Source organism: Triticum aestivum, chromosome 3A (genome assembly GCF_018294505.1).
Source record: "Triticum aestivum cultivar Chinese Spring chromosome 3A, IWGSC CS RefSeq v2.1, whole genome shotgun sequence".
Lineage (NCBI taxonomy): Eukaryota > Viridiplantae > Streptophyta > Magnoliopsida > Poales > Poaceae > Triticum > Triticum aestivum.
In genome coordinates, this window is record NC_057800.1 from 572,724,744 (window position 1) to 572,796,832 (window position 72,089).

The window sequence follows — 72,089 nt, forward strand, 5'->3', positions numbered from 1 at the left end:
AAGCGTTAGCACAACGCGGTTGATGTAGTCGTACGTCTTCACGGCCCGACCGATCAAGCACCGAAACTACGGCACCTCCGAGTTCTAGCACACGTTCAGCTCGATGACGATCCCCGGACTCCGATCCAACAAAGTGTCGGGGAAGAGTTCCATCAGCACGACGGCGTGGTGATGATCTTGATGTACTACCGTCGCAGGGCTTCGCCTAAGCACCACTACAATATTATCGAGGACTATGGTGGAAGGGGGCACCGCACACGGTTAAGAATATGATCGCGTGGATCAACTTGTGTGTCTAGGGGTGCCCCCTGCCCCCGTATATAAAGGATCAAAGGAGGGGTGCGGCCGGCCAGGAGGAGGGCGCGCCAGGAGGAGTCCTACTCCCACCGGGAGTAGGATTCCCCCCCTTTCCTAGTTGGAATAGGATTCGGGAGGGGGAAAGAGGAGAGAGAGAAGGAAGGGGGGCGCCGCCCCCCTCTCCTTATCCTATTCGGACTAGGGGGGAGGGGGCGCGGCCCAGCCCTGGCCACCTCTCCTCTCTTCCACTAAAGCCCACTAAGGCCCATATACCTCCCGGGGGGTTCCGGTAACCTCCCGGTACTCCGGTAAAATCCCGATTTCACCCGGAACACTTCCGATATCCAAATATAGGCTTCCAATATATCAATCTTTATGTCTCGACCATTTCGAGACTCCTCGTCATGTCCGTGATCACATCCGGGACTCCGAACAAACTTCGGTACATCAAAATGCATAAACTCATAATATAACTGTCATCGAAACCTTAAGCGTGCGGACCCTACGGGTTCGAGAACAATGTAGACATGACCGAGACACGTCTCCGGTCAATAACCAATAGCGGAACCTGGATGCTCATATTGGCTCCTACATATTCTACGAAGATCTTTTATCGGTCAGACCGCATAACAACATACGTTGTTCCCTTTGTCATCGGTATGTTACTTGCCCGAGATTCGATCGTCGGTATCTCAATACCTAGTTCAATCTCGTTACCGGCAAGTCTCTTTACTCGTTCCGTAATACATCATCTCACAACTAACTCATTAGTTGCAATGCTTGCAAGGCTTATGTGATGTGCATTACCGAGAGGGCCCAGAGATACCTCTCCGACAATCGGAGTGACAAATCCTAATCTCGAAATACGCCAACCCAACATGTACCTTTGGAGACACCTGTAGAGCACCTTTATAATCACCCAGTTACGTTGTGACGTTTGGTAGCACACAAAGTGTTCCTCCGGCAAACGGGAGTTGCATAATCTCATAGTCATAGGAACATGTATAAGTCATGAAGAAAGCAATAGCAACATACTAAACGATCGGGTGCTAAGCTAATGGAATGGGTCATGTCAATCAGATCATTCACCTAATGATGTGATCCCGTTAATCAAATAACAACTCTTTGTCCATGGTTAGGAAACATAACCATCTTTGATTAACGAGCTAGTCAAGTAGAGGCATACTAGTGACACTCTGTTTGTCTATGTATTCACACATGTATTATGTTTCCGGTTAATACAATTCTAGCATGAATAATAAACATTTATCATGATATAAGGAAATAAATAATAACTTTATTATTGCCTCTAGGGCATATTTCCTTCAGTCTCCCACTTGCACTAGAGTCAATAATCTAGATTACACAGTAATGATTCTAACACCCATGGAGCCTTGGTGCTGATCATGTTTTGCTCGTGGAAGAGGCTTAGTCAACGGGTCTGCTACATTCAGATCCGTATGTATCTTGCAAATCTCTATGTCTCCCACCTGGACTAGATCCCGGATGGAATTGAAGCGTCTCTTGATGTGCTTGGTTCTCTTGTGAAATCTGGATTCCTTTGCCAAGGCAATTGCACCAGTATTGTCACAAAAGATTTTCATTGGACCCGATGCACTAGGTATGACACCTAGATCGGATATGAACTCCTTCATCCAGACTCCTTCATTTGCTGCTTCCGAAGCAGCTATGTATTCCGCTTCACACGTAGATCCCGCCACGACGCTTTGTTTAGAACTGCACCAACTGACAGCTCCACCGTTTAATGTAAACACGTATCCGGTTTGCGATTTAGAATCGTCCGGATCAGTGTCAAAGCTCGCATCAACGTAACCATTTACGATGAGCTCTTTGTCACCTCCATAAACGAGAAACATATCCTTAGTCCTTTTCAGGTATTTCAGGATGTTCTTGACCGCTGTCCAGTGATCCACTCCTGGATTACTTTGGTACCTCCCTGCTAGACTTATAGCAAGGCACACATCAGGTCTGGTACACAGCATTGCATACATGATAGAGCCTATGGCTGAAGCATAGGGAACATCTTTCATTTTCTCTCTATCTTCTGCAGTGGTCGGGCATTGAGTCTTACTCAACTTCACACCTTGTAACACAGGCAAGAACCCTTTCTTTGCTTGATCCATTTTGAACTTCTTCAAAACTTTGTCAAGGTATGTGCTTTGTGAAAGTCCAATTAAGCGTCTTGATCTATCTCTATAGATCTTAATGCCTAATATGTAAGCAGCTTCACCGAGGTCTTTCATTGAAAAACTCTTATTCAAGTATCCCTTTATGCTATCCAGAAATTCTATATCATTTCCAATTAGTAATATGTCATCCACATATAATATCAGAAATGCTACAGAGCTCCCACTCACTTTCTTGTAAATACAGGCTTCTCCAAAAGTCTGTATAAAACCAAATGCTTTGATCACACTATCAAAGCGTTTATTCCAACTCCGAGAGGCTTGCACCAGTCCATAAATGGATCGCTGGAGCTTGCACACTTTGTTAGCTCCCTTTGGATCGACAAAACCTTCTGGTTGCATCATATACAACTCTTCTTCCAGAAATCCATTCAGGAATGCAGTTTTGACATCCATCTGCCAAATTTCATAATCATAAAATGCGGCAATTGCTAACATGATTCGGACAGACTTAAGCATCGCTACGGGTGAGAAGGTCTCATCGTAGTCAATCCCTTGAACTTGCCGAAAACCTTTTGCGACAAGTCGAGCTTTGTAGACAGTAATATTACCGTCAGCGTCAGTCTTCTTCTTGAAGATCCATTTATTCTCAATTGCTTGCCGATCATTGGGCAAGTCAACCAAAGTCCATACTTTGTTCTCATACATGGATCCCATCTCAGATTTCATGGCTTCAAGCCATTTTGCGGAATCTGGGCTCACCATCGCTTCTTCATAGTTCGTAGGTTCATCATGATCTAGTAGCATGACTTCCAGAACAGGATTACCGTACCACTCTGGCGCGGATCTCACTCTGGTTGATCTACGAGGTTCAGTAGTATCTTGTTCTGAAGTTTCATGATCATTATCATTAGCTTCCTCACTAATTGGTGTAGGTGTCGCAGAAACAGGTTTCTGTGATGTACTACTTTCCAATAAGGGAGTAGGTACAGTTACCTCGTCAAGTTCTACTTTCCTCCCACTCACTTCTTTCGAGAGAAACTCCTTCTCCAGAAAGTTTCCGAATTTGGCAACAAAAGTCTTGCCTTCGGATCTGTGATAGAAGGTGTATCCAATAGTTTCCTTTGGATATCCTATGAAGACACATTTCTCCGATTTGGGTTCGAGCTTATCAGGTTGAAGCTTTTTCACATAAGCATCGCAGCCCCAAACTTTCAGAAACGACAACTTTGGTTTCTTGCCAAACCACAGTTCATAAGGCGTCGTCTCAACGGATTTTGATGGTGCCCTATTTAACGTGAATGCGGCCGTCTCTAGAGCGTATCCCCAAAACGATAGCGGTAAATCAGTAAGAGACATCATAGATCGCACCATATCTAGTAAAGTACGATTACGACGTTCGGATACACCATTACGCTGTGGTGTTCCGGGTGGCGTGAGTTGCGAAACTATTCCACATTGTTTCAAATGTACACCAAACTCGTAACTCAAATATTCTCCTCCACGATCAGATCGTAGGAATTTTATTTTCTTGTTACGATGATTTTCAACTTCACTCTGAAATTCTTTGAACTTTTCAAACGTTTCAGACTTGTGTTTCATTAAGTAGATATACCCATATCTGCTTAAGTCATCTGTGAAGGTGAGAAAATAACGATATCCGCCACGAGCCTCAACATTCATCGGACCACATACATCTGTATGTATGATTTCCAACAAATCTGTTGCTCTCTCCATAGTACCGGAGAACGGTGTTTTTGTCATCTTACCCATAAGGCACGGTTCGCAAGTACCAAGTGATTCATAATCAAGTGGTTCCAAAAGCCCATCAGTATGGAGTTTCTTCATGCGCTTTATACCGATATGACCCAAACGGCAGTGCCACAAATAAGTTGCACTATCATTATCAACTCTGCATCTTTTGGCTTCAACACTATGAATATGTGTGTCACTACTATCGAGATTTAATAAGAATAGACCACTCTTTAAGGGTGCATGACCATAAAAGATATTACTCATGTAAATAGAACAACCATTATTCTCTGATTTAAATGAATAACCGTCTCGCATCAAACAAGATCCAGATATAATGTTCATGCTTAACGCTGGCACCAAATAACAATTATTTAGGTCTAATACTAATCCCGAAGGTAGATGTAGAGGTAGCGTGCCGACTGCGATCACATCGACTTTGGAACCATTTCCCACGCGCATCGTCACCTCGTCCTTAGCCAATCTTCGCTTAATCCGTAGTCCCTGTTTCGAGTTGCAAATATTAGCAACAGAACCAGTATCAAATACCCAGGTGCTACTGCGAGCATTAGTAAGGTACACATCAATAACATGTATATCACATATACCTTTGTTCACCTTGCCATCCTTCTTATCCGCCAAATACTTGGGGCAGTTCCGCTTCCAGTGACCAGTCTGCTTGCAGTAGAAGCACTCAGTTTCAGGCTTAGGTCCAGGTTTGGGTTTCTTCTCTTGAGTAGCAACTTGCTTGCTGTTCTTTTTGAAGTTCCCCTTCTTCTTCCCTTTGCCCTTTTTCTTGAAACTAGTGGTCTTGTTGACCATCAACACTTGATGCTCCTTCTTGATTTCTACCTCCGCAGCTTTCAGCATTGCGAAGAGCTCGGGAATAGTCTTATTCATCCCTTGCATATTATAGTTCATCACGAAGCTCTTGTAGCTTGGTGGCAGTGATTGGAGAATTCTGTCAATGACGCAATCATCTGGAAGATTAACTCCCAATTGAATCAAGTGATTATTATACCCAGACATTTTGAGTATATGCTCACTGACAGAACTGTTCTCCTCCATCTTGCAGCTATAGAACTTATTGGAGACTTCATATCTCTCAATCCGGGCATTTGCTTGAAATATTAACTTCAACTCCTGGAACATCTCATATGCTCCATGACGTTCAAAACGTCGTTGAAGTCCCGATTCTAAGCCGTAAAGCATGGCACACTGAACTATCGAGTAGTCATCAGCTTTGCTCTGCCAGACGTTCATAACATCTGGTGTTGCTCCAGCAGCAGGCCTGGCACCCAGCGGTGCTTCCAGGACGTAATTCTTCTGTGCAGCAATGAGGATAATCCTCAAGTTACGGACCCAGTCCGTGTAATTGCTACCATCATCTTTCAACTTTGCTTTCTCAAGGAACGCATTAAAATTCAACGGAACAACAGCACGGGCCATCTATCTACAATCAAACATAAATAAGCAAGATACTATCAGGTACTAAGTTCATGATAAATTTAGGTTCAATTAATCATATTACTTAAAGAACTCCCACTTAGATAGACATCCCTCTAATCCTCTAAGTGATTACGTGATCCAAATCAACTAAACCATGTCCGATCATCACGTGAGATGGAGTAGTTTCATTGGTGAACATCACTATGTTGATCATATCTACTATATGATTCACGCTCGACCTTTCGGTCTCCGTGTTCCGAGGCCATATCTGTATATGCTTGGCTCGTCAAGTATAACCTGAGTATTCCGCGTGTGCAACTGTTTTGCACCCGTTGTATTTGAACGTAGAGCCTATCACACCCGATCATCACGTGGTGTCTCAGCACGAAGAACTTTCGCAACGGTGCATACTCAGGGAGAACACTTCTTGATAATTAGTGAGAGATCATCTTATAATGCTACCGTCAATCAAAGCAAGATAAGATGCATAAAAGATAAACATCACATGCAATCAATATAAGTGATATGATATGGCCATCATCATCTTGTGCTTGTGATCTCCATCTTCGAAGCACCGTCGTGATCACCATCGTCACCGGCGCGACACCTTGATCTCCATCGTAGCATCGTTGTCGTCTCGCCAATCTTATGCTTCCACGACTATCGCTACCGCTTAGTGATAAAGTAAAGCATTACAGCGCGATTGCATTGCATACAATAAAGCGACAACCATATGGCTCCTGCCAGTTGCCGATAACTCGGTTACAAAACATGATCATCTCATACAATAAAATTTAGCATCATGTCTTGACCATATCACATCACAACATGCCCTGCAAAAACAAGTTAGACGTCCTCTACTTTGTTGTTGCAAGTTTTACGTGGCTGCTACGGGCTTAAGCAAGAACCAATCTTACCTACGCATCAAAACCACAACGATAGTTTGTCAAGTTGGTGCTGTTTTAACCTTCGCAAGGACCGGGCGTAGCCACACTCGGTTCAACTAAAGTTGGAGAAACTGTCACCCGCTAGCCACCTTTGTGCAAAGCACGTCGGGAGAACCGGTCTCGCGTAAGCGTACGCGTAATGTCGGTCCGGGCCGCTTCGTCCAACAATACCGCCGAACCAAAGTATGACATGCTGGTAAGCAGTATGACTTATATCACCCACAACTCACTCATGTTCTACTCGTGCATATAACATCAACACATAAAACCTAGGCTCGGATGCCACTGTTGGGGAACGTAGTAATTTCAAATAATTTCCTACGCACACGCAAGATCATGGTGATGCATAGCAACGAGAGGGGAGAGTGTGATCTACGTACCCTTGTAGACCGACAGCAGAAGCGTTAGCACAACGCGGTTGATGTAGTCGTACGTCTTCACGGCCCAACCGATCAAGCACCGAAACTACGGCACCTCCGAGTTCTAGCACACGTCCAGCTCGATGACGATCCCCGGACTCCGATCCAGCAAAGTGTCGAGGAAGAGTTCCGTCAGCACGACGGCGTGGTGACGATCTTGATGTACTACCGTCGCAAGGCTTCGCCTAAGCACCGCTACAATATTATCGAGGACTATGGTGGAAGGGGGCACCGCACACGGTTAAGAATATGATCATGTGGATCAACTTGTGTGTCTAGGGGTGCCCCCTGCCCCCGTATATAAAGGATCAGAGGGGGGGTGCGGCCGGCCAGGAGGAGGGCGCGCCAGGAGGAGTCCTACTCCCACCGGGAGTAGGATTCCCCCCCTTTCCTAGTTGGAATAGGATTCGGGAGGGGGAAAGAGGAGAGAGAGAAGGAAGGGGGGCGCCGCCCCCCTCTCCTTATCCTATTCGGACTAGGGGGGAGGGGCGCGCGGCCCAGCCCTGGCCACCTCTCCTCTCTTCCACTAAAGCCCACTAAGGCCCATATACCTCCCGGGGGGGGGTCCGGTAACCTCCCGGTACTCCGGTAAAATCCCGATTTCACCCGGAACACTTCCAATATCCAAATATAGGCTTCCAATATATCAATCTTTATGTCTCGACCATTTCGAGACTCCTCGTCATGTCCGTGATCACATCCGGGACTCCGAACAAACTTCGGTACATCAAAATGCATAAACTCATAATATAACTGTCATCGAAACCTTAAGCGTGCGGACCCTACGGGTTCGAGAACAATGTAGACATGACCGAGACACGTCTCCGGTCAATAACCAATAGCGGAACCTGGATGCTCATATTGGCTCCTACATATTCTACGAAGATCTTTTATCGGTCAGACCGCATAACAACATACGTTGTTCCCTTTGTCATCGGTATGTTACTTGCCCGAGATTCGATCGTCGGTATCTCAATACCTAGTTCAATCTCGTTACCGGCAAGTCTCTTTACTCGTTCCGTAATACATCATCTCACAACTAACTCATTAGTTGCAATGCTTGCAAGGCTTATGTGATGTGCATTACCGAGAGGGCCCAGAGATACCTCTCCGACAATCGGAGTGACAAATCCTAATCTCGAAATACGCCAACCCAACATGTACCTTTGGAGACACCTGTAGAGCACCTTTATAATCACCCAGTTACGTTGTGACGTTTGGTAGCACACAAAGTGTTCCTCCGGCAAACGGGAGTTGCATAATCTCATAGTCATAGGAACATGTATAAGTCATGAAGAAAGCAATAGCAACATACTAAACGATCGGGTGCTAAGCTAATGGAATGGGTCATGTCAATCAGATCATTCACCTAATGATGTGATCCCGTTAATCAAATAACAACTCTTTGTCCATGGTTAGGAAACATAACCATCTTTGATTAACGAGCTAGTCAATTAGAGGCATACTAGTGACACTCTGTTTGTCTATGTATTCACACATGTATTATGTTTCCGGTTAATACAATTCTAGCATGAATAATAAACATTTATCATGATATAAGGAAATAAATAATAACTTTATTATTGCCTCTAGGGCATATTTCCTTCACCCCCCCAGGAGCGCCCTCCACCCACGTGGCCCCCCTGTTTCTCCACCGACGTACTCTTTCCTCCTATATATACCTACGTACCCTCAAACGATCAGGGATGGAGCCAAAAACCTAATTCCACTGCCACAACCTTCTGTATCCACGAGATCCCATCTTGGGGCCTGTTCCAGAGCTTCGTCGGAGGGGGCATGCATCACGTAGGGCTTCTACATCAACACCATAGCCTCTCCGATGAAGTGTGAGTAGTTTACCTCAGACCTTCGGGTCCATAGTTATTAGCTAGATGGCTTCTTCTTTCTTTTTGGATCTCAATACAACATTCTCCCCCTCTCTTGTGGAGATCTATTCGATGTAATCTTCTTTTTGCGGTGTGTTTGTTGAGATCGATGAATTGTGGGTTTATGATCAAGATTATCTATGAACAATATTTGAATCTTCTCTGAATTCTTTTATGTATGATTGATTATCTTTGCAAGTCTCTTCGAATTATCAGTTTGGTTTAGCCTACTAGATTGATCTTTCTTGCAATGGGAGAAGTGTTTAGCTTTGGGTTCAATCTTGCGGTGTCCTTTCCTAGTGACAGTAGGGGCAGCAAGGCACGTATTGTATTGTTGCCACCAAGGATAACAAGATGGGTTTTTTTTATCATATTGCATGAATTTATCCCTCTACATCATGTCATCTTGCTTAAGGCGTTACTCTGTTTTCATGAACTTAATACTCTAGATGCATGCTGGATAGCGGTCGATGAGTGGAGTAATAGTAGTAGATGCAGGTAGGAGTCGTTCTACTTCTCTCGGACATGATGTCTATATACATGATCATACCTAGATATTCTCATAACTATGCTCAATTCTGTCAATTGCTCAACAGTAATTCGTTCACCCATCGTAAAATACTTATGCTCTTGAGAGAAGCCACTAGTGAAACCTATGGCCCCGGGGTCTATCTTTATCATATTAATCTTCCAATACTTAGTTATTTCCTTTGCTTTTTTACTTTGCTTTTATTTTACTTTGCATCTTTATCACAAAAATACCAAAAATATTACTCTATCATATCTATCAGATCTCACTCTCGTAAGTGACCTTGAAGGGATTGACAACCCCTTATCGCGTTGGTTGCGAGGAGTTATTTGTTTTGTGCAGGTACGAGGGACTCGCGCGTAGCCTCGTACTGGATTGATACCTTGGTTCTCAAAAACTGAGGGAAATACTTACGCTACTTTGCCGCATCATCCTTTCCTCTTCAAGGAAATCCAACACAGTGCTCAAGAGGTAGCAAGAAGATTTTTGGCGCCGTTGCCGGGGAGTCTACGCAAAAGTCAACATACCAAGTACCCATCACAACCCTTATCTCCCGCATTACATTATTTGTCATTTGCCTCTCGTTTTCCTCTCCCCCACTTCACCTTTGCCGTTTTATTCGCCCTCTCTCTCTCTATCCTCCCTCTCTTTCTCTATTTGCCTCTTTTTGCCCGCTTGCTTTTTGTTTGCTTGTGTGTTGGATTGCTTGCTTGTCGCTATGGCTAGTCCCTTATCCACTCTGTTGTCCCCTGAGTTTGAAGTCTTTCACTTCAAACAAAGACAAGGAGAAAACTTAAAAGATGCATGGTTGAGGATAATGGAGTCTTATCGTAATTGTACCTTTGAAGTGAACCTGAGAATTTTTCTTTGCAATTTCTATGTTGGATTAAATATGTCTCATAGACAATTCTTGGATTGCGTTGCCAAAGGCAATTTTATTGAAATTGATCCCCATATTGCGCTTGAAATTATAGAAGGTATAGTGGGAACACTACCTTAACAAAAGGGGCCTCATCCTACCCAGGAAGAGACACAAGTTTTTGTAAAAAATTGTGAAGTTACTAAGATTTTACAGAAGTCTCTTGAACCTCTTAAGAACGTTAGCAAAAATATTCACCGCATGAATATGTTGATTACTCTTTGCAATAAACGGTTGGATTATTTAGATCTAAAAATTTTAGAATATGAAGGGAAACATAAAGAACCTCCCGGATTCGAGCTTAATTCCACTAAAAAGTTGAAAACCAAAGGTGGCAATACTTAGATATATCCTTGCTTTTTATGCCTAGCTAGGGGCGTTAAACGATAGCGCTTGTTGGGAGGAAACCCAATTTTATTTTTATTCCTTGCTTTTTGCTCCTGTTTAGTAATAAATAATTTACCTAGCCTCTGTTTTGGTTGTGTTCTTTGTGTTTAATTAGTGTTTGTGCCAGGTAGAACCGTTGGAAAGACTTGGGGAAAGTCTTGATATCTTGCTATAAAAAACAGAAACTTTAGCGCTCACGAGAACTGCTGCCATTTTTATTTGGAAAGTGATATTTAGTTAATTCTTTTTGCATATTATTAATAGATAAATTCCTCACGTCCAGCAATTTATTTTAGAATTTTTAGGGTTCCAGATCTTGCGCTAGTTACAGATTATCACAGACTGTTCTGTTTTTGACAGATTCTATTTTTCGTGTGTTGTTTGCTTATTTTGATGAATCTATGGCTAGTAAAATAGTTTATAAACCATAGAGAAGTTGGAATACAGTAGGTTTAACACCAATATAAATAAAGAATGAGTTCATCAAAGTATCTTGAAGTGATCTTTTGTTTTCTTTCGCTAACGGAGCTCATGAGATTTTCTACTTTAAGTTTTGTGTTGTGAAGTTTTCAAGTTTTGGATAAAGATTTGATGGATTATGGAACAAGGAGTGGCAAGAGCTTAAGTTTGGGGATTCCCATGGCACCCCCAAGATAATCTAAGGACACCTAAAAGCCAAAGCTTGGGGATGCCCCGGAAGGCACCCCCTCTTTCGTCTACTTCCATTGGTAACTTTACTTGGAGCTATATTTTTATTCACCACATGATATGTGTTTTGCTTGGAGCGTCTTGTATGATTTGAGTCTTTTCTTTTTAGTTTACCACAATAATCCTTGCTATACACACCTTTTGAGAGAGCCATACATGATTTGGAATTTGTTAGAATACTCTATGTGCTTGACTTATATCTTTTGAGTTATATAGTTTTGCTCTAGTACTTCACTTATATCTTTTAGAGCACGGTGGTGGATTTGTTTTATAGAATCTATTGATCTCTCATGCTTCACTTAGATTATTTTGAGAGTCTTAAATAGCATGGTAATTTGCTTAAATAATCTTAATATGCTAGGTATTCAAGATTAGTAAAAAAATTCTTATGAGTGTTTTGAATACTAAGAGAAGTTTGATGCTTGATGATTGTTTTGAGATATGGAGGTAATAATATCAAACTCATGCTAGTTGAGTAGTTGTAAATTTGAGAAATGTTTGTGTTGAAGTTTGCAAGTCCCGTAGCATGCACGTATGGTAAACATTATGTAACAAATTTGAAACATGAGGTGTTCTTTGATTGTCCTCCTTATGAGTGGCGGTCGGGGATGAGCGATGGTCTTTTTCTACCAATATATCCCCCTAGGAGCATGCACGTAGTGCTTAGTTTTTGATGACTTGTAGATTTTTGCAATAAGTAAGTGAGTTCTTTATGACTAATGTTGAGTCCATGGATTATACGCACTCTCACCCTTCCATCATTGCTAACCTCTTCGGTACCGTGCATTGCCCTTTCTCACATTGAGAGTTGGTGCAAACTTCGCCGGTGCATCCAAACCCCGTGATATGATACACTCTTTCACACATAAACCTCCTTATATCTTCCTCAAAACAGCCACCATACCTACCTATTATGGCATTTCCATAGCCATTTCGAGATATATTGCCATGCAACTTTCCACCATTCCGTTTATCATGACACATTCATCATTGTCATATTGCTTAGCATGATCATGTAGTTGACATAGTATTTGTGGCAAAGCCACCATTCATAATTCTTTCATACATGTCACTCTTGGTTCATTGCATATCCCGGAGGCATTCATATAGAGTCATCTTTTGTTCTAGCATCGAGTTGTAATCATTGAGTTGTAAATAAATAGAAGTGTGATGATCATCATTTTCTAGAGCATTGTCCCCCCCAAGTGAGGAATTAAAAAAAAGGGGGAAGAAAGGCCATAAAAAGAAAAGAAAAGAAGGCCCAAAAAAGAGAGAAAAAGAGAGAAGGGACAATGCTACTATCCTTTGCCACACTTGGGCTTCAAAGTAGCACCATAATCTTCATGATAGAGTCTTTTGTTTTGTCACTTTCATATACTAGTGGGAATTTTTCATTATAGAACTTGGCTTGTATATTCTAACAATGGGCCTCCTCAAGTGCCCTAGGTCTTCATGAGCAAGCAAGTTGGATGCACACCCACTTAGTTTCTTCTGTTGAGCTTTCATACATTTATAGCTCTAGTGCATCCGTTGCATGGCAATTCCTACTCCTTGCATTAACATCAATCGATGGGCATCTCCATAGCCCATTGATTAGCCTCATTGATGTGAGACTTTCTCTTTTTTTTCTCCATATAACCCCCATCATCATATTCTATTCCACCCATAGTGCTATGTCCATGGCTCGCGCTCATATATTGCGTGAAAGTTTATAGGTTTGAGATTACTAAAGTATGAAACGATTGCTTGGCTTGTCATCGGGGTTGTGCATGATGAGAGCATTCTTGTGTGACGAAAATGGAGCATGACTAAACTATATGATTTTGTAGGGATGAACTTTCTTTGGCCATGTTATTTTGAGAAGACATAATTTCTTAGTTAGTATGCTTGAAGTATTATTATTTTTATGTCAATATGAACTTTTATCTTGAATCTTTCGGATCTGAATATTCATACCACAATTAAGAAGAATTACATTGAAATTATGCCAAGCAGCCCTCCACATCAAAAATTATCTTTTTTTATCATTTACCTACTCGAGGACGAGCAGGAATTAAGCTTGGGGATGCTTGATACGTCTCCAACGTATCTATAATTTTTGATTGCTCCATGCTGTATTATCTACTGTTTTGGATGTTATTGGGCGTTATTATCCACTTTTATATTATTTTTGGGACTAACCTATTAACCGGAGGCCCAGCCCAGAATTGCTGTTTTTTGCCTATTTCAGAGTTCTGTAGAAAAGGAATATCAAACGGAGTCCAAACGGAATGAAACCTTCGGAAACGTGATTTTCGGAACGAACATGATCCAGGAGACTTGGACCCTACGTCAAGAAATAAAGGAGGAAGCCATGAGGTAGGGGGCGCGCCTACCCCCCCCCTCTCAAGCGCGCCCTCCACCATCGTGGGCCCCATGTTGCTCCACTGACATACTCCTTCCTCCTATATATACCTACGTACCCTCAAACGATCAGGGACGGAGCCAAAAACCTAATTCCACTGCCGCAACCTTCTGTATCCACGAGATCCCATCTTGGGGCCTGTTTCGGAGCTCAGCCGGAGGGGGCATCCATCACGGAGGGCTTCTACATCAACACCATAGCCTCTCCAATGAAGTGTGAGTAGTTTACCTCAGACCTTCGGGTCCATAGTTATTAGCTAGATGGCTTCTTCTTTCTTTTTGGATCTCAATACAACATTCTCCCCCTCTCTTGTGGAGATCTATTCGATGTAATCTTCTTTTTGCGGTGTGTTTGTTGAGACCGATGAATTGTGGGTTTATAATCAAGATTATCTATGAACAATATTTGAATCTTCTCTAAATTCTTTACCTATGATTGGTTATCTTTGCAAGTCTCTTCAAATTATCAGTTTGGTTTGGCCTACTAGATTGATTTTTCTTGCAATGGGAGAAGTGTTTAGCTTTGGGTTCAATCTTGCGGTGTCCTTTCCCAGTGATAGTAGGGGCAGTAAGGCACGTATTGTATTGTTGCTATCGAGGATAACGAGATGGGTTTTTTTATCATATTGCATGAATTTATCCTTCTACATCATGTCATCTTGCTTAAGGCGTTACTCTGTTTTCATGAACTTAATACTCTAGATGCATGCTGGATAGCGGTCGATGAGTGGAGTAATAGTAGTAGATGCAGGCAGGAGTCGGTCTACTTGTCTCGGACGTGATGCCATATACACGATCATACCTAGATATTCTTATAACTATGCTCAATTCTGTCAATTGCTCAACAGTAATTCGTTCACTCACCGTAAAAATACTTATGCTCTTGAGAGAAGCCACTAGTGAAACCTATGGCCCCGGGGTCTATCTTTATCATATTAATCTTCCAATACCTAGTTATTTCCTTTGCTTTTATTTTACTTTGCATCTTTATCATAAAGTACCAAAAATATTACTCTATCATATCTACTAGATCTCACTCTCGTAAGTAACCGTGAAAGGATCGACAACCCCTTATCGTATTGGTTGCGAGGAGTTATTTGTTTTGTGTAGGTACGAGGGACTCGCGCGAACTTCCTACTGGATTGATACCTTGGTTCTTAAAAACTGAGGAAAATACTTACGCTACTTTGCTGCATCATCCTTTCCTCTTCAAGGAAATCCAACGCAATGCTTAAGAGATAGCAATCTGTGAAGGGAGAAGGAATCAACGTCGGCACCGGTGGATCGCAAAGGGACTCGCTCCTGTTCGCCTAACCACTCGCAAGATGCAGCGTACCCAACAATTATTTGATGCATTAGCTTCACATACTATAACGTTCTACTGTCACGAACAGGGATCTTCCTAAAACAACCGCAAGATCACTGTCATCCAAAGAACAGAATAGTGAATCTCTGTAAACAAATATAACAGTGTTTAGATCACTATTTTAGTGATTTAAACACTCTTATATTTTTTTACGGAGGGAGTACTATGAAATTTGCATCACTGGGTCAAGGTCTCTCTGGACTTCTCTTTTGCCTCTGGGCACGGAGGGAGTACTATGAAATTTGCATCACTGGGTCAAGGTCTCTCTGGACTTCTCTTTTGCCTCTCCCAGAGTTATTCTTCCACTGTTCCAGCATCCTCCAGTTCAATACCTTCATCCTCCTTTCATGGACTGGCACGGGCAAGCAGCGATGTCTAGAGCAAGAGATGAAAACTTGGGTTTAGGAGGCCGTCACCGAGTCATCTATAGATTGGTTATATTCAGATTCATTTGATTTTGATTTTCTTTTGTTGCATGAGGTCAGAGTCCACAGCTAGGGAAGAGTCGTCAGATGACAATTGAAGTAGGGATCTGCCCCTTTCAATACTACTACTACTACCAAATTCACCGGTGCTACATATAAACATTGCGAAGCTTAGAACTAGATGGCCCTAAGAAACTACTCCAGCTATGCTCCAGCTGTGTCATATCAAGAAACAAAAAGGAAGAAGTGTCCCTGGCCTAGGCACCTATGGAGCACACCCATGAGAAAATAAACAAATTCAGGCAAACAAAAAAAAACGAACAGAGCACACAACCATGAGAAGATAAGCCTGAAGTACATTTATTTAGTGCACAATAACCTGGATAAACCATACTGCCATACTGGTGGCACATACAAACCATGGTGAAGGACAACTTGCATCAACACACCGATGCAAATTCAAATGTCTCGGATGTAAAAGTGCATCAAACACAGATGCCTCACGTGACTACTAGCAATTCAAATGGTCTTAGATGTGACAATACCAAGTATACGACAACTTCCAGGCTTCGGTGACAGCACACGAGCATTTGTGTGTTGCCTAAAATCCGTGAATCTTGATGCTCTCTTTCTTTGCAAGTCCAGCCTAACCAAACAGAAATTGTCAAATTAGAAGATGAACGACGCAACAGTCAATATGTATGACAATATAAAATAGCATCGTAAATTACCTGAACTAGGAAAGTAGCAACATTTTTACGCTGATCACCTTGGAGTTGGATGACCTGGAAATATAGAAGATAACTCATCAGCATATATACCTTTACATTAGAGAACTTTGATTCAACAAAATAGGAGAACCTCGCTGTACCTGGCCTAGTTCTGGATCCTGGACTACAGTACCATTACAGCAGAATTCCTTTTTGAGATCCTTGAGAATCTTGTTGTAGCTGTAATCTTTCTTCAAGCCCTGAACAGTAGTCAGACTCTTTCTTCCGTTGCGCTGCTGGACACGCACATGCACATAGTTCTTTGATCCAGCACCAGCGCCGGAGTCCTCAGCATTTGCCTCAGCAAACGGATCTACAAAGAAGATGCGAAGTCAACTTCTCGGTAGAAGGTATAATAGGCAAGGCAGCCAGAGGATTCACAAATCAGTGTTAGACTGTAGGACAAACCAAAAATATACATGTTTCTGTGACATAGATATCTGTGAACACACATCTTCAGAATACAGATAAGATATGCAAGATATGCATTAGTACCACCTCTAGAGAAGGTTAGGAAAAGCTCTTGTCCAGCATGATAAATATGTATACAACAACTAACTCATAATCAACTAGATGTGGTATTCTGTTAGTTGATAGAACTAGATATTGAGAACAATCTATTAGGTAATTTAGGGTAAGAGAGAACGTAAGTAAAGACAATCTATAGGTTATTTATAGGCAAAACAAATGATCCATGTTTCTGTAATATAGTGATCTGTGCCTGTGCATCTTTATTAATGCAGACAAGCTATGTACCTGTGCCTCTAGGGAAGGTTAGCAAAAGCTCTTGTCCAGCATGATACATATATGTAGCTATACAACAACTTATAATCTAGTGATAATGGTATGCTGTTGGTTACTGAGATTAGATATTGAGAACAGTCTATAGGTTAATTCAGGGAAGAGGGAACGTAAAGAAACACAATCTACAGGTTAAGGACTCAAATTGCTATAGATTGGCAGGTGTGATTCCCTAATGAAGAGATAATGAAATGAGTGCATACCAAAAGCAGTTGGAACCTGGACGTCGAGATCAGACATGAACTTGTTGTTTGGTTTGATTGGCCCCAAACAAACGAGGCTCTATTTATTGTCTTGATGTGTGAGCTGCAAAACATCCCAAACAATTACAAACCGTCCAGCAATACGTTAATTCTGAAATTTCAACATTCATTCTGAGAAGAGTATAAGCTAGAACTGAGCCACTGATATGCAATAGTTCCTAGATAGTAGGATATTACTAGGTGCTGACAGAAGTTGCATCTGAATTTCTTCTTAAGACCTCTATTAAGTTATTATCATTATAGCTGATGAAATTTAAGAAATTCAGAGTTATAGTCACGAAATATCTAAGGCAGATATAGTCACGCAATACGGAGGGTACTCAACAGTACAACATCGAATTAAGTGCACAGGACATTCAGCATAAAAAACGAGGGACGGTGTGCAAAACGCAAGCACAAGCCCCATCCTTGGTCACTTCCAAAATCCACATAGAAAGTAGAAGACCATACAAAGTAATTTACCTCCTTATTAACTACCAAGGGAGAACCTAAAATCAGCCCACAAATTTCCTAAATCACAAACAGCATGTTCCAAAATTGATCGTTCTAGACGCATCACGAAATATCTAAACCAGCCCACAATCACATACGCCGACAACAAAAAACAAGGCACTTATCTAAACTGCTCGCACGAACAGATCGGTTCAAATCGCGCCCGCAAACCTAAGCGAATCCCCAATATCAAACGCCCGATTTCCAGAAAACCGGCCTACCAGGTGCGGAAACCAACCGATTGGGGCCAAAAATCGGCACACCAACAAATCAACCGAACAGCCCCATTGAGATCTGGTCGGCTCGGAGCGAGATTAGGAGCGGGCGATCAGACGGCGCAACCGCAACAACCGATCGCGAGACGGAGTCAACCGCTAGAAATCGAACCCCGGGGGAGCACGGAAACGTCGAATCGGCCGACGGGGGGGAGGGCGAGGAGAGGGGGGAATCACCTTGTTCGGTGGAGAGAACCGCGGACGGCGAATGGGGGAGGAGCGGGGGAGGAGGAGAAACGCAGCACGGGACGAGACGACTTGTCCTCGGCTCGGGGGAAATATCTGTCTCCTCTCCTCTCTCTCCTTCCGCCCCGGTTCCACCACCGTCGGTTATAAAGGAGCACGCCGCGTATAAATTAGGCGGACCGACGATTAAACGTGGGGAGAGGATATTCGGTCCGTCGGTTCTACGCTAAATTTAGCCTTGCCGTCGGTTCAGGCCCATTAGCGGCAGATGGAGTTGTAATCTTGTCCTGTTAGTTTTGCTGGGCCCCGATTCTTAGGCGTCAACCTTGCCTAATCACAAATTAGTCAGAGGTACCCGTTCGAGATTAGAAAAACCTTTTCCAAAGTGCACATGTTTCCCTCTAAAAAAAGTGCATATATGTAAATGCCTCTGGTGACAACACTTTTTTTAAGAAAATTGTGAACCTTTTTAAACTCATGACTTTTTAAGAAGCAATCATAAATATTTTTCAAAAATTCACGAACATTTTTCGTATTTGCGAACACTTTTCAAATTCATGAACATCTTTTTATAATCATGGATATTTTTTAAAATCCATGGACATTTTTTTGTTTCACCAAAAAATTTAAATTTGCAGAAAAGAACCCATGTAGGGTTTTTTCATGTGCTTTCCTTAGTTTTGGATTGACAAATACGACACACATCCCGTATGATAAAATAGGCCCAAACAATAGAAGCACAAAAAGCGCACGTCTGTGTCCCTTGGCTCTAGCGACCCGAAGGCGCTCCGCTAGGATTTGTCATGCCTCTCGTCGGCGGCGCCGCCGATCCGGCACGTCTCTTGTGGTTCTAGGACAATGGAGGCGCTGTTTTAGGTGTTTTTTATTAGTTTTTTTGCCATGCTCAAGAAGACGAGTTGGCGTGACTTTTTAAAGATGGATCAAGGTTATCCCCGCCTAGCCCCCGTCCTGGCGGTGCTTCTACCGTTGTCGGAGGGCGTGTGGAGGTGTGTCTCCGGCTAATTTCGTGGGATTCGGTTGGCATTTGTCTTCGGTGGATCCGTTTGGAATCGGTCTTCGTTCGTATGCGTATGTGTGCCTACATGTTGCATCATTCTGATCTACACTTCTCTTCATCGACGGTGGTCGCTATTATGGTGTGCTGGTTCTATGAGGTCTTTCCGATGGTCTACTATAATAAGGTTTGTCGGCTCCGGCGAGGGAGGGGCAATGATGACGACGTGCCTTCGGCTTGCTCCAATTCTTGTAGTCGTCACTAAGTGGTCTGCGGACCTAGATATAATTTTTACTTCTGATGTTTTTTATACTCCTTGACAATTGATGAATAAATCAGAAGTTTTCTCAAAGAAAAAAAGAAGTGTGAAAAAAGGCCTACAACACTACAGAACGATGACACATAAGAAATGTACGAGAACCGCCAAACATAAAAAAGAACAGAGATGGTGGAGAGGGGGAAACAAGACAATACAAATAAGGATGACATCACCTAGATGTGCAATAACTATTTCACATCTAGATGAGCCCTAGAAGCACTAAGTAAAAAAAATATAAATTTTTTAATTCTCATATGGATGAGAATTAACAAAGTCTCATCTAACTTCTATATCATTTAATTTTACGTGAAGATTGGTGCTGATATAACATGGGCACAAATGCACATCAGCACACATTTGTCTGCACAAGTCTAAAAGTTGACAAAGTTACTCAACGTTGATTATATTTTTAACAATCCATATTTCAATATAACAACAAACAAAACAAATTTTTTTGGTAGTATACGACCAGTGACTGGTTACGAAAATTGACCATCAATCTCCAAGTGCTTTCCTGGCAAATGCGTCATTGACTATACCAATAAAATCCACGCCATTATGGTGAAACGAGCCGTATGATGCAGACATGAAACACCACTTTATCATTTATGTAAGATGCATATCATTCTCAAAATCGAGACTTACACAGAATTGATATTGTCAGGTTCGTCTTTTAAAGCACTTCTTATCATGATTTTTTTGCGGCGAATTCTTATCATGAATTTGTAACCATTTAAACATTTGTAAGCATTAAATATTTGTTTAATACGTATCTGTTTAAATTTGTAACCATTAAACAGATATTAAACAAATCAAAGTCAGAGCTCATATTTACACTGTCAGAATACACTTGGTAATTCTTTAAAAGAGGCTTGAATTGCCAAAACGTCTTGTATTTAAAAACAGATGGTGTATTTAGGAATGGAAGAGAAACAAAAGATCAGCAGGCTGCAGTGACGTCTCCAAGATAACAGTGGAAGAGCTGGCACTACGTATGGCATGGATGGTCGACGCACTAGTCAAGTCAATCTTCTCCCCTGAAGAGATGGAAGAGATGCTCCCTCATCAGGAAGTCAATGTTCTACGGATCGCTCACAGCCACGGGTGATGGACCCGTACAATCGTATGCAGCGCCGAGGAAAAGGAAAGGCATACAAAACCCGCCGCCGATTGAGAACCACCGCACCTTCAATACGCGCACGAGACCATCCGGAGGGCCCTTGATTGGATTCCCTGTCTGAACGGAGCCCTGCGCTGTTCTTCCCTACAGCAACCGGCAGCATCTTCTGGGACTTCGTTGCCTGCACTGCACGCCACACGTTTTTGTCTTCATTAGTTCTTGTAGAGAAGATGATATGAATTCATTTATTTGCTTAACATGCGAATGAACAAATTGAAAAACCGTGCTTCGGGAGAGGGAAAATAAGTGCAATATTACAGGTTTGAAATGGGAGAATGCTGGAGCGGGGAGAAACGCAACGCGTTTCAGCTGAGCTAGTTCCAGGGAACTTCATGGAGGAAATTGGCGTCGATAGCCAAAAGATTGGATTCATGCGAACTGAGCCTGTATCTTTGACCTTCCTTTCTGCACATGGACAATCAATTAGTCATCATCATACAGGACAGAGGCTAACAGGCCTATAAATACCATTACCTGTTGTTGGATCATATCAGCAAGTGCTTCCATACCAACATGGATTTCCACTCTTCCCCTCGGCGTTTTCCGGCTTACCTCCTACTATGCTTATGCCTTATGATAAACATAAGCAGAGGGTATGGATCTCAAAAGGTATGGCCAATTCATCACCCTGCATTTTATGGCATAGTGTTGGTTCTGTTCGATGCTAAGATATGTTTTATGTTCCTCTCCACGCATAGCTGTACATCGTTTACCTGGGAGAGAAGAAACATGATGACCCTTCTCTGGTAACATCTTCGCACCATGACATGCTCACCACCATTCTTGGAAGGTAAACCTCAGAACAAGCTTCCTATCTTTCCGAGTTTGGTTCTGATCTTCTGAATGGCAATATACATTTAGAGGACAGAGTATTTCGTTCGACAATTCCGAGAAAGGCTGCCATTTTATTTTTCCTCATCACTTGTTGATTTGTTTCAGCAAGGAAGATGCGTTGGCCTCCATCACTTACAGCTACAAGCATGGCTTCTCCGGCTTCGCAGCGATGTTAACAGATGACCAAGCACAAGATCTTGCAGGTGGGCCAAGTTTACTACAAAAATTGCTTCGCTAATTCTCTGATGGTCTAACACTATCCTGTTAAGATAACCGAATTGGAGAATTCAATCCTGATGCATGATCCTTTCTTCTGAAGAAAGAAACGTATTTGGTGATTATTATTTGCTCATTAGTTAAGCTGTTTATCTTTCTAATCATCGATATGAGTTCGAGGGTGGGCAGTCATATGGTTCTTATTCCCGTTTTGTGGAAACCTACTCCGGATCAATGTATGGTCTCTTTTCTGCAATACAACTTATTTGTAGTTGTACACTCATTTAGTATGAAGCTGCACATCTGCAGTAGCCTTACGATCCTGCCTGATTATTATTTCAATTTTTCCTATTTCTTAGGTGACTGAAAAATAACTACTTTTAAGTCACTGCTGAGAATTGTCCAATCAAACTTCAGAATTCGTGAAAGGGTAAAATAAGGGGCGAGAAAATTTTGATCTTGGGACTATCAGTAGTTAACTGAGAAGCAGACAATTTCTTTCTCGGGTTATGAGGATCCTTTCTTTTTGTTACTCTGTGATGTATACACCACATATACATAACTAACTGGCGGCTTCTGATTTAGAATTTTAGTTCCTCATGTATCTTTTTGACATGTTCAGAGCTACCTGAAGTTATCAGCGTTACTCCAAATCAGCATCATGACTTGATGACCACAAGAAGTTGGGATTTCCTTGGCATGAACCTGGACCATCAGCCACCCAGTAAACTTCTGCAGAGGAGCAAATATGGAGAAGATGTAATTATCGGGATAGTTGACACTGGTCAGTCCTTCATTGCTAACAAGTTAAATTAGAGAAAAAAATCTTCACCAAGCAAATTCCTGCTAAAACACTGCAAATGCAATTGATGCAGGGATCTGGCCTGAATCAAGAAGCTTCAGCGACGAAGGATACGGACCAGTACCGTCACGATGGAAGGGTGTGTGTCAGCTGGGGCAGGCCTGGAACAGCACCAACTGCAGCAGGAAAATCATAGGCGCACGGTACTATCCTGCGGGTCTGGACAAGGCTGACCAAGCGAACAATTACATGTCGGCACGGGACATTAATGGGCACGGGACACATACCGCATCCACAGCAGCCGGTGCAATAGTAGAGGGGGTCAGCCTCCATGGCCTGGCAGCAGGGGTAGCACGGGGTGGTGCGCCCCGAGCGCGCCTTGCAGTGTACAAGGTTGCATTCGAGGGCCCGAAGAAGGTGCAGCTTGCTAGTGCCGCGCTGCTAGCAGCTCTGGATGATGCGATTCATGATGGAGTTGACATCCTATCCCTATCAGTCCAATATAATGACAATTCATTTGGTTCACTCCATGCAGTCCAGAAGGGTATTACCGTTGTTTATGGCGCGGGAAATAGCGGGCCTAGACCACAAGTCATTTCTAACACAGCCCCTTGGGTCATCACAGTCGCAACGAGCAAGATCGACCGGTCTTTTCCAACTGCCATTACCCTTGGAAACAATCAAACCATCGTGGTATGCACAAACATGATCTTTGTTAGAATCCTGGGAGGCAACTTTGCTCCACCTATCATCCTCAAACACTTACCACTCAATATTTATGCATAACTTTTCATATTTGCAGGGTCAATCACTCTATTACATGATAAAAAATGAATCCAAGAGTGGGTTCCAGCCACTTGTACAAGGTGGAAGGTGTGTCAGATGCTATTCGGTTTCTCAATTGACTACATTTATAAATAGATGTCATTTTCTGCTTAGGCATTAAGATCTGAATCCAGTTGAGCAATTATTGTGGTCTTTCTGTTTTCAGCTGCTCAATCGAGGCACTAAATGGCACGGAAATCAACGGAAAAATTGTTCTATGCATTAAAGAAACTTTTGGCCCAACAGCAGACATTCTCCCAGACGCCATAACAAATGTTAAAAGTGGTGGGGCATTTGGTCTTATTTTCGCAATATATACCATAGATAAGCTTTTGAGCACCGAAGATTGTGTGGGCATTGCATGTGTCATTGTCGACATTGATATCGGGTTTCAAGTTGCAACATACATTGGAAGCCAAGGGTAAGAACCTATTTTGTGGCCTTCCATGCTTAGTTGCTTACAGATGTTATCTTTTATCCAGCAATTATTTAAAGACTCAATAAACTGTGCTTTAACTTGAGCAGCTCGCCCATTGCCAAGATTGAGCCAGCAAGTACTATAACAGGAAACCGAGTTCCTGCTCCAAGAGTCGCATTTTTTTCTTCAAGAGGCCCGTCCGCCAAGTACCCTACAGTTCTTAAGGTACACAAGCTAAAATGAGCGCATTCTGTTGTCCTTGCAATATATATACTATTATTCCAGAAACAATTTTCGGAAAAACACCAACTAGTAGGGATTGATCGTAAGATTTCTCTCAGAAATAGGGACGTTAAGATGATTTTGTTTGACAGGTTAGCACTACCTTCACACGGTGAAATTATCTTAATCCCATTATAACTACTTTAACAGCCTGACATAGCCGCACCAGGAGTGAACATCTTAGCAGCTACAGGAGACGGATATGTGTTCGACTCAGGGGCATCAATGTCAACCCCACATGTAGCAGGCGTCGTAGCATTGCTAAAGGCTGTACATCCTGATTGGTCTCACGCTGCCCTAAAATCAGCAATTGTTACCACTGGTAAATTCCTAAAACATTATATCCACATGAAACACTATCCTCATCAATCCACTCACACTTTCTTAACAACGATTTGCTCTTCTTTGCATGGGTAAAGCATCAACCAAGGATGAGCATGGCATGCCGATGCTAGCAGAAGCACTACCCCGGAAGGTCGCCGACCCATTCGACTATGGAGGAGGAAACATAAATCCTAATGCAGCTGCCGATCCCGGCCTTGTTTACGACATCGATCCGAGGGACTACAGCAAGTTCTTCGCTTGCACGATTCAGAAATACGCTATCTGCAACATTTCTACATCGCCGGCATATCACCTAAACCTGCCTTCCATAGCCATTCCTGAGCTAAGGGGTCCAATTAAGGTGCAGCGAGCAGTCACGAACGTTGGCGAGGTCGACGCGGTTTACCGAGCCGATATACAGTCCCCCTCAGGAGTGAGGATCAAAGTCGACCCACCAACCCTAGTCTTCAACGCGACAACGAAAGTGCACGCCTTCAAGGTCAGCATGACGCCTCTGTGGAAGGTGCAAGGCGGCTACACGTTCGGCAGCCTGACTTGGCGCAACGAGCGCCACTCGGTGAGGATCCCACTAGCAGTCCGGATCACAATCCAAGATTTCTACGCCGATGTTGCATAGTAACGAGGAATGTCATATGAAAAATAAAGATTGGTGATGTTACGGATTTTAGCATGAATCACAAGATTATTTGTAGTACTTACGATTTGTAGTTTGTACTTGAAGAAATTTGTTTGCAATAGAACACTACTGTTATTGATTTTTGTCTGAATGCTCGGTTCTCGATTTTACCCCCGACGAATCACACAACGGAAATCGCTGGAGAGAGAGGAGGATGGCTGGGACGAACCTGGCGGCGTGGGCGGCGGAGAGCCTCGCCTGATTAGCCGTGGCCAGAGCCGAGACGGGAGTGGGGGTCCGCGTACGTTGACCTCCGGCCGCCGGAGTCGACGGGACTCGTTCTGGTCCCGGTATCGCCGTGCGGCTGACCTTTTTTTTAGGGGGCGCCGTGCGGCTGACGGCCATTGTTCCCCAGCCTCGTCGTTCTGATCCTGTACATGGGCCTCAATAAATTGGGCCGTGCTATCTGGATGAGACAACTTCGGCGTTGAGGCCGTTGATGTAGCGTCGAGCCACAGCGCCAACACTATGTCTCGCTTACATCGTTTTTTTCAACGCGTTTTTGGCTTTTTAAACGTTTTTTTTTGTTTATTTTTTCAACATTTCGGTTTTCTACCTGTCTTCCTTAGCTTTTGGATAAAAGAATTAATTTTTTTACACGAAAAAACATGTTTTTTTTTCTTTCGCGAGAGTCACAGTTTTGCTTCTGCTAGAGACACAGTTTTGCTTTCGTGGGAGTCACGGCCGTGCCTATCAGAAACGAAAAAAGACGTTTTTTTTTATTTTTTTATTCCTTTCGCGAGAGTTACGGTTTTGCTTTCGCGAGAGGCACGGTTGTGCTTTCGCAAGAGTCACGGCCGTGCCTCTTAGAAAAGAAAAGAAAAACGTTTTTTCTGTTCTTTTTCTTTCGCGAGAGTCACGGGTTTGCTTCCGCGAGAGGCATGGTTACGCTTTCGCGAGAGTCACGGCCGCGCCTGTCGGAAACAAAAAAATAATGTTTTATTTTTTCTTTTTCTCTCACGAGAGTCACGGTTTTGTTTCCGCGAGAAGCACGGTTATGATTTCGTAAGAGGCACGGGCATGCCTCTTTCGGAAAGGGAAAAAAATCGTGCTTCCGGTTCGGATTTTTCATTCGGTTTTTTCCGTAAAAAAGTTTGTCAAAACCTTTCAACATGGGATTTAGTTTTGAAGATCTAGACATGAGAAATTCAACGGTGAAAGCGATTCGAGATTTGAATGCACAGTATAAGAGATAATTCTTTTTGAATAAATGGATCTACGAAAAAAAGAAAACTCTGAGGTTGTGACAAATGGCGCACATGCAGCGATCTTTGCAATGCATACTCCTCAATTAGTGATTTCGGCATCCATCTCGTCTGAAGCTTTCCTATGGGCTAGCCCAATAGCTTGTTACTCACTCGTCCGTTTGTGGGATTGTTTGTAGAATTTTCTTTCCTTTTTTTTCCTTTTTGGTATTTTTATTTCTTCTTTGGTTTTTTCTCATTGTTTTATTTCTTTTTTATTTTAAGTTTCGTTTTTCTTTGCTTTCTCTTTGTTTATTTCATGGGTTTCTTCAGGTTTTTTATTTCTCATATTCCTTATTTCTTTGATTTTTTTGTTTCTTCCTTGGTTTTTTATGGTTTTATTTTTTTATCGGCTTATACTATTTTTTATTCTTGTGCACCTGTATCCTCGGTTTTTGTTTCTTTCTTTTTGTTTTTTGTTTCATTAGTATTTTTTACTATGTTTGTTTGATTTTCATCGTATATTTTACATATACATCAAGAATATTGTTTAAAACCATGTTTAATATTTTACAATCACAAGTTCAACATTTTTTAATACATGGTTAATATTTTTATATGAATTTTAAACATTTTTAAAATGCTTGATTAAAAGTTTATAAATACAATATTAACATTTTGTGAATACATGATTAATATTTTTCTATACACATTTAACATTTTCAAATGCTTGATTAACAAGTTTTTATATAGTATTAGAATCTTCTTAATGCATGGCCAACATTTTTTCTATACACATTTAACAGATTTCAAATGCTTAATTAACATTTTTTAATGCAAGATAAATATTTTTTAATATAATGGTCAACATTTTTTTATACATATTTAACATTTTTTGAAATGCTTGATTAATATTCCAATAATTGTTTACATTTTTTAAATGCTTGATAAACATTTTTTAAATACATGATCAAATTGTTTCATACACATCGTATTATTTTTGTATACATGAGAAACATTTTCTCTATACATGTTTGACATTTGTCAAATGCTTGGTTATCATTTTTTCAACGTTTTATGTATAGTGTTTTTGTATATATTTCTTTAAAATATTTGAAAGTATAAAAAAGTAAATAAAGCTGAAAACAAAAACAAAGTACGTGAAAGAAAAACGAGGTTGTGGTCTCCCGTGCGCCTGGGCCGACACATTCAGGCGAGGCTTCCCTCTGTCTCGCGTGTAGCAAGACATAGAGGCGCCAGAGTCACAGTCACACTCTTCAATTCCGCACCTCGCTACAATAAGTAGTTTCTTTAAGCGAAGGCAAAAATCAAGTACTCTTTTAGTTCAGAAGAAAAGAATTGACAGTCAATTAACAAAAAACCGGACAAAAGCATTCACAGTCCACCGAGCGGCACAGACAAGATAACCTACACATAACACTACAAAGAAGACCTGTCGAGGTGGCACATTGGTGTCATCGTGTCATCGCCATCACTTCTCTCCAAGCAAGGGCGATCACCATCCCTTCACCATGAACGAGCGACTTTGACTTCACCACATACGACTGTCGACCCAACATATGGCATAGAGGCGTGTGGAGTCACATGAAGGGCTATTTTTTTCGAAAAGGGGGGCTCCCCGGCCTCTGCATCAGAACGATGCATACGACCACCTTTATAAAAATCAAATAAGTTCAACAAGGTCTTGCAGTCACATGAAGGGCTATGCCACGCACTCAAGTGTTAACAGCTCTACATTCATCCACAAGGATAATGCTAATCTCCGTTACTGTTCGCTGTTGTCCGCGTCCAATTGCTGCCATGACATGCTCAGCTTTGTTCTGCACACGGCTAATCTTTCGAAATCGAGCTTGCCGTTCCTTGATCAGCTCGATGATTTCGGTGGCTTGGTGCATGTTCCTTGACCGGCCAGCTGTCCCAGCATTGATCAATGCAACGATCTCAGCACAATCAGTCTCCACCAGTAGCGGCGCTTGGGACCAGTGCAGGGCTACTCTAAGCCCCTTCTCGCACGCCGCTAGCTCAGCTTCCAGAGGTCCATGACAGTTGAACAACCATCTACATGCAGCAAAGATTATCTGTCCTTCGTGGTCATGTAAAATCATACTCCCTCCGTTTCAAAATAGATGACCCAATTTTGCACTAAAGTTAGTATAAAGTTGAGTCATCTATTTTGGAACGGAGGGAGTATATACCTGCACTCGCTTCGCCCTCTGCTGCAACATAAGAGCCATCAAAGTTGAGCTTGACATGTCCCGCTGGAGGGAGCTCCTATTTGACATCACAGGGAGTAAACGAGTTGGCATATGAGTACTCATTGTGATACATCCACTCAGGTCAGCCGGGAATTTTCCATTGGTAATGTCCGCCTGCGGGTAGTGCTTGATCATGAGCAGATAGTCCATGTATCCACACAAAAATCGTTTAGATGCTTCAATTGGAATCATTGGCTTATCATGGGCCAGTTCATTATGCACATGCCACACACGCCAGAACACCATTGATAACTAACATGCGTTGTGTGTCATTCAGTTATTGGAGGAGCATTAGCAGCTCCGGTTCAGAATTTCTGAGCGCATCATCACGCGAAGATTCCAAACGTTTTTCATTTCATTCCAAAGGGCATGCACACAATTTCGATTCTGACGGAGAGCCACGAAGAAGAACTATACAAAGTTGACACAGTAAGTAGTTGCATCTTTGCCTTTGTTCTCATCTTAAGAACATGTACAGGGTGCGCATCCATGTAAAACTTGGAGACGTGTACCATCGTGCTCGAAATTATGTCGGCAAGTCATACCAACATGAGCTAACGATGAACCAACCTGGCACGTGCGTGCACTACGGAGCCTCGCTGTCAAGAGACCTGCAGCACATCCCAGATTATCATATCGCAGTCCATCAGACACTATAACACGCATACGATCCGATCCTTTCATCAGCCAACAGAGTTACAAATCGTTGTCTTCAGCGCACCGAAAACCATTTAACAGCAATAAACTAATCGATAATGGCAGTGTAAGACAATAAGTTTTGGGAAACCAGCACAACCCTCTAGGGGTGGCTTATCTCATTATATATAATGGTTGTGTTACAATATGTACCATATACGTACATAGGTACAGAAGCTATACATAGTCTAACACCCTCCCTCAATCTTAGCCACTTTCTAAAGAACTGAGAAGGGTAAGATTGCGCCTACAAGCCTCAAACTGTGGCAGCGGTAAAGGCTTAGTGAAGATGTCTGCAAGTTGATCCTTAGATGAGATAAACTTGATCTAGAGTTGCTTCTGTGATACACGTTCCCGTACAAAGTGATAGTCAACTTCAATGTGTTTCATTCGGGCATGAAATACTGGATTTGCAGAAAGGTATGTAGCACCGATGTTATCACACCAAAGAATAGGAGGCTGTGGTTGAGACAAACCCAACTCCTGAAGCAAAGACTGCACCCAAATAATCTCTGCAGTAGCATTAGCCACAGCCTTGTACTCAGCTTCAGTACTGCTACGTGACACAGTAGCCTGTTTCCGAGCACTCCAGGCGATCAAATTAGAGCCAAAGAATACTGCATAACCCCCCGTGGATCGCCTGTCATCTGGGCTACCAGCCCAATCTGCATCAGAGAAGGCCGAAAGGACCCGAGAGGAAGTCGGCTGAATATGCATACCAAATGTCAGGGTGAACTGAACATAACGAAGAATGCGTTTTAACAGCAGCCCAATGAGTATCTCTGAGAGCCTGAAGATACTGACAAACCCTGTTAACAGCATAAGAGATATCTGGTCTCGTGATCGTCAAGTACTGAAGTCCACCAACAATGCTCCTGTACTCTGTGGCATCCGCAGGAGACAAAAGCTCACCATCAACAGCTGTTATCTTGTCGGTAGACGACATGGGTGTGGTGGTCAGTTTGCACTTCAGCATGCCAGCTCTCTGTAACAACTCCAAGGAGTACTTCTTCTGCGTAAGGACAAGACCAGTAGCACGAGAAGTGACCTCAACTCCAAAAAAGTAGTGAAGCTTCCCAAGATCTTTGACCGCAAAATCAGCACTAAGAGAGCAGACAAGAGCATCAGCAGCATACTGAGAAGAGCTGACAAGGATAATATCATCGACATATACCAAAAGATACATAGTGACTTCTGGCTTCTGTAGAAGAAATAACGAAGTGTCAGCAGTAGACGGCACAAACCCATGAGCACGAAGGGCAGAGGCAAGGCGGGCATGCCAGGCACGAGGAGCTTGCTTCAAACCATATAGTGCTTTGGAAAGACGACAGATATAGTCAGGACGATCAAGATCAGAGAAACCAGGCGGCTGTTTCATATAAACCTCTTCCTCCAAAAATCCATGTAGAAAAGCATTCTGCACATCAAGTTGACGAAGTGACCAACCACGAGAAACAGCAATAGAGAGAAGAAGCCGAATAGTGGTAGGCTTGACGACAGGACTGAAGGTGTCCTCATAGTCAAGACCATGACGCTGCCGAAAACCGCGAGCAACAAGTCGCGCTTTGTAACGCTCAATAGATCCATCCGAATGCTTCTTCACTTTGAATACCCATTTTGAGTCAATAACATTTACCCGTGGTGGTGGAGGAACGAGAGTCCATGTCTTGTTACGAAGAAGAGCATGAAACTCCTGCTCCATAGCCTCTCGCCAATGTGGAATGCGCAGGGCAGCCTGATATGAGCAAGGCTCAGAAGATGGATCCGCAACAGCAGCAGCCAAACAAGCAGCCAACCAAGCAACCGTACCATCCTTACGTTCCTTAGGTTTGAAAATGCCACTGCGACTGCGTGTATGTGGTCGAGACACAGGAACCACCGAGGTCGACGGAGCAGCCTGCAACGGGCTGGAGGACGGCGATGTTGACGAGTCAGCCGGTGACGAGGAGCCAGTCACGGTAGCCTCGGACTCGGTTGGCGAAGAAGGCCGACCCACCGGCGAAACCGGCAGAGCAGACGAAGCCAGCTGGCGACTCCGGCATCACAGACCGGGCCGATGGCGAGCTCGGCATAGTGGGCCGTGGCGCGGCCGGTGTCGCGGGCCGAACCGCTGATGAAGGCGACGTGAGGACCCGAGCCGCGGGTGAAGACGGCGTGACGGGCCGAGCCGCAGGCGAAGACGGCGTGACGGGCCGAGCCGCGGGCGACTCGGCGGCCGCTGGCGAAACGAACCGAGCAGTGGAGATGCTCGGTGCGACGGGCTCGTCGGGTGACCATGCATGGGCACGCGAATCGATGCCATGCAACATAGGGTGATCGACGTGCCCACCAGAAGACGACGATGATGATGGTGAATCCTCCAACAGCTCCAAACGAGCTCCACGTCCGGTTCCTGCACCATGGTTAGGTAACAGCAAAGGAGAGTATGCAACATCATCAAATTGGTCAGAAGCAACAGAGGATGAATGCAGGGATGGTGGTTCGACAGTGGACACAGGAAGGTTGGCAAAGGGAAAAACATGCTCATCAAACACGACGTCCCGAGATATATAGACACGATTAGTGGGAACATGAAGACATTTGTAACCTTTATGAAGAGAGCTATAGCCAAGAAAAACACACTTCTTAGAACGAAACTCAAGCTTGCGCTTGTTATATGGACGAAGATGCGGCCAGCAAGCACACCCAAAATACCTTGAGAAAGGTATAATCAGGTTGTTCATTAAGGAGAACCACAATGGAAGTCTTCATGTTTAAAACACGAGTAGGAGTACGGTTGATGAGAAAGCATGCAGTGGTGAAAGCATCACTCCAAAACTGAAACGGAACAGATGCATGGGCCAAAAGAGTAAGACCAGCTTCAACAATATGACGATGCTTACGTTCGACTGAACCATTCTGGTGATGTGTATGTGGACATGCTAAACGATGAGCTATCCCAAGCGACTGAAAGAAAGAGTTGAGGTTGCGATACTCGCCCCCCCAGTCTGACTGGACATGAACAATTTTGTGCTTGAGAAGACGTTCAACATGTTTTTGAAACTGAACAAAAATATCAAACACATCAAATTTGCGTTTAATAAGGTAAAGCCAGGTAAAGCGACTATAAGCATCAACGAAACTGATATAGTAATTATGACCACTGACAGAAGTCTGAGCAGGACCCCATACATCTGAAAACACAAGTTCTAAAGGATGTTTCACCTCACGACTGGACTCCGAAAAAGGAAGTTGATGACTCTTCCCCTGCTGACAAGCATCACACACTGCTACATCTTTATGACTAGACAAACTAGGAAGCTCATGACGACGCAAAATATGACGGACAATAGGTGTGGCCGGGTGACCAAGACGAGCATGCCACTGTGACGGAGAGACCCGAACTCCACTGAAAACACGAGCGACACCAGGATGCTCCAGACGGTAGAGGCCCTGGCACAACCGCCCACTAAGAAGAATGTCCCTCGTGCCCCGATCCTTAATAAAAAGATCAAAAGGGTGAAATTCACAAAGCACATTATTATCACGTGTGAGTTTAGGAACTGAAAGAAGATTACGGGTCACAGATGGAACTCGAAGAACATTGCAAAGCTGAAGACTCCTATTGGCATGTCTAGTGAGAAGAGATGCTTGACCAATATGAGAGATGTGCATACCTGCTCCATTGGCGGTGTGGATCTTGTCGGAGCCATGATAGGGTTCACGAGTGTGAAGCTTCCCCATCTCGCTGGTTAGATGCTCTGTCGCCCCAGAGTCCATGTACCAGTGTGGATCGATGGAGTAGGACTGAGTGTGTCCCTGTTGCTTCTGCGGCGCGGGACGATCAACCATGGCGACCTGACGGGCATTGTTGCGTGTATCTTTGCCGTCATTGCCAAGACCAAGGAAGCTTCGCTGGAAGCGCTTATGACACTTGGAGGCCCAGTGCCCATCGCGGCCACAAAGCTGACACACACGTGGACCGCCAGCCCCCGGTAAGGTCGCAGTAGGTGGGGGGGGCCGAGGCGGGCGACGGTGGCAGCCCCAAGGGAGACCGGGGTGATGAAGAAGAGCGTCCACCCTTGGTGGCGGCGTTGGCCGAGAGGGAGCCAGTGCCCCTGGTGCGGCGAGTCTCGACCCGTTGCTCAGTGAGAAGGAGCCGAGAGAAAACCTCGTGTGCCAGCATGGGTGTCGAGTTGCCCCGCTCGTTGATGATCTCGACTAAGGCATCATACTCCTCATCAAGACCATTGACAATAAACGAGTTGAACTCGGAGTCGGTGAGGGGCTGTCCAATGGAGGCCAATGTGTCGGCGAGGCCCTTGACCTTGTTGTAGAACTCAGTGGCAGTGGAGTCAAGCTTCTGACACTCTCCAAGCTGACGACGGAGTGCAGAGACACGAGCCTGGGACTGCGCTGCAAAGGTGCGCTCAAGGATGGTCCAGGCCTCATGAGACGTCTTCGCGAAGACAACAAGGCCGGCAACTGCCGGCGAGAGCGACCCCTGGATGGAGGAGAGGTTCGCCTGGTCCTGCCCCGTCCAGACGCGATGGGCCGGATTGTAGATGTAGCCTAGCAGGTAGTGACTCCCCAAGAGCGGGAGAACTTGCGCACGCCAGAAGATGTAGTTGTCGGCGGAGAGCTTGATGGTGATGAGATGACCGAAGTGAAACGGCGGCGGCGAAGACAATCCCATCAAGGAGGCTGCCTGGGGTGCAAACACCATGGAGGCAGCCGGAGGCACCGAAGCCGATGCGGGAGGAGGCGGGACCGCAGGCAGGGCGGGCGCCGCAAAGCTCGCGGCCGGTGCGGACGCCGCAAGGCCCGCGGCCGGGGCGGACGCCGCCAACCCCGCCAGCGGGGTAGTGTGATCCGCTTGCGGCAGGAGCGGCGGGACGACGCCTGCGGAGTCCGCAGCGGACGGCGGCGCCGCGGTGTGGACCACGAGGTCACGCCCAAGCGAGGGCGCCGGCGGCGTGGAGAAGACGGAGCCGATGCTCCTTGTCCCGATCGGAGCCGGAACAGAGACGGCATCGAGCGGGAGGTTGAGCAGAGCCGCAAGAGAGGCCGGGAGGAAGCCCGCAGCAGTGGAACCGGTGGTGGCGGCGCTCGACATGGCGGCGGCGCGATCGGTGGCGCGGCGGCGGCGGTGAAGGCGGCGGCGGCGGTGCGGGTATTAGGGTTTAGAAGCGGAAGCGATCGTAACCTAGCGTGATACCATGTAAGACAATAAGTTTTGGGGAACCAACACAACCCTCTAGGAGTGGCTTATCTCATTATATATAATGGTTGTGTTATAATATGTACCATATACGTACATAGGTACAGAAGCTATACATAGTCTAACAGGCAGGCAAACCGCGACAGCTTCTCACCCATCAAGTAGAGTAGAAACGTACTCAAATCACCTGCACACGCTTTTCATCAGAGACAAGAAGAACATTTCCATCCACTAAGACGTGGACTCGTGGCGTGTGCCAGTCAAAACCCGTTGCCGGGTCAACTCTGGATCCTGCATAAATATACACCACCCGGGATGTTGCTGCCCACGACATCGAGTTGGAGCAGCCGAGCAGAGGTAGTAATCACAGAAGAATCTGCTGCCCCTGCGTGCTTGTTTGGAGCTTGGTGCCTGGAGGCGAGGCTAGGAAGAAGATGACGAGGCGGTTCTTGCCTCTTTGCGCGCTCCTCATCGTGCTGCTCTGCATGGCGGCGAGCCTCGCGGAGGGGAGGCGCAGCGGGGGGCGCCCCATCATCGGCGGCGGCAGCGGCGGGGCCAGAGGGAGAGGGTCAGGCAGCCCGCGCGGCCTCAGCGGCGGCACCTGGGCGGCGTGCGTCGGCTCCTCGCTGCTGGTCGCGGTGGCCATGCTCTTCTAGCTTGCAGCGGCGAGAAGAACTCAAGAAGGATGGTTGGGCAATGTAAATGTTCTGTGGATTCGTTGGTTCTTTACTACTACTGTCGATTTGATTGTTGTTGTATATACGTACAGATACATTCGTGAGCGGATTGATGAATTCATTTGACATGTTCTATCTTGATTAAGTGGATTATGGGCAGTTTGTTCATATTGAGACACCGTATATGTGGATGTGCATGATCTCTCCTCGTCAAAGTATCGTAGAGACAGCCCATGTGATTTCGCAGTGTGTTTAGCATCAAATCAAATACTACCACACAAACATAGTTTATTTTCATAACATTTCACAGAACCACATCGTAGAAACATAATGTGGTTATGTTATGTCAAATACATACTCCCTCGGTAAAGAAATGTGATTATGTTATGTCAAATACATAACATTTCACTGGACTAAATACTCTTATATTTTTTTAGGGAGAGAGTACATGTAAATATCTTAGATCTGTAGTCCATCATCTCGAAAACTCACAGGGGCACAAATGCATGCAACCACCCATTTGCTTCAAGATTGATGCATTAGTTTATGTCATTAACCCTTAATTGCTACACTTGGGGTCCATGCATGCTATCTTTTAGCAGAGTTGCATGCGTCACCCACCCCACCTCTCATGTTTTTTTATATTTTATCTTCAAATTTGAATCTATTGTATCTTTCAAACCAAAAGTACAAATTAAGTTTCATTTGCATATTCATGTTCGTTGCAATGTGTGCTTTCGAATAAGACTAGTTTTGGATACATTCAACACCTTTTTAAAGTTTACCAAGTTTCAAATATTAAAACTTGCTAGTCATAATATTATGTTTTACAAACTTATTATTTATTCTATCAAGTTATACTAGTTGAAACGCTTTTAGAACTTGTCAAAATGCTAGAGCCCTCACATGGTTTTAAGTTTCACTTTTGAACGTACTGATTTTATTGTTCATTTTAAGTTTCAGCAGTTGAAACTTAGCAAAATTTTAAATGCGTCAAAATGTATAAAAATTGGTCTTGTTTCAAAAGATATAATAGAATAAAATTGCAAGTCAAGAGAAAAGGCATGAGAAATGGGGTGGGTGGGGGTATGCACTCTCTTTCAAAGGTTGTACTAAAAACTGCATAGATGCAGTAATTAAGCTCTAATCACAAAACCATCTTCTGGATTTAGACGCAATCAAACGGCTGCATGCATGTATGCATGCCCCACCCCTGCTTGCCATAAATCATCTTCTTCGTTCATCTCACCTTCTTCTCCTTTCGTAGACCTAGGGTATCCCCCAACTCCTGGTGAAGGAGCAAAGGTAGAGAACCATGTAAGAAAGATAAAGTCAGTATGATAATAATGATGACAAAGGTAGAAGATGGAGATAACTAGACATAGAGCAGACCATGGCACATCCGCGAATGGCAGACAGAAATTCAGAAGCATTAACTTTACAACCCTGTTTGGAATCCTGAAAAGCCATAAAAGCCATAGTAAAATCGCAGGAATGCTATTTCCGTAGGAAATGTTCATTTTCTTTCCTTTGGAGTGCAAGAATCGTAGGGAAAGTGTAGGATAGGAATAAGGTTCCCTTTGAATTTTAGGGCATCTTTCTTTCACATGATAAAAACAGACATGAACAGATTTTTTTTTGAACATGTTACCATGACATGTGGAATCTTAGAGGAATCGAAGACACTCAAATTGCTAGTTGCATCACAGAAAAAAAATAAGAATTAGATTAAAAAATAATGAGAATGTGAATGGAGGGAGAGAAGCCCATATCCGATTCTTATAGAAGAGTGAACCCTCGAACCCGGGTTGGCGACAACTCGCCTTGAAGCTGTCTACCACTAGACGACAGGAGAGGTCTCACAAGAATTAGATATCATACCTCCGGGCTTATCCATCTCCAAATCAATTAGCCTACTGGCACTTGGGAAGAACCTCCTAGCGCCATGGCGAGTGCGTCCTGTTTTCACTCAAGCCACCTAGGTTTGAAAAAAGTTAAGGAGAAAACTTCCCCTCTTGGCTTTTTTTTAATTAGCCTACTAGCAAAGTACGTAAAATTATTTCCAAAAAAAGAAGAAAGGATGAATTCTCTTCAAAAACTGAGGTAATGAAAAGTTTTTTTTCTTTTTGCAATTTTGCACATGCTTTCAAATATGAGTGCGGCTAGATCTCAGTCGACTTAGACTTAATCAAATGATATAGTATGTAGGAAAAAGAAGAAGAAAAACTAAAAAAAATTACACAGATCTTCATGCAAGATCAAACAAATATCGAGAAAGCTAAGTACCTGCCGACTGGTCGTTAGGGATAGGCACGTACGATTCCCGCACCCGTACATTCTAAATCCCGCGACGGAAAAAAAAAGTAGCCGCAGCAGGATTAGAACCCCGCACCTGCAGCCTCACTACTAACCTTGCCTATATCTGATGACCATCTCAGCCAACCAGATGTTTTGTCTAGAAGTGGGCTAATTCTGTAGATATGTGATTACCACGAGTAGGCCACTGCTATGGTGCAGCCCTCCATTTGATTTTTTTTCTGTTACGAATTGGTAATACTCGGATTTTGTTGTATTTCTATAGAGAATTCATTTTCGTTTTTTCTTTCACTCATGAATCATTTTGTGATTCACTTCTTGATGGAAGTAGGCATCCCCGCAAGAACGATATTTCTATAGAGGATTCTACATGAGATGCCCTTGGACAGGTGGGAGATGTTGGCGAAGGGAAGGTGGCGCGTCGTGTCATGGTAGAACCCAAGCAAATCTTCATAGTAATTTGGTGAGAGAGGGATCATCATAGGTGGGAAGACTATATGTAGTTACAACATAACAATTGTGTAGTCATCGGGTTGTAGTCATCAACATGGTTATTTTTATAGTTATCAAGTTGTATATGTTATAGAAACATGATTATTGTAGACCGACTTACCCATTATTTGGTTTACAAAAAATCGTTGTAAACATTCCTCGGCAACTATTGTGTAAATAGCATGATAATATAGGCTTTCGGACCTGATATTTTACATGCAACCACCAGGTATTTTTGACCCGTGAGAAAAAGTTGTTGAAAACATATCACCGATAACTTTAAAGTAATAGCATGGTAAGATACGCCCCTAACCTGATAATTTAGGTACAAACACCATGATAACTTTGACCCGTGGAAAAAAGTTGTTGAAATTAAAACATACCGCGGATAACTTCTAAGTAATAGCATGGTAATATATGCCCTCGGACCTGATAACTCAGGTACAAACACCACGATAATTTTGACCCGGAGAAAAAGATATTAAAAACATACAACCAATAGCTTTTGTGTAAATAGCATGATAATATATGCTTTCGGACCTGATAACTTATATACAAACATCACAATAACTTTGACCCGTGGAAAAAAGTTGTTGAAAATATACCACCAATAACTTATGTGTAAAAGCGTGATAATATATGCTTCCGGACCTGATAACTCAGGTACAAACAACACAATTACTTATGACCTGTGAAAAAAAGTTATTGAGAACATACTCTATAAATAACATGGTAACACAGAATCCCGGACCTGATAACTTATTTAAGCACTGTAGACCTGATAACAGGTACAAATACCAAGGTAACTTTGAACCAGGTGAAGAAATTATTGAAAACATACACCGATAATTTTTATGTAAATAGCATGATAATATACTCATTCACATATGATAACTTACATACAAACACCCCGTTAACCTTGACCAGACGCTTTTTGTTGTTGAAAATATACCTCGGTAATTTCTGTGTAGATAACATGATCATTTAAGCACTATAGATCTGATAACTTAGGTACGAACACCACAATAAATTTTGAACCAGGTGAAAAATTGTTGAAAACATACGCCCGATAATTCTGTGTAAATAACATGATAATATACGCATCCACACCTGATAATTTACATACAAACACCGCGGTAACCTCGACCAGACGATTTTTCGTTGTTGAAAATATACCCCGGTAACCAAAATGCATAACTTGTGTGCAAAAACAGTGATATTTTTCGTAGCTAATAACGTAGACTCAAACACCATAGTAAATTTTCACCGGGGGAGAAGTTGTTGAAATATATCCCGATAATCTTCGTGTAAAGTTTGCACGTTGCCCATGCTAAACTTAGCATGCTTCTCACGCTTATCAGCATTATAATGATAGAGTTGTCAACCTTTGTCATGTTATTTGTTATCAGAGCGTTATGTTGAAGTTACCATGATGGTCATGTCATAGATATCACGCTGCTTATTCCAAGTTATCAAGACTGTTTTTTTTTTTGCTAATATGGTAGAAAGAATAAGGGTTCAAATACCCCTGTTTATGTATTGTGGACAATAAAAAAAGATGGGTGAGTTGGTTAGTGGCTGTAGTAGCTAGTTGGGAGACCAAAGTTTAAGTCCCCTTTTAAGCACTTTATTTCTTTTTTTTCCGCTATCTAGACTAATTGATATAAAACCAGCCGAGTGAAAAAAATCTATGAACCGAGATGAGATAAAAATCGGTGGAAAGAAAATCTAGAAGAAAAAAAATCGGGAAACGGGAGGATCGAAGGAAAGACGCAGTGGGTCGTTAGCACAGTCCAACAAATATAGCATAACAAAACTGTTCAAATATTTAGTACTCTTCCCTCCTGGCTGTGGACCCATGACGTGTGGTGCGACTAGTCAACAGATCTTGCCGGGTCAACTCTGGACCAGGCTTAAAGATCCATGAGCACAGCAGCTGCGCACACCCACAGCATCGAGTTGGAGGGGAGAGCAACCACACACCAAATCTACAAGCTGCCTGCGCTGGCCTGGAAACCTTGGAGATCACAAGATGAGAAGCTTCTTGCCTCTGTGCGCGCTCCTCCTCGTCCTGCTCTGCTTGGCTAGCCTCATGGACGTCACGGAAGGAAGGTTCCGAGCCGCAGGCGGCGGCGCCCGAAGCAGCGGCAACAGCAGCGGCGGCGGCAGCCCGGGAAGCCTGAGCGGCGGCACCTGGGCGGCGTGCGTCGGCTCCACACTGCTCGCCGTGGCGCCCATGCTGCTGTAAGCTGCTTTGAATCAGCAAGCACCTGGCGATTCTGTGATATGGCTGGCTAGCACCTAGCAGCCCAGCATATGTGATTTGTCTGGTGTGCAATTTGAGGTCAAGATGGATGGAGTTGGATGCATTTTCTTCCTCCACCTTAACTCCTTCGGATGGTAGCTTTATGTGATTGCGGTGTGTTTTTCCAATTCAAAATACGAATATGTCATATTACGATATCTACATCGTCTTCAAAATAGTACTTTGTCATTAATTTCCCACACCGAGGGACAGGCCCAGGACAGGAACGAGCGGAATCAATGTGTTCTAATTTCTGCCCTTGCACCGACCATCCAACGGACCATGGATTAAACGGCCACTGCCTGAAAGGACTATGCTATGTCCAGGGGACCGCCGGTTCTAACCGCCTTTCCTTTAAGTTTCAGTATTTGAAACTCTTTCTAGAATTATATTGTTTATTTAGTATAGAATAGGAGAAGAAGGGCTTCATTGCCCCCCAGTATTCCAGCATGTAGCTTTGAAAAAGGCAAGGTGTTGTTCAAGGTTTCCTATCCCATTCAACATTTTACATTTTGGCGCAATATATTATATCCCTTCCTTGGGGTACGGTACCATATCAAATTCATTTGGGCAACGGGATAATAAAGCGAACAAAGACCATAAAAAGAGATTACAACATCCAGAACAAAGCCTATCAAGCCAACCTTCCCTCACTGCGGTGCAAGCATGGTGCCTCATGCAAAGGTAATTTAGATGCAGAGACTAGTGTTATAGACCTGCTATTTTAGATGCAGTCAGGTCAAACCAAATGTTTGGATAGCATAATACGAAAAGGACTCCTACATTTTATACCACAGGTAGTAGTTTCTTTTTCGTTCGAGGGACGATAGGATGTAATAATTTTCTTTTTTTGGAAAATATCAAAAATTTTATAAAGATTCATTAAAAGTACAAAACACCCCAAACATAATAAATATTACATCGAGGTCAATGGACAACCGAGCGACCATTACCGCCGCCAGAACGAGCCACCAGCGTGCCGCTGTCGCCCCTTCCATACGGAGCTTGTCGATAACAACCGAAAAGTATTCGTGACATGCCCCTAAGGACCAGCGTTCGGGAGCCATAGTCGTCGCCATTGAATCCTTTAATCAATCTGAAAAACCTGACACCAAATTTCGCCGTTGCGTACGCACGACGAGAAACTCTAACCTTGCCGCTCCGAGGAGCTGGCGGGAATCTACGCCGGAGCTCCGTCTAACCCGTCCCGACATGTAATAGTTGATTAAACATATTTAGAATATATCCTCCTAGCATATATTTTTAACACAGTATATACGCAGATGCTCATACATAGGCACATACACTCAGCCCTAGAACGCACGCAGACACATCCTACCCCTATGAGCACCTCCGAGAGACTGAGCCGGCACATCATTTTGAGATTGATAAAGTCGCCACAGACATCTTTGTAGTCGAGAGGAACATTTCCTCTCACTGACCGCACATCGTCGGAAGGCCTGAAATAAATTCAGGAAAACGCGAGCACCAATGTCAAGTATGAGACTTGAACTCTGATGGGCAAGGGATAACACTGTCATCCTAACATATTTGGTGACATTGCAATGGATTATGATATATTCAAGGTTATTGCAAACTAATCTTGTGTTGGAACCTATCCACCCGGGTTCAAGTAACATACTTGTATTGATGCCTGCATTTTTCTCAATTTATCCTAGGATTTAATGTCTTTATTCTTTAAGTGATATAGCTATGTGCACATCAACAACGAGACACATGTGTGACTTCATCAATCTTAGGTCTAACCGACTTAGTATTTAGGAGGTGCTAATAGGGATAAAGTGTGCGTGGATCCGACATATTCCTCGACAGAATCAGTCAAGGTCCCCGGTTGGCGGCGGATCCTTGCAAGGCAGAGAACCTTGCCTGGAAGAAGCGGCACCGAAGGCGCGAGAGTGAGGCGACAGAGAAGATAGCGCTGGCGAAGGTAACTACATACACGGACTTGGTGGCCACTGCTAAGGACATGGACATGACGCAGGCCAATCCGTCGGTCCTGGCCAAGGAGACAAACAAGTTCTCGCCATTGCCAGACTCTGTTACGCCTCCAGTGGACGGGCATCCCGTATTTGAGCTTTTCGGAAGCCATCCCCGAGGCGAACATGATGGCCAACTCACGGTGCTCCAAACATCATCCGTCCTCGGGCAATGCCGGCTCCAGGCATGCTGACTTGGTGTTCGACGGAGTGCCTGACCAAGACTCCGGGCATCGGGATTCTTTTGTTGCACATATCATCAGATCATATTATTAGGACGATGGTTAAACTGCGATTCCTATTGTAGAAACAAAGATTGCATGGCATGATAAATAATGGTCAAGAGTCTTTGCAATTTACCATGGAGGATACCAATTCCTCGATGTTTGGATTTGGGCATACGTCACACACTAAAAAGAAGAAGAAAGTTGCGGAAGTTCTGAAGCCTAGAGGTCTCACATTCACACAATTTGAAGATGTTTTGTTGTCTGAAAGTTGGTGCAACACTAGCATGGATCCAATTTGCGGAACTGAGAAAAACGGTGAGAAATATTAGAAACAAAATCCACAAACTTTACCACGAGAAAAACACTATGTCAAGCCACACCCAATATGCACCAACCGTGTCTCGTACTCTCTTCAACATCGATGGTCACTCATCCAAGAGGCCGTTAGCAAATTTGATGGTTGTCTCAAACAAGTTGTAGGCCGGAACAAAAGCGGCATCGGAGTTCAAACCCATACAACTTTGGTGTCGGCTTTGTACGATAATTGGAGAAGAGCCATTCACTTTTTCACATTGTTGGTTGGAATTAGATAAACCCAAGTGGTAAACCGTCCCGTTAATCTTGAAAACAGAACGAAGAATATGGATAAAAAAGACAGGTCGAGTGATAACTCTTAAGTATAGGGGATCGCAACAGTTTTCGAGGGTACAATATTCAACCCAAATTTATTGATTCGACACAAGGGGAGCCAAAGAATATTCTCAAGTATTAGCAGCTGAGTTGTCAATTCAACCACACCTGGAAACTTAGTATCTGTAGCAAAGTAATATGATAGTAGTGGTAAAGGTAGCAAAAGGTAACAGTAGTAAAAGTAATGTTTTTGGTATTTTGTAGTGATGATAGTAATAGCAACGGAAAAGTAAATAAGCGAAGAACAATATATGGAAAGCTCATAGGCAATGGATCGGTGATGGAGAATTATGCCGGATGCGGTTCATCATGCAATAGTCATAACCTAGGGTGACACAGAACTTACTCCAGTTCATCAATGTAATGTAGGCATGTATTCCGAACATAGTCATATGTGCTTATGGAAAAGAACTTGCATGACATCTTTTGTCCTACCCTTCCATGGGAGCGGGGTCCTTATGGAAACTAAGGGATATTAAGGCCTCCTTTTAATAGAGTAACGGAACAAAGCATTAATACATAGTGAATACATGAACTCCTCAAACTACGGTCATCACCCGTAAGTATCCCGATTATTGTCACTTCGGGGTTAACGGATCATAACACATAATAGGTGACTATAGACTTGCAAGATAGGATCAAGAACACTCATATATTGATGAAAACATAATAGGTTCAGATCTGAAATCATGGAACTCGGACCCTAGTGACAAGCATTAAGCATAGCAAAGTCATAGAAACATCAATCTCAGAACATAGTGGATACTAGGGATCAAGCCCTAACAAAACTAACTCGATTACATGATAGATCTCATCCAACCCATCACCGTTCATCAAGCCTACGATGGAATTACTCACGCACGACAGTGAGCATCATGAAATTGGTGATGGAGGATGGTTGATGATGACGATGGCGACAGATTCCCCTCTCTGGAGCCCCGAACGGACTCCAGATCATCCCTCCCGAGAGGCTTTAGGGCTTGGCGGCGGCTCCGTATCGTAAAACGCGATGAATTCTTCTCTCTGATTTTTTTCTCTCCGAAACACAATATATGGAGTTGGAGTTGGAGTCGGAGAGGCATCAGGGGGCCCACGAGGTAGGGGGCGCGCTCTAGGGGGGCATGCGCGCCCCCACCCTCGTGGACAGGTGGTGGGCCCCCTGGCCTTCATCTTTTGCAGGTATTTTTTATATTTTCCAAAAAGTTGCTCCGTGAAGTTTCAGGTCATTCCGAGAACGTTTGTTTCTGCACATAAATAACACCATGGTAATTCTGCTGAAAACAGCGTTAGTCCGGGTTAGTTCCATTCAAATCATGCAAGTTAGAGTCCAAAACAAGGGCAAAAGTGTTTGGAAAAGTAGATACGACGGAGACGTATCAAATCCCCCAAGCTTAAACCTTTGCTTGTCCTCAAGCAATTCAGTTGACAAACTGAAAGTGATAAAGAAAAACTTTTACAAACCCTGTTTGCTCTTGTTGTTGTAAATATGTAAGGCCAACATTCAAGTTTTCAGCAAAGATTATAACTAAACACATTCACAATAATGCTTAGGTCTCAAGTTTACTCATATCAATAGCATAATCAACTAGCGAGCAATAATAATATATCTCAGATGACAACACTTTCTCAAAACAATCATAATATGATATAACAAGGTGGTATCTCGCTAGCCCTTTCTGAGACCGCAAAACATAAATGCAGAGGACCTTTAAAGATCAAGGACTGACTAGACATTGTAATTCATGGTAAAAGAGATCCAATCATAGTCACACCCAATATAAATTAACAATAATGAATGCAAATGACAGCAGTGCTCTCTAACTGGTGCTTTTTAATAGGAGGATGATGACTCAGCATAAAAGTAAATAGATAGGCCCTTCGCAGAGGGAAGCAGGGATTTGTAGAGGTGCCAGAGCTCGGTTTTGAAATATAGGTGAATAATATTTTGAGCGGTATACTTTCATTGTCAACATAACAACCAAGAGATGGCGATATCTTCCATGCTACACACATTATAGGCGGTTCCCAAACAGAATGGTAAAGTTTATACTCCCCCTTCCACCAACAAGCATCAATCCATGGCTTGCTCGAAACAACGAGTGCCTCCAACTAACAAGAGTCCCAGAGGGAGTTTCGTTTGCAATTATTTTGATTTAGTTTGCATAAAGCATGGGACTGGGCATCCCGGTGACCAGCCATTTATCTCGTGAGTGAGGAGCGGAGTCCACTCCTCTTGAGAATAACCCGCCTAACATGGAAGATACGGACAACCCTAGTTGATACATGAGCTATTCGAGCATACAAAACAGGATATTTATTTGAAGGTTTAGAGTTTGGCACATACAAATTTACTGGGAAAGGCAGGTAGATACCATATATAGGTAGGTATAATGGACTCATGTGGAATAACTTTGGGGTTTAAGGGATTGGATGCACAAGCAGTATTCCCGCTTAGTACAGGTGAAGGCTAGCAAAAGACTGGGAAGCGACCAGCTAGAGAGCGACAACAGTCATGAACATGCATTAAAATTTATCAACACCGAATGCAAGCATAAATAGGATATAATCCACCATGAACATAAATATCGTGAAGGCTATGTTGATTTTGTTTCAACTACATGCGTGAACATGCGCCAAGTCAAGTCACTTAAATCATTCAGAGGAGGGTACCACCCTATCATACCACATCATAACCATTTTAATAGCATGTTGGCACGCAAGGTAAACCATTATAACTCATAGCTAATCAAGCATGGCATAAAAAACTATGATCTCTAATTGTCATTGCAAACATGTTTATTCATAATAGGATGAATCAGGAATGATGAACTAATCATATTTACAAAAACAAAAGAGGTCGAGTTCATACCAGCTTTTCTCATCTCAGTCAGTCCATCATATATCGTCATAATTGCCTTTCACTTGCACGATCGAATGATGTGAATAATAATAATAGTGCGCGTGCATTGGACTAAGCTGGAATCTGCAAGCATTTAATAAACAGGAGAAGACAAGGCAATATGGGCACTTTTGTCAGATCAACTTTTATGCATGTAAGAGCCACTTCAACAATTTAATTATGGTCTTCTCCTATCGACCCCCAAAGAAAAGAAAAGAAATAAAAATATTTACACGGGAGAGCTCCCAACAAGTAAAAGAAGAACAAGAAATCTTTTTGGGTTTTCTTTTTAATTACTACTACAGGCATGGAAAGTAAACTAATTAAAAGCTACAACTATTTTTTTGGTTTTTCTTAAGGTTTATCAAACACACAAGAAGAAGGCATAAAAAGGAAATTAAACTAGCATGGATGATACAACGAAAAAGTATGAGCACCGACATCTGGCAATGAGTGTGTGAACATAAATGTAATGTCGGTGGGAAATACGTACTCCCCCAAGCTTAGGCTTTTGGCCTAAGTTGGTCTATGGCCACGGCAGGCCTGGCGGATATCCATAATAGTAGCTGGGGTCGTACTGCGATGCAGCGGCTACCGCCTGCTGAGCTGCAGCGTGACGATGAGCGGCCTCCGCTCTCCTCTCGTACTCATCTGCCTCCTCTCTGATAATAGTATATCTTTCTTTTGCCTGATGATCAAATAAGGCAGGAGCAGGGAGAATAATATGGACAACACGTCATCTGTCAAAGATTAGTCGATACTGGAGAGGTGATTCATTCCTCTCGACAAACTGGTGGTGAACCATAGCATTAAAATCTAGATAAGCAGGAGCTAATTCAATATCATCTTCGCGTATGGCTACACCCAAAAAATTAGCTATGCGGGTTGCATAAATTCCACCAAAGAAATCTCCATTAAGTCTATTAAGATGCAACCTACGTGCAACAATGGCTCCCAAATTATAAGATTTATCTCCTAACACAGCACTCCTAAGAATACTGAGATCAGGGACACACATGTGACATGCCTCATCTTTACCATTAATGCATCTACCTATGAAGAGAGCAAAATAATGTATAGTTGGAAAGTGAATGCTCCCTATGGTAGCTTGTGTTATATCTCTAGATTCTCCCACAGTTATACTAGCAAGAAAATCTCTAAATTCAGATTCGCGAGGATCCCTTATACTACCCCATTGTGGAAGTTTGCAAGCAGTGGTAAAGTCCTCTAAGTCCATAGTATAAGAATTTTCATAAAGATCAAACAGGACAGTTGGAGAATTACGTGAAGTTGAAAATTCAAACCTCCTCGCAAAGGTACTGGTGAGGTTGTGATACTGACTACACTTCTCTTCCTCGAAGCTCACAAGATCGGTGTTACGCAAATATGTGTTGAATTCTTCTTTGATTCCTGCTCGATCCATAAAATTTTCAGAAGGCCACTCACAAGGACGCACTGGAGCGTCTCTTGGTGGCTCTTCATCAGCATCACGCATTGCAAGCCTGGGTCCTTGCTTCCTTGAGGAACCACCTTGGAACATTTTCCTAAGCATTTTTCTTCCTATGAAAAATCCTGAAATTTTTTAGTAACTTCAAAATAAAAGTAAACCAAACTCAATAATATTGATAGCAACTACTCCTACAAGTACCTAGGGCCTATATCATGCATCAAAACTACTTTTTACCAAATAAATTTGACATGCAGCTCAAGAACAGGGTCACCTAAGAAGCAAAAATTTGCAATGAATAAAGCACTAGAACAAAAACTGATTGGACCAATGGAGGAGTCACATACCAAGGAACAATCTCCCCAAGCAGTTTTGTGAGAGGTGCTTTGAGCAAGGAGATCGAAAATGGCAGCAAGATGAGCTAGAACTCGTGCTTGAGCTGGATATTCGTGTTTGTGGGAGGAAGAAGAAGTGTGTGGGTGTAGGAATAAGTGGAGGAGGGCCACCGTGGGCCCACGAGGCAGGGGGCGCGCCCTCCACCGTCGTGGGCGGGTTGTTGACCCCCTGCTGTGTTCTTAGTGCCAAATATTCTCAAATATTCTGGAAAAAATCATATTTAAATTTCAGGGCATTTGGAGAACTTTTATTTTCGGGGTATTTTTATATTGCACGGATAATCAGATAACAGACAGAAAAATATTATTTTTATTTTATTTAATATAAATAACAGAAAGTAAAAGTGGGGTATAGAAGATTGTGCCTTCTAGTTTCATCCATCTCATGATCATCAAAAGGAATCCACTAACAAGGTTGATCAAGTCTTGTTAACGAACTCATTCCGAATAACATGGAACTAGAGAAATTTCGAATAACACTATGTTACCTCAACGGGGATATGCACATCCCCAATAATAAGAATATCATATTTCTTCTTGAAAGTAGGAAGAGGAAATTCAAAACCTCCAAATATAATCGATGGAATTTTTCCAATAGAGTTGATACTATGAACTTGAGGTTATTTCCTCGAAAAGTGTACCGTATGCTCATTGCCATTAACATGAAAAGCGACATTGCATTTAGTGCAATCAATAACAGCCCCTGCAGTATTCAAAAGGGGTCTTCCAAGAATAATAGACATACTATCGTCCTCGGGAATATCAAGAATAACAAAGTCCGTTAAAATAGTAACGTTTGCAACTACAACAGGCACATCCTCACAAATACCGACAGGTATAGCAGTTGATTTATCAGCCATTTGCAAAGATATTTCAGTAGGTGTCAACTTATTCAAATCAAGTCTGCGATATAAAGAGAGAGGCATAACACTAACACCGACTCCAAGATCACATAAAGCAGTTTTAACATAGTTTCTTTTAATGGAGCATGGTATAGTGGGTACTCATGGATCTCCAAGTTTCTTTGGTATTCCACCCTTTAAAGTATAATTAGCAAGCATGGTGGAAATTTCAGCTTCCGGTATCTTTATTTTATTTGTAACAATATCTTTCATATACTTAGCATAAGGATTTATTTTGAGCATATCAGTTAATCGCATACGCAAAAAGATAGGTCTAATCATTTCAGCAAAGCGCTCAAAATCCTCATCATCCTTTTTCTTGGATGGTTTGGGAGGAAAAGGCATGGGTTTCTGAACCCATGGTTCTCTTTCTTTACCGTGTTTCCTAGCAACAAAGTCTTTCTTATCATAACATTGATTCTTTGATTGTGCGTTATCAAGATCAACAGCAGGTTCAATTTCTATATCATTATCATTGCTAGGTTGAGCATCATCATGAATATTATTATTAGCATTATCACTAGTTTCAGGTTCATTACCAGATTGAGTTTCAGCATCAGAAATAGAAATATCATTTGGAATCTCAAGTGTTTCAGTAATAGGTTCACTAGAAGCATGCAAGGTCCTATCATTTTTCTTTTTCTTCCTTTTAGAAGGACTAGGTGCATCTATATTATTTCTCTGAGAATCTTGCTCAATTCTCTTAGGGTGGCCTTCAGGATACAAAGGTTCCTGAGTCATTTTACCACCTCTAGTCATAACTCTAATAGCATTATCATTATTCTTACTATTCAATTCATTGAGCAAATCATTTTGAGCTTTAAGTACTTGTTCTACTTGAGTGGTAACCATAGAAGCATGTTTACTAATAAGTTTAAGTTCACCTTTGACATTAGCCATATAATCACCCAAGTGTTCTAGCATATTTGAATTGTATTTCAATTGTCTACCAAAATAAGCATTAAAATCTTCTTGCTTAGCCATAAATCTATCAAACTCATCTAAGCATGGGCTAGCAAACTTAGTAACGAGATTTCAGCTTTATCATATCTATAGAGAGAATTTACCTTTACTACCTGTGTCGGGTTATCAAGACCATGAGTTTCTTAAATAGGTAATGGATTAAGATCATATGTTTCTTCAACAGGCGGTAAATTAAGACCATGTATTTCTTCAATAGAAGGTAAATTCTTAACATCTTCAGTTTTAATACCTTTTTCTTTCATAGATTTCTTTGCCTCTTGCATATCTTCAGGACTGAGAAATAGAATACCCCTCTTCTTCGGAGTTGGTTTAGGAATAGACTTGGGAATTGGCTCCGGAGGTGTCCAATTATTTTCATTTGTCAACATATTATTCAATAGAATTTCAGCTTCATCCGGTGTTCTTTCCCTGAAAATAGAACCAGCACAACTATCCAGGTAATCTCTGGAAGCATCGGTTAGTCCATTATAAAAGATATCAAGTATTTCATTTTTCTTAAGAGGATGATCAGGCAAAGCATTAAGTAATTGGAGAAGTCTCCCCCAAGCTTGTGGGAGACTCTCTTCCTCAATTTGCACAAAATTATATATATCCCTTAAAGCAGCTTGTTTCTTATGAACAGGGAAATATTTAGCAGAGAAGTAATAAATCATATCCTGGGGACTACGCACACAACCAGGATCAAGAGAATTAAACCATATCTTAGCATCACCCTTTAATGAGAACGGAAATATTTTAAGGATATAAAAGTAACGAGTTCTCTCATCTTTGGTGAACAGGGTGGCTATATCATTCAGTTTAGTAAGATGTGCCACAACAGTTTCAGATTCATAGCCATGGAAAGGATCAGATTCAACCAAAGTAATTATATCAGGATCAACAGAGAATTCATAATCCTTATCGGTAAAACAGATAGGTGAAGTAGCAAAAGCAGGGTCAGGTTTCATTCTAGCATTTAGAGATTGCTTATTCCATTTAGCTAATAACCTCTTAAGTTCGTTTCTATCCTTGCAAGCTAAAATAGCTAAAGAATCTTCTTGATCAAAAACATAACCCTCATGAATAACAAGTGATTCTTCATCATCACTTTCATCAGTATTATTAGATTCAATATTTTCAATCTCTCTAGCCCTAGCAATTTGTTCATCAAGAAATTTACCAAGTGACACAGTAGTATCAAGCATAGAAGTAGTTTCATCATAAGTATCATGCATAACAGAAGTGGCATCATCAATAACATGCGACATATCAGAACGAATAGCAGAAGCAGTTTTAGGCGTCGCAAGCTTACTCAAAACAGAAGGTGAATCAAGTGCAGAGCTAGATGAAAGTTCCTTACCTCCCCTCGTAGTTGAGGGATAAATCTTGGTTCTTGGATCTTTCAAGTTCTTCATAATGATAAGCAGATATAAATCCCAAGTGACTCAAAGAATAGAGCTATGGTCCCCAGCAACAGCGCCAGAAAATGGTCTTGATAACCCACAAGTATAGGGGATCGCAACAGTTTTCGAGGGTAGAGTATTCAACCCAAATTTATTGATTCGACACAAGGGGAGCCAAAGAATATTCTCAAGTATTAGCAACTGAGTTGTCAATTCAACCACACATGGAAACTTAGTATCTGCAGCAAAGTATTTAGTAGCAAAGTAATATGATAGTAGTGGTAAAGGTAGCAAAAGGTAACATTAGTAAAAGTAATGCTTTTGGTATTTTGTAGTGATGATAGCAATAGCAACGGAAAAGTAAATAAGCGAAGAATAATATATGGAAAGCTCATAGGCAATGGATCGGTGATGGAGAATTATGCCGGATGCGGTGCATCATGTAACAGTCATAACCTAGGGTGACACAGAACTAGATCCAGTTCATCAATGTAATGTAGGCATGTATTCCAAACATAGTCATACGTGCTTATGGAAAAGAACTTGCAGGACATCTTTTGTCCTACCCTCCCGTGGCAGCGGGGTCCTTACAGAAACAAAGGGATATTAAGGCCTCCTTTTAATAGAGTAACAAAACAAAGCATTAACACATAGTGAATACATGAACTCCTCAAACTACGGTCATCACCGGTAAGTATCCCGATTATTGTCACTTCGGGGTTAACGGATCATAACACATAATAGGTGACTATAGACTTGCAAGATAGGATCAAGAACGCTCATATATTGATGAAAACATAATAGGTTCAGATCTGAAATCATGGCACTCGGGCCCTAGTGACAAGCATTAAGCATAGCAAAGTCGTAGCAACATCAATCTCAGAACATTGTGGATACTAGGGATCAAAACCTAACAAAACTAACTCGATTACATGATAGATCCCATCCAACCCATCACCGTCCAGCAAGCCTACGATGGAATTACTCATGCATGGCAGTAAGCTGAAGGAAATATGCCCTAGAGGCAATAATAAAGTTATTATTTATTTCCTTATATCATGATAAATGTTTATTATTCATGCTAGAATTGTATTAACCGGAAACATAATACATGTGGGAATACATAGACAAACAGAGTGTCACTAGTATGCCTCTACTTGACTAGCTCGTTGATCAAAGATGGTTATGTTTCCTAACCATAGACATGAGTTGTCATTTGATTAACGGGATCACATCATTAGGAGAATGATGTGATTGACTTGACCCATTCCGTTAGCTTAGCACTTGATCATTTAGTTTGTTGCTATTGCTTTCTTCATGACTTATACATGTTCCTATGACTATGAGATTATGCAACTCCCGTTTACCGGAGGAACACTTTGTGTGCTACCAAACGTCACAACGTAACTGGGTGATTATAATGGTGCTCTACAGGTGTCTCCGAAGGTACTTGTTGGGTTGGCGTATTTTGAGATTAGGATTTGTCACTCCGATTGTCGAAGAGGTATCTCTGGGCCCTCTCAGTAATGCACATCACCTAAGCCTTGCAAGCATTGCAACTAATGAGTTAGTTGCGAGATGATGTATTACGGAACGAGTAAAGAGACTTGCCGGTAACGAGATTGAACTAGGTATTGAGATACCGACGATCGAATCGCGGGCAAGTAACATACTGATGACAAAGGGAACAACGTATGTTGTTATGCGGTCTGACCGATAAAAATCTTCGTAGAATATGTAGGAGCCAATATGAGCATCCAGGTTCCGCTATTGGTTATTGACCGGAGATGTGTCTCGGTCATGTCTACATTGTTCTCGAACCCGTAGGGTCCGCACGCTTAACGTTACGATGACAGTTTCATTATGAGTTTATATATTTTGATGTACCGAAGGTTGTTTGGAGTCCCGGATGTGATCACGGACTTGACGAGGAGTCTCGAAATGGTCGAGACATAAAGATTGATATATTGGACGACTATATTTGGACACCGGAAAGGTTCCGGTTGAGATTGGGACAATATCGGATCACCGGGAGGTTATCGGAACCCCCCGGGAGGTATATGGGCCTTATTGGGCCTTAGTGGAAAGGAGGGGAAAGGAGCAAGGAAGGGGGCGCGCCCCCCCAAGACCAATCTGAATTAGGAGGGGGTCGCCCCCCCTTTCCTTCCTCCTTCCTCTTCCTTCCCTCTCCTACTCCTAATAGGAAAAGGGGGAGTCCTACTCCCGGTGGGAGTTGGACTCCCCCCCTTGGGCGCGCCACCCTCCTTGGCCGGCCCCCTCCTCCACTCCTTTATATACGGGGGCAGGGGGCACCCTAGAGACACAACAATTGATCCTTGAGATCTATTAGCCATGTGCGGTGCCCTCCTCCACCATAATCCTCGATAATATTGTAGCGGTGCTTAGGCGAAGCCCTGCGACGGTAGAACATCAAGATCGTCACCACGCCGTCGTGCTGATGAAACTTTTCCCCGACACTTTGCTGGATCGGAGTCCGAGGATCGTCATCGAGCTGAACGTGTGCAAAAACTCGGAGGTGCCGTAGTTTCGGTGCTTGATCGGTCGGGCCGTGGAGACGTACGACTACATCAACCGCGTTGTTATAACGCTTCCGCTTCCGGTCTACATGGTTACGTAGACAACACTCTTCCCTCTCATTGCTATGCATGACCATGATCTTGCGTGTGCATAGGATTTTTTTTTGAAATTACTACGTTCCCCAACAGTGGCATCCGAGCCTAGGTTTTATGCGTTGATGTTATGCACGAGTAGAACACAAGTGAGTTGTGGGCGATATAAGTCATACTACTTACCAGCATGTCATACTTTGGTTCGGCGGTATTGTTGGATGAAGCGGCCTGGACCGACATTACGCGTACGCTTACGCGAGATTGGTTCTACCGACGTGCTTTGCACACAGGTGGCTGGCGGGTGTCAGTTTCTCCAACTTTAGTTGAACCGAGTGTGGCTACGCCCGGTCCTTGCGAAGGTTAAAACATCACCAACTTGACAAACTATCATTGTGGTTTTGATGCGTAGGTAAGAACGGTTCTTGCTAAGCCCGTAGTAGCCACGTAAAACTTGCAACAACAAAGTAGAGGACGTGTAACTTGTTTTTGCAGGGCATGTTGTGATGTGATATGGTCAAGACGTGATGAGATATAAGTTGTTGTATAAGATGATCATGTTTTGTTGAAGTTATCAACAACTGGCAGAAGCCTTATGGTTGTCTCTTTATTGCATAAGATGCAAGCACCAAATAATTTCTTTACTTTATCGCTATGCGATAGCAATAGTTGCAAGAGCAATAGTTGGCGAGACGACCATGTGACGACACATTGATATAGATTAAGATGATGGAGATCATGGTGTCATGCCGGTGACGATGGAGATCATGACAATACTTTGGAGATGGAGATCAAAGGTGCAAGATGATCATGGCCATATCATGTCACATATTATGATTGCATATGATGTTTATCTTTTATGCATCTTATTTTGCTTAGTTCGACGGTAGCTTTATAAGATGATCCCTTACTAAAATTTCAAGGTATAAGTGTTCTCCCTGAGTATGCACCGTTGCCAAAGTTCATCGTGCCCAGACACCACGTGATGATCGGGTGTGATAAGCTCTACGTCCATCTACAACGGGTGCAAGCCAGTTTTGCACACGCAGAATACTCAGGTTAAACTTGACGAGCCTAGCATATGCAGATATGGCCTCGGAACACTGAGACCGAAAAGTCGAGCGTGAATCATATAGTAGATATGATCAATATAATGATGTTCACCATTGAAAGCTACTCCATTTCACGTGATGATCGGTTATGGTTTAGTTGATTTGGATCACGTGATCACTTAGATGATTAGAGGGATGTCTATCTAAGTGGGAGTTCTTAAGTAATATGATTAATTGAACTTTAATTTATCATGAACTTAGTCTTGGTAGTATTAGCATATCTATGTTGTAGATCAATAGCTCGCGATGTTGCTCCCTGTTTAATTTTTATATGTTCCTAGAGAAAACTAAGTTGAAAAATGTTAGTAGCAATGATGCGGATTGGATCCGTGATCTGAGGTTTATCCTCATTGCTGCACAGAAGAATTATGTCCTTGATGCACCGCTAGGTGACTGGCCTATTGCAGGAGCAGATGCAGATGTTATGAACGTTTGGCTAGGTCAATATGATGACTACTTGATAGTTTAGTGCACCATGCTTAACAGCTTAGAATCGGGATCTCAAAGATGTTTTGAACGTCATGGACCATATGAGATGTTCTGGGAGTTGAAGTTAATATTTCAAGTAAATACCCGAGTTGAGAGATATGAAGTCTCCAACAAGTTCTATAGCTAAAAGATGGAGGAGAATAGCTCAAGTAGTGAGCATGTGCTCAAATTGTCTGGGTACTACAATCGCTTGAATCAAGTGGGAGTTAATCTTCCAGATAAAATAGTGATTGATAGAATTCTCTAGTCACCATCACCAAGTTAGTAGAACTTCATGATGAACTATGATATGCAAGGGATAACAGAAACAATTCCCAAGCTCTTCGTAATGCTGAAATCGACGAAGGTAGAAATCAAGAAAAATATCAAGTGTTGATGGTAGACAAGGCCACTAGTTTCAAGAAAAGAGCAAAGGGAAGAAGGGGAACTTCAAGAAGAATGGCAAGCAAGTTGTTGCTCAAGTGAAGAAGCCCAAGTCTGATCCTAAGCCTGAGACTAAGTGCTTCTACTGCAAAGGGACTGGTCACTGGAAGCGGAACTGCCCCAAGTATTTGGCGGATAAGAAGGATGGCAAAGTGAACAAAGGTATATTTGATATACAGATTATTGATGTGTATTTTACTAGTGTTCGTAGCAACCCCTCGGTATTTGATACTGGTTCGGTTGCTAAGAGTAGTAACTCGAAACGGGAGTTGCAGAATGAACAGAGACTAGTTAAGGGTGAAGTGACAATGTGTGTTGGAAGTGGTTCCAAGATTGATATGATCATCATCGCACACTCCCTATACTTTCGGGATTAGTGTTAAACCTAAATAAGTGTTATTTGGTGTTTGCATTGAGCATGAATATGATTTGATCATGTTTATTGCAATACGGTTATTCATTTAAGTAAGAGAATAAATTGTTATTCTGTTTACATATATGGTTACACACCCAATGAAAATGGTTCGTTGGATCTCGATCGTAGTGATACACATATTCATGATATTGAAACCAAAAGATGCAAAGTTAATAATGATAGTGCAACTTATTTGTGGCACTGTCATTTAGGTCATATTGGTGTAAAGCGCATGAAGAAACTCCATGCTGATGGACTTTTGGAATCACTTGATTATGAATCAGTTGATGCTTGCGAACCTTGCCTCATGGGCAAAACGACTAAGACTCCGTTCTCCGGAACAATGTAGCAAGCAACAAATTTGTTGGAAATCATGCATACTGATGTATGTGGTCCGATGAATATTGAAGCTCGCGGCAGGTATCATTATTTTCTGATCTTCACAGATGATTTGAGCAGATATGAGTATATCTACTTGATGAAACACAAGTCTGAAACATTTGAAAAGTTCAAAGAATTTTAGAGTGAAGTGGAGAATCATCGTAACAAAAATAGAAGTTTCTATGATATGATCGCAGAAGTAAAATATTTGAGTTACGAGTTTGGCCTTCAGTTAAAAACAATGTGAAATAGTTTCACTACTCATGCCACCTAGAACACCACAGCATAATGGTGTGTCCGAACGTCATAACCGTACTTTATTAGATATGGTGCGATCTATGATGTCTCTTACCGATCTACCACTATCGTTTTGGGGTTATGCATTAGAGACAGCTGCATTCACGTTAAATAGGACACCATCTAAATCCATTGAGACGACACTGTATGAACTATGGTTTGGCAAGAAACCTAAGCTGTCGTTTCTTAAAGTTTGAGGTTGCAATGCTTATGCAAAAAAGTTTCAACCTGATAAGCTCTAACCCAAATCGGAGAAGTGCGTCTTCATAGGATACCCAAAAGAAAATGTTGGGTACACCTTCTATCACAGATCCAAAGGCAATATATTCGTTGCTTTGAATGGATCCTCTCTAGAAAAGGAGTTTCTCTCGAAAGAAGTGAGAGGGAGGAAAGTAGAACTTAATGAGATAACTATACCTGCTCCCTTATTGGAAAGTAGTTCATCACAGAAATCTGTTCCTGTGATTACTACACCAATTAGTGAGGAAGCTAATGATGATGATCATGTAACTTCAGATCAAGTTACTACCGAACCTCGTAGGTAAACCAGAGTGAGATCCGCACCAGAGTGGTACGGTAATCCTGTTCTAGAGGTCATGTTACTTGACCATGACGAACCTACAAACTATGAGGAAGCGATGATGAGCCCAGATTCCGCGAAATGGCTTGAGGCCATGAAATCTGAGATGGGATCCATGTATAAGAACAAAGTATGGACTTTGATTGACTTGCCCATTGATTGGTGAGCCATTGAGATTAAATGGATCTTCAAGAGGAAGACAGGCGCTGATAGTAGTGTTACTATCTACAAAGCTAGAATTGTCGCAAAAAGGTTTTCGACAAGTTCAAGGTGTTGACTATGATGAGAGTTTCTCACCCGTATCTATGCTTAAGTCTGTCCGAATCATGTTAGCAATTGCCGCATTTTATGAAATCTGGCAAATGGATAAACAAAACTGCATTCCTTAATGGATTTATTAAAGAAGAGCTGTATATGATGCAACCAGAAGGTTTTGTCAATCCTAAAGGTACTAACAAAATATGCAAGCTCCAGCGATCCATCTATGGACTGGTGCAAGCATCTCGGAGTTGGAATATACACTTTGATAAGTTGATCAAAGCATATAGTTTTATAGAGACTTGCGGTGAAGTCTGTATTTACAAGAAAGTGAGTGGGAGCACTGCAGCATTTCTGATAAGTATATGTGAATGACATATTGTTGATCGGAGATAATGTAGAATTATTCTGCAGAGCATAAAGGAATATTTGAAAGGAGTTTTTCAAAGAAAGACCTCGGTGAAGCTGCTTACATATTGAGCATCAAGATCTATAAAGATAGATCAAGATGCTTGATAAGTTTTTCAATGAGTGCATACCTTGACAAGATTTTGAAGTAGTTCAAAATGGAACAGTCAAAAAGGAGTTCTTGCCTATGTTACAAGGTGTGAAGTTGAGTAAGACTCAAAACCCGACCACGGCAGAAGATAAAGAGAGAATGAAAGTCATATCCTATGCCTCAGCCATAGGTTCTATAAAGTATGCCATGCTGTGTACCAGACCTATTGTATACCCTGCCCTGAGTTTGGCAAGGGAGTACAAGTGATCTAGGAGTAGATCACTGGACATTGGTCAAAATTATCCTTAGTGGAATAAGGATATGTTTCTCGATTATGGAGGTGACAAAAAGGTTCGTCGTAAAGGGTTACGTCGATGCAAATTTTGACACTGATCCAGATGACTCTAAATCTCAATCTGGATACATATTGAAAGTGGGAGCAATTAGCTAGAGTAGCTCCGTGCAGAGCATTGTTGACATAGAAATGTGCATAATACTTACGGATCTGAATGTGGCAGACCCGTTGACTAAACTTCTCTCGCAAACAAAACATGATCACACCTTAGTACTCTTTGGGTGTTAATCACATAGCGATGTGAACTAGATTATTGACTCAAGTAAACCCTTTGGGTGTTGGTCACATGTCGATGTGAACTATGCGTGTAAATCACATGGTGATGTGAACTATTGGTATTAAATCACATGGTGATGTGAACTAGATTATTGACTCTAGTGCAAGTGGGAGACTGAAGGAGATATGCCCTAGAGGCAATAATAAAGTTATTATTTATTTCCTTATATCATGATAAATGTTTATTATTCATGCTAGAATTGTATTAACCGGAAACATAATACATGTGTGAATACATAGACAAACAGAGTGTCACTAGTATGCCTCTTCTTGACTAGCTCGTTGATCAAAGATGGTTATGTTTCCTAACCATAGACATGAATTGTCATTTGATTAACGGGATCAAATCATTAGGAGAATGATGTGATTGACTTGACCCATTCCGTTAGCTTAGCACTTGATTGTTTAGTTTGTTGCTATTGCTTTCTTCATGACTTATACATGTTCCTATGACTATGAGATTATGCAACTCCCGTTTACCGGAGGAACACTTTGTGTGCTACCAAACGTCACAATGTAACTGGGTGATTATAAAGGTGCTCTACAGGTGTCTCCGAAGGTACTTGTTGGGTTGGCGTATTTTGAGATTAGGATTTGTCACTCTGATTGTCGGAGAGGTATCTCTGGGCCCTCTCAGTAATGCACATCACCTAAGCCTTGCAAGCATTGCAACTAATGAGTTAGTTGCGAGATGATGTATTACGGAACAAGTAAAGAGACTTGCCGGTAACTAGATTGAACTAGGTATTGAGATACCGACGATCGAATCTCGGGCAAGTAACATACCGATCACAAAGGGAACAACGTATGTTGTTATGCGGTCTGACCGATAAAAATCTTCATAGAATATGTAGGAGCCAATATGAGCATCCAGGTTCCGCTATTGGTTATTGACCAGAGACGTGTCTCGGTTATGTCTACATTGTTCTCGAACCCGTAGGGTCCGCACGCTTAACGTTACGATGACAGTTTCGTTATGAGTTTATATATTTTGATGTACCGAAGGTTGTTCGGAGTCCCGGATGTGATAACGGGCCTGACGAGGAGTCTCGAAATGGTCGAGACATAAAGATCGATATATTGGACGACTATATTTAGACACCGGAAAGGTTCCGGGTGAGATTGGGACAATACCGGATCACCGGGAGGTTATGGGAACCCCCCGGGAGGTATATGGGCCTTATTGGGCCTTAGTGGAAAGGAGGGGAAAGGAGCAAGGGAGGCCCCCCCAAGCCCAATCCGAATTAGGAGGGGGGCCGGCCCCCCTTTCCTTCCTCCCTCCTTCCTCTTCCTTCCCTCTCCTACTCCTAATAGGAAAAGGGGGAGTCCTACTCCCGGTGGGAGTTGGACTCCCCCCCTTGGGCGCACCACCCTCCTTGGCCGGCCCCCTCCTCCACTCATTTATATACGGGGGCAGGGGGCACCCCAGAGACACAACAATTGATCCTTGAGATCTATTAGCCGTGTGCGGTGCCCTCCTCCACCATAATCCTCGATAATATTGTTGTGGTGCTTAGGCGAAGCCCTGCGACGGTAGAACATCAAGATCGTCACCACGCCGTCATGCTGACGGAACTCTTCCCCGACACTTTGTTGGATCGGAGCCCGGGGATCGTCATCGAGCTGAACGTGTGGGAAAACTCGGAGGTGTCGTAGTTTTGGTGCTTTATCGGTCGGGCCGTGAAGACGTACGACTACATCAACCGCGTTGTTATAACGCTTCCGCTTCTGGTCTACGAGGGTACGTAGACAACACTCTCCCCTCTCGTTGCTATGCATCACCATGATCTTGCGTGTGCGTAGGAATTTTTTTGAAATTACTAGGTTCCCCAACATAAGCATCATGAAATTAGTGATGGAGGATGGTTGATGATGACGATGGCGACGGATTCCCCTCTCCGGAGCCCCGAACGGACTCCAGATCAGCCCTCCCACTACAAAAAAGACACATTCGTGACATTTTGGGCCGAATGAATTTTTTCTGTCATACATATGACACTTCTATGACGATAATTGTGACAAAACCCGGTATCATCATAGATGTGGTGGGATCCTACTTCTATGACAAAAAATCATGATAGAAAATGGGCTTTTCGTCCTGGGCGGGCCGGAGACGCAGCTGCATGACATTCTTTGGGCCGTCCATGACAGAAAAAACCATGGTAGAAGCGAGGGGAGGAAAATTTCGGGGAGTTCCCGGTTACGGTGGGAGGTCGGGGCCGAGCGATGCACGTTTCTCTCATACACGTACGCACGTGTGTGCGAGGCGTTGGCTCTAACTGAACCCGAGCGAGCCGTTGGGCTCTAACTGAACCCGAGAGATTGCACTGCAGGCTATGGGTTACTGAACCCGAGCGATCGATCGATGGATGTTAACTGAACCCTATCAAGCGATTCCTTCGCTACTGCTGCTAACTGAAGCCGATCGATGCTGCCTCTGGGATGAACAGTGAGTGTTGCGGGGGGGGGGGGTTGGATTAACAGTGAGCGCTGGCGTTGCCTCTGGATGAACAGGACCCCGCGGTGTGGTGGATGGCTGGATGAACAGTAGACGGTGGAGGGGTGCCCGTGGAGGGGTGGTTGAACAGGACCTCGTGGTGTGGAGGGATGGATGAACAGTAGACGGTGGAGGGGTGGTTGAACAGTAGCCGGTGGAGTAGCGCGCGGTGGAGGCTGGATGAACAGGGGCCCGTGGAGGCTGGAGGAGGTCGACGGTAGCCCGTGGAGGCTGGAGGAGGTCGACGGTGGAGATGAACAGTATCCCGTGGAGTCCCATTTTACGGTACGCCACACCCCTCCCGATGAACAGGACCCCCGTTTTGACCGTAGGATGTACGTTTCGTCCGTTTTGCGGTACGACACACCCCTCCCGATCAACAGGACCCCCATTTCGACCGTAGGAGGTCCGTTTCGTCCGTTTTGCGGTACGCCACACCCCTCCCGATCAACAGGACCCCCATTTCGACCGTAGGAGGTCCGTTTCCTCCGTTTTGTGATACGCCAGACCCCTCCCGATCAATAGGACCCCGTTCAGGCCTCGTTTCCATCGCCTGTTCCGTCCAAGCCCTCCCGATGAACACGACCACACATTCCGTTCCGACCTAGCCGATTGGCTCCCACGCGTTCCGTTGCCTCCCCATGAACACGACGCATTCCGTTGCCTCCCCATGAACACGACGACGACGCTGCCTCCCCATGAACATGACGACGACGCTGTTTCTCCGTTCTAACCCAGTCATGTACACGAGCCCTGGCCGTACGTATGCGCGAGTAGGCGTTTGAGACCCTGCCCGCATGTATGTACGTGGCTGTATTTTCTTTCTTGCACCCTGGCCGCAGTACATACGTGTACATGCTACATGCGCGCCTCTACTACGACACGTGCGCGCCTCTACATCGACCAGGATATATGTACGTACACGTTCGCGACCAGAATGACAACGCTACGCACGCTTCGACTAGGTGGGTCCCGATTGTCAGGCACTTCCTTGCGTGCGAAGATGTAGCTGGTGGGTCCCAGCAGTCAGGGGGGCGAATTGTTTTTTTTTCGAACGCACTTCCTTGCGTGCGAAGGTGTAGCTGGTGGGTCCCAGCAGTCAGGGGGAAACATTTTTTTTGCGAAATACGGTGGCCTGTCTGGTGGGTCCCCGCTGTCAGGTGGAGGAATAATTATTTTGCACGTAATAATGAGGCACTTCCTTGCTACGGCCGTGGACCCAGCTGTCAGCCTCTCCATGTACATTCCATGTCCGATGGAAGCCGTTCCTTGACCATGTTGACCACGCCGCGCCGAGAGCACTAGGGCGGTGGACAACGGCGAGGCCTAGGAAGGGGACGACGCGGAGCCGGGGAAGACGCGGCAGTGGATGCCCACGCGTAGAGGAGTATGAGGGTTCACTGGTTCGCTGCGGTGTGAGGCTGCCGTCGCCGTAGAATAACAGTGGGTGTGGGTGAGTAGAGGGATGGCCTGGCCAGCGGTGGGAGTAGTAGGGGGCGGTGAGGCCTCCGCCACATCGCATACGTCCATGGGAGGCAGGAGCACGAGGCACGACCAGCGCTGGTTTGGGTGGCTGGAGCAAGAAGAACAGAGGTTGAAGAAGCACTACGGCTGTTGGATGGACATCGTACGATCACCAGAGCTAGAATCGTGCATATATTGACTAACTTGACAAAGCCCTCCGTCCCTGTCAACTTAGTAGGCCCACAAGTCAGCTTGCCACTATACTGGGTCCCAGCTAACAGGGAGAGTATTCATTTTTTTGTGCGTAATAAGGAGGCACTTCCTTGCATGCGAAGATATAGCTGGTGGGTCCGAGCTGTCAGCGGCGGTAACGTTTTTTCGCGAAATACAGAGGCCCTTTCGGTGGGTCCCTGATGTCAGGTGGAGGAATCATTATTTTGCGTGTAATAAGGAGGCATTTCTTTGCGTGCGGCCATGGACCCAGCTGTCGGCCTCTCCACGTACAGTCCACTTCAGATGCATGTCGGTCGTTGACCACGTTGACTAGGCCACGCCAAGAGCACCAAGGCAGTGGACGATGGCGAGGCCTAGGATGGGAACGGCACGGAGGCAGGGAAGACTCGACAATTGTTTCCCACGCGGAGGGGGGTACGACTGTACGAGGGTTTACTGGTTCGTCTGCCGTCGCCGAAGAATAACAGCAGGTGTGGGTGAGTAGAGGGATGGCTAGGCCAGCGATGGGAGTACGGTGGGGTGGTGAGACCTGCGCGGCAGCACAGCCGGCCACGGGGAGGAGGGAGCAGGCAATCCTCCCACCGGCGCTTGTTTGAGCGGCTGGAGCAGGAAGAGCATAGATTGAAGAAGCACGACGGCCGTTCGATGGACATCCAACAGTCACTGCTTGTGCGTCAACCTTTTTTTAGGAAAGCCTCAAATCTGTGAAAAACAGCATACATGCCATTTGCTAATTCTTAAGGGTTTTTTTGGAGCCCATATTCTTTTTTTGTTAGCATTAGAGCCCATATTGTGGCCACGGTTAAAAAATTATACGAATTTTTGCATATTTCGATGCGGTCCGAACTGTTTTTAATCCTGAAATTTCGACTCGCATTCAAACTGATTACAAAAATAAATGTATATCAATATAAAATCCAACAAATTCTCCACGCATAAAAATTAATGTAATTTAAAATCTCAAAATGAAAAAAAGATATTTGAAACTAATTGCCAGTTTGATGTGTTTTAAAAATGTACAGCCCATTTCTCATTACTGATGGGCCATTTTCTCGGCCAGCCGAATGAAAGCTCTCCTCGTCTTGAAAGATTTGCAGCCCAACACGCCTAACAAAGCGACTTACTTGGCAAATCACAAAAAACTAGGCTGTGGCCGTGGACCCAGCTGTCAGTCCATTTGTTTTTTAGTCCATTTGGTGGGCTGAGTGCAACAATGATGTAGCATCTATGCAGCCCGTTTAAATCCAATTTGCATTTTTCTCGAAATCCGCGGACTTGCTGGGCTGGGTGAAAATATCATGTTGGGCTAGACGGAGAAATGTTATAAAAACATAAACACATGATTGCACATCAGTAAAATCTTTGCAAGCTTATGTACGCAATCACTAGGAGTTAACTTGCCAAGTTATATATAAACAATTGTTATTATTATTTTGTAAGAACTTTCAAATTACGAAATAAAATATCATTTTAATTTGATGAGTTAATAGTACATGGGGTATTATTATTTTTTAGGCTAGACGTGGGATAGTTGAGTTGGTTCTAGGGGAAAGTACTGGGAGAAAACTCAGTTTACAACGAAAAAAAGTGGGAGAAAATTCAGAGACCTGCTGGGTCCACCTGAGGAGGGGAATATGTTGGGAGGAAGGAGATTCAAAGCACGGCAGCCGAGTGAACTAGTTTTTTTTACGGACAAGTGAACTAGTTTAGATACATAAGCAAATAGCCACTAAAAAAGAAATCAGGTTAATGGGTTCTTAAAAGAAATATTTCGGACAAAACAGATAATTACGATACATAGGCTAATGCATGAAACACTCAGATGATAAAGGTGCTTATAAACAGATAAAGTACAACATCTAGACCTTCCTGGCATGCTTGATCATGACGCTGCGACTGTGTGTGTACTCGTCGGTTACAGGAAGCAGACACGCCATCATGTCCAAAATCTACATGTACATGTCGTAGCATGCGTATGCGTCCTTGGCCGTGTAGGTTATGTAGGCTAGATTCAGAGGTACGTCCCACGTGTTCAGGTCGTCTTCTTTCATGTTTGCGTATCAGGGGTCGATGATGGTCTCAGCGAGGTCAACCACGGAGTCCTTCTCCTGCCTGCTGCTGATGATCTTGTATTGCTTCTGGATGTCGACAAGCTTGTTGCACCAGATGGCCGAATCGTCGCGTTCTTCCTTCTCTCCACCGCAGCGAAGGTGCAGTCGGCGCTGCCGATGAAACAGGCGAATGCTCCAGAACCTGGTGCAGCCATAGGACTGAGGCGAGGCAGAGCTTCACTGAGTCCGTATCGTTGGTGTACATCACATTCAATTTGGTGCAGCCATAGGACTGAATGGCGAACTCAAAGGGGAACTCCTTGCTGAAGTCCATATCCAGCAGGCTCACCCCTCGGATCGCCATTAGTGTCTCTTCAAGTGAACGAGTGTGTAGGCGGCGGCAACAGTTTGTTTTTCAGCTCTTGGGAAACTGGATTCAACAGTAAGCTGAGTGTGTACATGCGACAACAGATACTACCCCTCCCTCGTCCGCTGCATGCCCGGCCGAAGATGCACCCTCGGCCGCACGTCGGTTCACGAGCGGATCTGTATTGGTACTGTAATAACAGGAGTTAGTGGTCACTTTACTTAAATTTAATTAGCTTTAATAGAAATTTGTACTTAAAAGAAGCAATGCATTCGCTCGTTCTATCAGTGCCACAGGATCAACATGCACAACAATTAGAATTATTATTCTCAGGACGCACACGATCAACACATTTGTCGCACTTTCACAAAGATAATACTACCAAGTTTGAACTGTTTGTTATGGTTGTTGTCCTGTGCATCATCATGCCGTGTTTCCCATCTTGCAAGATTCAGAACCAACAAATAAGATCCAAATAATAAGTACAACAAAGATGCATACACATCTCATTGATTCCCAGCTTGCAAGATTCAGAACCAACAAATAAGATCCAAATAATAAGTACAACAAAGATGCCTACACATCTCACTGATTCCTAGCTTGCAAGATTCAGAACCAACCCATTAGAGCCTTTTTATAAAGTGAATATCGGGATTAAATCCATCTTGGCTAGCCATGTCATACAATAGAAGAACTTGGCGAATTCTCTTGACCGTCACAACATCTGTAGTTGAGTATTCCTGTTTGCACAGCATGTTTGCACAACACAAACAAGGAGGCAGGAGAGCATGATTTCACTTTAATAGCGGCCTCCTTGAACTCAACCTCTAGCTCTACTTGGATGAGGTCTTCCTGGAGTTCCAAGATTCAATTCATGCGCCTTTTTCTGCAGTTCACCTGAAATGAAGCAAAGATTGCATCATCCAGCTAGCAAGAAGTACTTGCTCTTGTGAGCTGGCAGGTTCTTCTTTAGTAGTTGCACTAAAATTGAGGCACATTAAGGTTGGCTATACGGCTCATGTAAGGTGCAACTATAATTTTCTTATCCTTTTGTGCAGTTCCACTGAAATAAAGTGCCATTGTGGTGACAGTGATGGCTCCATCTTGCAAAGGCTAATAAAATGTTGCACGAGATTACCAGCAGAACTCGACGAGATTTTGGAAACTCCTATCACCATTTTGTGCAGTTCCACCAAAATTGAGAGATGTTGCCCACGTGACATTTTAGTTGAACTGCACAAGACACTCATTCCAAAAAAAAGTGTTTTGTGCAGTTCACCAAAAGGTCACAATAGCAACAAAATGAAATGGATATCCCTATCTGCACAAAAAGATAGAATGTAAATAGTTGCTGGTCAATAAGAATATATGAAACATATACAAAATGAAAAGAAGCATCTTAATTATGTTCATGGCAATCACGCAAGGACAATAGAAATTTTAAAATGTCACCAATGCTTCATGTTTCCAGAAGCATTACGATCAACAATGAGATTCCTCAAATATGGGATTACTTTAATGGTGGCATTGCTTGTTTACTAGACACAGTAAATCAACAGCAGCTAAAGAGTTGGTTTAAGGGCATGGGGCCGTGGGGACACCAGGACACTCAACAGTGTAAAGGAGCAACTTACTTATCATACTGGGGGAAACAGTAGGAGTGCCATTGTACTATGTGAGGGCAGCAAATCTAATCTTGGAGACCTTTTACTATGTGAGGGCAGCAAATCTAATCCTGGAGACCTTTTACTATGTGAGGGCAGCAAATCTAATCCTGGAAACCTTTTACTATGTGAGGGCAGCAAATATAATCCTGAGACCTTTTACTATGTGAGGGCAGCAAATCTAATCCTGGAGACCTTTTACTATGTGATGGCAGCAAATCTAATTCTGGACATACTCTGTTGACTTGTCCATCAGCCGCCACTTTCTATCCTTTTTTCAACCAATAATAGATCTGTTCCTTATCCAGTTTGTACTGTGTTTTCCCATTATTTCCCTTTTCAACCAAGAGACCGGTTGGGTATCCGGTTGTCGGTGTCAAAACCGGCGGATCTCGGGTAGGGGGTCCCGAACTGTGCGTCTAGGCCGGATGGTAACAGGAGGCAAGGGACACGAAGTTTTACCCAGGTTCGGGCCCTCTCGATGGAGGTAAAACCCTACGTCCTGCTTGATTAATATTGATGATATGGGTAGTACAAGAGTAGATCTACCACAAGATCGGAGAGGCTAAACCCTAGAAGCTAGCCTATGGTATGATTGTTGTTGTCTATGTTGTCCTACGGACTAAAACCCTTCGGTTTATATAGACACCGGAGAGGGTTAGGGTTACACAAAGTCGGTTACAATGGTAGGAGATCTGAATATCCGTATCGCCAAGCTTGCCTTACACGCCAAGGAAAGTCCCTTCCGGACACGGGACGAAGTCTTTAATCTTGTATCTTCATAGTCCAGGAGTCCGGCTGAATGTATAGTCCGGCTATCTGAACACCCCCTAATCCAGGACTCCCTCAGTAGCCCCCGAACCAGGCTTCAATGACGATGAGTCCGGCGTGTAGATTGTCTTCGGCATTGCAAGGCGGGTTCTCCCCCAAATTCCGTGTACCTGTTGAATAAATACTGGTTTCTTGTAGATGTTGCACTCCTTGGCTTCTACGCCCAATAATGGCCGCTTCCCACATGTCAAACGAATATGAAAAGTCCGAGTGTTTTTACATTCACACCCTTAGCCACGTATATGAGCTGCCTTATTTAAGGGGACGAGGATTTAGATCCAAACCACATCTTCCCCCCTTCGCGAGTGTTCATCAGAGCGCATCCGACAAAGGCCCATTCCACCATGGCCAGCCATCGCAACTCCTCCTCTCGCCCTTCCAGCCCTCAGCCTGGGTACTGGGAGAGATGCTCCATCCCGCATAGCGAGCTAGTGACGCTCCAGACCAAGGGATTCCTCCCCCCGGCCTACATGGTCCCGGTTCGAGCCGGTCTTGCCATCTATAACGGCGGAAAGCAAGCCGAGAGTGCCCCCAATCCCTCCAAAGGAGAGCGGGTATGCCTTGTCCCCTATCTAATAAGGGGGCTCGGGTTTCCAATCCATCCATTCCTCCGGGGGCTGCTGGAGTTCTACGGCCTCCAGCTGCACAATCTCACACCAGCCTCCGTATTGCATATCGCGGGCTATGTAGCCCTCTGCGAGCTGTTTTTGGGCATCGAGGCTCATTTCGGGCTATGGAAAAGGTTATTCTGCCTTGTGCCCTGCTCTAAGGAGGGGTCAATGTATCAAGTGGGCGGAGCCGAAGTGTGGCGCATCGCCGGGACCGGGTATCTGTCCGGAATCCCAAAGAAGGCGTCCGAAGACTGGCCCTCGGAATGGTTCTACATAGAAGACGTCCCGCTGCCGGATCCTGTCCGGATCGGCCTCCCTGAATTCGACAATGCCCCCTTAAAGAAGCGCCTAAGCTGGCGTCCACGGAGCCCTCAGAGGGAAAGTGGCAGGAACATCATTTACCTGATGGGCCAAATAAGATTGTTAGCCCATTCCGGACTAACCATGATCGGGGTTATGGCTGAATGCATCATGCGGGGGGTGCAGCCGCTTCAGTATAGAAGCCACCCCATGTGGGACTTCAACGGGGAGGATGACGCCACCCGCTACGGCCGTAAGGGGCCAGATTCAGCTGCCGCTCTACTAAAGATCTTGTCCACTTTGTATAAGGGAGAAGAGGAGGAATTTCTCCGCGTCAACCCACAGGGTGGATTCTCTATGCACAATCCCCCAAGCTGAGTAAGTGGTCGCATTTACTTGCCCATCCATTTTGTATTCCCATTGTTAAATATTCAGTCTGACGACTTCAACACAGGAACTGCGCCGGGCTGTTAAGGAAATAAGCAGCCCTCCTCCACAACCCGAGGACCCAGGACGGTCCCTCGACCTGGCCTCTCAAGAGGATCCGGACATATCTGTGGAGCTGATTGATGGAGTGTTTCATCAATTGAGCAAGGACAACGCCTTGGTGGCCATTACGGCCGATTACCCTGGGCTAATTCCGGCCTCCCAGGTAACTGAGATCGAAGTCCCAGTACCCCGAATAGGTGTCCGCCCTCTCATGTTTTCAGTTTCCTAATTACAACTGAACTTTGGAGGGGAGGTTTTTGAGGCGGAAGGCCGAACCTGTGGCGACAAGCCAACGAGGGGCCACAGGGCCCCGTGGGCAGAAAAGAAGTGCAGTCCGAACCGAGGCGTCAGTGCAAAGGTATGGCGCGCCCCCTATCCCAAGTGTTATACCTTCGAGGCACATTGACACTCATGCTCTCTTCAGGACAAAGAGACCTCGCCGGACTATATCCGGAGAGGCTACCAATCGCGCCTCCACCAACAAGGCTCCAAAGCCTGGTCTGGAAGCGGAGGCGAACACGAGGCGCACACCGGACGCTCCTCCGATAGAGGATGCGGACAGACTGTCTGCCACCAATTCCGAGGTGGAGAGTGCCATGAACCACATGCGTCGCCGGACAGTTCTTCGGGACGCTTGTTTCTCCCAAGAGGCATTGGATGCCTTCAATTCAGGAGATGCGTACCTCCCTGCCGCTCAAAATGGTCTAGCCAGAGCCACGGAGCAATATGTAAAAGACATACGGGTAAGAAAATTTTGGTAATTATATATATACCAATAGCCCCCGAGACTTGAAACAGTTAGAATAACTGATTTAAGGGTCATTTGTTATGCAAGTTCTTACAGAAAAGAATTCCCTACTGTCCAAGCAGCTGGAAAGAGTGCAAAGCCCAACTTGAGGCCACACTAGCCGCGACAGGGGAGCCCAAGGAGACCCCCTTTGGTAATATACACTTCGAAAGATAAGTATTTTGCGAAGCACGGCATGGGTGCGAATCTGATAAATGAAATTGCAGATGGTGCCGGATCGAATCCGGAAATGCAACACCTCCTACGCCAGCTAAAGGCTGGTGAGAAGGTGCTGACAAAGGTGAGGCGGGAGAAGAACAATCTCCAAGATGCCAACACCAAGCTGGGCATCGAGCTGAAAGATGTTCGTGCCCAGCTATCAGACTCCGTGAAGGAGAATCAGCGGCTTCGGTGCGGCATATTTAGTAAGTGCTTGAACGAACTGTGAAAGAAAGTTCGGCAGGGAAGTCGGCTAACAGAGCAATGTCTGTAGGTGTGCTAATAGGTCGTCCTGCAGAGGAGATGTCCGGTTCTACGGGTGACCTTCTTCCCGAGCTCTCGCAACTGCTTGATCGAGTTTGGCAGGCGATGCAAGGCGTCACCCAGGCCCTGTGGCCATCCGTCTCCATGCCCGAAGGTCTTGGAGAGCTTGTGGAGAAGCTAAAGGGAGCACGGCGGCACTTCCGATTGTGGAAGATATCGGCCTGCCGTCAGGGCGCGAGGGAGGCATGGGCCATGGTGAAGACGCGGTACTCAAAGGCTGACCCCAACCATATGGCCGAGGTCGGTCCTATAGGGCCCGATGGGAAGGAGATCCCTGTAAGCTTAGTATACGGCCAAGTAGAGTTGGCCGCAAAGTATTCCCAGCAGGACTGTAAATTAGACAGCCTGTTAGATGGTATTGAAGAGGAATACAATCAGTCAAAATGACAATGTAATTTAATTGACATTTATAATGCCTTCTAGCCGGATTGTAGATCATTTGTCATGGCCGACCCATTCGCTTCAGCCTCGGGACCTGACGGTCCGGAGTGTGTCCGAATTCTCATGCGGTTATATAGGAACCGAGGAATGCATGGAGACCAGGCGTAGGGGTCATTAGTGCGTGAACAGACAAGTGCCCGACTAGTTATGTTATATTACATGGTTAGTAAGAAACATCTTCCAGGGAGAATAGTTCCGTTAGGGGTTCCTTTCCCTGGGAGGCATGCCCTAAAGTGCATGTCCATGCTACGAAAAGAAACGCAGGAAAAACATCTAGGGGCATATAGATAAAATGAAAAAGATCATCTTTAGTTCACCGACCGAATATTCCCTTAAGAACGCTAGCTTTCGGCTTCACCCAGTCTGAGGTACACGTCCGGCTGACCCGGCAGTAACAATCGCAGAGGTGCTCCCTTTACCACCTAGCCGAACAATCGGGAACGTAGGGGTAAGCACAGGAGCCAGGCAACCCAGCTTGGCCAAAACTTAAGTCATACCGATGCATATAATGGTGAATAAAAGGTACATGCGGAAGTGTGACACATGTGTTGGGCATGAAGCCCGTATAAATAAGCTTCTGTTTAAAGAAGCCCCCAGGTTTAATGAGCGCGAATAGCGCGTCACTTTATGAGCTTTTAAAGGCTATAAGAGATTGAGAGAGAAGAAGAGGAATGTAAGACAGAAAGTATATAAAAA

General features: G+C 43.8%; 2 protein-coding genes and 1 long non-coding RNA gene across 4 annotated transcripts; 1 reads left to right on the forward strand and 2 right to left on the reverse strand.

Moving 5' to 3' along the window:
* Positions 1-15,970: 15,970 nt before the first annotated feature.
* LOC100682465 (protein translation factor SUI1 homolog) lies at positions 15,971-18,610 on the reverse strand. Its single transcript, XM_044485749.1, has 5 exons — positions 18,413-18,610; positions 17,409-17,511; positions 16,506-16,717; positions 16,366-16,419; positions 15,971-16,280 (listed from the first exon to the last, which is right to left on the reverse strand). The coding sequence occupies exons 2-5, from the start codon at positions 17,443-17,445 to the stop codon at positions 16,236-16,238; spliced, it is 348 nt and encodes a 115-aa protein (XP_044341684.1). The 5' UTR covers positions 17,446-17,511; positions 18,413-18,610; the 3' UTR covers positions 15,971-16,235.
* A 2,005-nt stretch (positions 18,611-20,615) lies between these two features.
* On the reverse strand, positions 20,616-25,690 carry LOC123062293 (uncharacterized). 2 transcript variants are annotated; one of them, XR_006429608.1, is made up of 6 exons: positions 25,503-25,690; positions 22,614-22,717; positions 21,649-22,030; positions 21,410-21,563; positions 21,194-21,340; positions 20,616-21,061 (listed from the first exon to the last, which is right to left on the reverse strand). It is a non-coding gene; the product is annotated as an uncharacterized lncRNA (long non-coding RNA). The 2 variants fall into 2 exon arrangements; XR_006429607.1 differs by having other exon boundaries at positions 21,649-22,717.
* Positions 21,404-25,403, forward strand: LOC123062292 (subtilisin-like protease SBT3.8). Its single transcript, XM_044485751.1, has 10 exons — positions 21,404-21,544; positions 21,634-21,725; positions 21,875-21,972; positions 22,608-22,769; positions 22,861-23,480; positions 23,590-23,660; positions 23,779-24,033; positions 24,138-24,255; positions 24,463-24,634; positions 24,732-25,403. Exons 1-10 carry the CDS (start codon positions 21,449-21,451, stop codon positions 25,271-25,273), a joined length of 2,226 nt encoding a protein of 741 aa, XP_044341686.1. The 5' UTR covers positions 21,404-21,448; the 3' UTR covers positions 25,274-25,403.
* Positions 25,691-72,089: the final 46,399 nt, after the last annotated feature.

What these genes read in the sequence shown, in the direction of transcription:
- LOC100682465 (XM_044485749.1), bottom strand. Translation starts at nt 17,445, where the DNA reads ATGTCTGATCTCGACGTCCAGGTTCCAACTGCTTTTG. An exon ending in CCAGGTTCCAACTGCTTTTG is followed by an intron (nt 16,718 to 17,408) that starts GTATGCACTCAT and finishes TCTTCTTTGTAG; the next exon opens with ATCCGTTTGCTGAGGCAAAT. An exon ending in TTGCTACTTTCCTAGTTCAG is followed by an intron (nt 16,281 to 16,365) that starts GTAATTTACGAT and finishes CTGTTTGGTTAG; the next exon opens with GCTGGACTTGCAAAGAAAGA.
- LOC123062292 (XM_044485751.1), top strand. Translation starts at nt 21,449, where the DNA reads ATGGATTTCCACTCTTCCCCTCGGCGTTTTCCGGCTTACCTCCTACTA. An exon ending in TATCGGGATAGTTGACACTG is followed by an intron (nt 22,770 to 22,860) that starts GTCAGTCCTTCA and finishes CAATTGATGCAG; the next exon opens with GGATCTGGCCTGAATCAAGA. An exon ending in ATCAGCAATTGTTACCACTG is followed by an intron (nt 24,635 to 24,731) that starts GTAAATTCCTAA and finishes GCATGGGTAAAG; the next exon opens with CATCAACCAAGGATGAGCAT.